At 41.9% G+C, this 55,246-nt stretch overlaps 2 protein-coding genes across 4 annotated transcripts in view; both read left to right on the forward strand.

The window, feature by feature from the left end:
* sall4 (spalt like transcription factor 4) overlaps window positions 1-2,387 on the forward strand; it is a 6,624-nt gene extending 4,237 nt beyond the window's left edge. For 2 of the 3 annotated variants that reach the window (XM_011477594.3, XM_011477596.3), the window contains exons 2-4: window positions 1-184; window positions 263-567; window positions 660-2,387. The exon at window positions 1-184 is cut by the window's left edge and continues 2,213 nt beyond it. In XM_011477594.3, the coding sequence (XP_011475896.1) occupies window positions 1-184; window positions 263-567; window positions 660-1,097 (927 nt within the window). In that variant the 3' untranslated portion in view covers window positions 1,098-2,387. The remainder of the gene's footprint in view (window positions 185-262; window positions 568-659) is intronic. The other variant, XM_004070999.4, reaches the window with a different exon arrangement.
* A 5,751-nt stretch (window positions 2,388-8,138) lies between these two features.
* On the forward strand, window positions 8,139-54,432 carry atp9a (ATPase phospholipid transporting 9A (putative)). The gene is made up of 28 exons (XM_004070998.3): window positions 8,139-8,435; window positions 16,178-16,322; window positions 20,146-20,259; window positions 21,612-21,720; window positions 22,495-22,553; window positions 23,459-23,510; window positions 24,307-24,401; window positions 25,237-25,317; window positions 26,998-27,073; window positions 28,394-28,470; window positions 28,561-28,721; window positions 28,807-28,949; window positions 31,232-31,344; window positions 31,752-31,961; window positions 35,209-35,370; window positions 36,210-36,302; window positions 36,380-36,463; window positions 39,315-39,485; window positions 40,541-40,639; window positions 41,938-42,027; window positions 42,238-42,382; window positions 42,604-42,668; window positions 44,837-44,992; window positions 45,536-45,600; window positions 45,770-45,878; window positions 45,959-46,016; window positions 50,248-50,451; window positions 52,988-54,432. Exons 1-28 carry the CDS (start codon window positions 8,368-8,370, stop codon window positions 53,122-53,124), a joined length of 3,141 nt encoding a protein of 1,046 aa, XP_004071046.1. The 5' UTR covers window positions 8,139-8,367; the 3' UTR covers window positions 53,125-54,432.
* The last annotated feature ends 814 nt before the right edge of the window (window positions 54,433-55,246 follow it).

Here is a 55,246-nt window from a genome sequence, read left to right on the forward strand (position 1 = left end):
GCAGGCACCAAGTCTCCCCCTTCCGCTGTGGAGGAGATTTCTCGCAGTGGGTCAAGATTGGACTTTGACTCATCACAAGATGGCTGTGAGACGAGCGGAGCTCTTGACCTCACAGCGTCCAGCAGCTTTACCCCGAAAGCTATTAAAGAAGAACCAGGTTTGCCATTTTCAAACGGAGACTATGGTGAGTTTCATCTGGAGAAAGCCCTTCAATCATTTTTATAAAAGCCTAGTTCTGACTTCTATCCACATTTTGTTTCAGCAGCTCCTGCCAACATAGCTTTCATGAAGATTCCCCCGGGTCTAAGCAGTCTGGACATGAAAAATCCTCCAGAGAACCCCTTGGGCCCTCACGGCTTATTCAGCTCTCAGATGCCTCAAGGTGCTGCCTTGCACTCTATCTCCTCCGCACCGCGGAGAACAACCAAACAGCACATGTGCAATGCCTGCGGCAAGAACTTTTCATCCGCCAGCGCCTTGCAGATCCACGAGCGCACCCACACGGGGGAAAAGCCTTTTGCCTGCCATATCTGCGGCCGGGCTTTCACCACGAAGGGAAATCTCAAGGTAAGCGGCAGCTTCGCTCCAAAACATTAGCTCACTTTCAGTTCTGGTTTTTAAACAGTCTTTTTTATTTGCTTTTATTTTTTGTCTTGAAGGTGCACATAGGCACTCACATGTGGAACAACTCATCCCGCCGTGGCCAGCGCCTGTCTCTAGATAACCCAATGGCCTTGATGGCAATGAGCTCCGAGGCCAAGATGATGCCTGAGATGATGGCTACGCCCAAGGAGCTGAGCGTGCCACCAATAAACTTTGACCCTTCCCTGTGGAATCAGTACGCCGCTGCCGCCTTCAGCAGTGGCCTTACCATGAAGACCAATGAGATTTCTGTCATTCAGGGGGGCGGGATTCCTCTCCCTGGGAGCCCCGCCGGCGGGCCTCTGATCGGGTCGACTGGGGGCCTCATGAAGATGGACGGATCCCACTCGGGCTTGCCCGCCACCATGGCGGAAATTGAGAAAAACGGCTCAGATAGCGTGCCAAAGTCGCAGTTCCCACATTTCATGGAGGAGGGCAAAATTGCAGTAAATTGACGTAAATCTTTTTAAACCATCAGGTAGCCCCTCCCCCTCTTTGCATTTGAATGTTTCATCGGAGGTACAATCAAATCCTATTTGTCCATTGAAGCGATCTTCCCTCCAGAACTCACTGACTCTTAAGCCTTTAGTTGAACTTGATTATAACTACTGTAGTTCTTTTGTTTTATATGAATATATATGCGGGTATTTTTCTTTTTTTTTGTGACTTTGTTTTGCTTTTTATCCACAGGTTTGAATGTATAACTTACTTGAAACTGCTTTAACTCATCCTCACCAACTTTGAAGGATCTTGACTTTATTAGGGACCGCTGCAGGGCGGTTTTTTTTTTCCAGGATCTGACCAATCAGGACAGACTTATGTTATAATGAACAATATCTAAAGACTACTCTCCCTTCTCCCTTCATTTATGCTGTATGTTTGAAGACTATTTTTTTGTTTTTTTTCCTTTAACTTTTTTTTTTGTCTTCTTATTACAGTTTTTCTATATTTCCATTCAATCGACACACCACCAGTTCAAATTAGACCCTTAATTCCATTTTTCGTTTTCTTCAAAGTGCCTAATATAAATTGTGTTGCATTTCAAGGTTTCTCGAGTTCTGGATGCGTCTTTCTTGTGTCCATGCTTTGCTAAAATGTCTCAAACTTTACAAATTGCAGAGTTGGCTGAGCTCTCGGGGCGGTTGTGCCCAAGGTTCTCATGCCTGCACTTTATTTCAGGTTCAGGTGCATTTCTAATCTGCCATTTATTTGTTTTGTTTTTATATTTAAATGAAAGAAAGCAGCTTCTTGAAACCTTTTTATTGTGTGTTCTTGGTTAATTTTTACATGTAGCAGGATGTATTTATTTATAACACCCCGGAATGCTTGAGTTGAAGGGGTTTAGCTCTACCTCATCTAGATTCTGTGACCCCCTCAATGCAGCCTATTGTATGTCTCCCAGTCCACCCCCGGCCCTCACACGGAAGCGTTTTCATTCTCAACCTGCTGAGTCGAACAGTCATGAATGTATCACTGGACACTTTACCCAACTCAGACTGGTCAGAGGACTGTGGGCTCCTGCTGTTCATTCCCTATCGATATGCATTTTTGCCAATTCGTGCCTTTCTTTAGCAAACCATGTCAGAACTGCTTTCAAGTTGTCTCCACACTTCAGGTAATGTTGAGCCAGTTTGATCTGTTTACAGTGTAAATGTAATTTTTTTCCCCCCAAGTTTTCCTATGCTAAATGTTTATCAGAGTTGTTCTTTTTTTTTTTTTTGAAAAATAAAATCACTGCAACTTTTTCAACCTTCTTCCCCTTATTATTGTAGCCAGAAGCTGTCCTGGACAAGGACTATTTGGTTTTTGTGATTCTTCTTCCCTACTGGGCCTTTGAGTGACAATTTTGCCCCTGCCACATATTCAAAAACTCACCAAAATTTGCATAGACCTTGTACCATCACACCGGGTGAAACCATCAACAAAAATGAACTGGGCCAAAATCTCTTATGGGGCTCAAAAGAGATTTTAAAATCCACTAATCAAGTAAAAACTAAAAAAGTCTGAGATGAAATTATGGCATGGTTACAGGACGGCCATTTTGTGACACATAGTGAAATTTGGCTACATTTTCGCGCTATGTGGCAAAAAATTGAGCAATTTTCTAAAGGCTCACACATACAGCCAGCTAAAGGCTACGGCAGAAGTTTTGTTGATTGTTGACCTCCGGAGGAGCCTGCCATCTTGAATTTTCCATAAACTATATCACTTTTAGTACTTTCAAAGAATTTGAACAACCAAGACATGATGACTCAGTCTTCTTTCTGATTATGGGATGTCCACTGCGGTACTGAGAAATACTGGAGGCTATTTTGTGATTAAAATATTTTCCAGCTACAGCAAAACTACATGGATTTAATGGGTGAACCACCTTTTTAACACTCAGAGTTTGGCATATATGGTGCATCTTGTTTTAGTGCAGAGGTGTCAGATCCAGGCCTCAAGGGCCAGCACCATGCTGGTTTTTCGGAAGCCCAACCCTACATGCTGCTGATCACCTCAATCAGGTGTGTTTTGCCAATGAAAAGCTCCAGTGGGAGGTTAGTTGGAAAACCTATAGGACACCAGCCCTTGAAGCCTGGGGGGTATTCCAGAAAGAAGGTAATGCTAGTTACCACGGTAAGTTTGAGGCTAAGAAAGTGGATAACCTCAGCTTTCAGTTCCAAAAATGGAGGTATGTTTCAGGTTATGCCAAGTTGCCATAGCAACTCATGCTCTGAACATAACCTGGTCTGGAGCAGGTTTAGTTGAAGGTTAGTTTGTTTTCAGAGAGGTGAAGCAGCATGGCGTCCATTTGAAGATGATTTAGTGCAGTGTTTTTCAACCTCTTTTGAGCCACGGCACACTTAAACCCTGACAAAAATCCCGCAGCACACCAGCATCAAAAAAAAAAAAAAAAAGGCAGAAATTCATGGTCTGTATTGATCAACCCCCCCCCCCCCCCCGCGCGAAATCTCACGTGGATTTTTGTGATGATTGTGGCAGAAAAAGCAGGAAGTTGCGGCTGTTTTTTTCTAAGAGATGAACCACGAGACGAGCTTTAGCTGGTATTTCTGTTAGAACTGAGAGACTTTATCAGCAGAATTAAGAACAAGGAAGTGAAGACTTTAACCACTTCTGATTGGTCAGACTGATGACATGTGATTAAGCCTTCAAGAATGATTGGCGGAGACAGTTAAAGGGGCGGGACTTTTCCTTACACAGTTATAGCTGCAGCTAAATCGCGGTACCGTGATTCTTATCAAAATGTCTTTAATAGATTTAAATAAACACAAAGAAAAAGTCATTTTAAGATCTTTTATATTCCTAACTACTCAGTGTTTTATCAGGGCCTGTTTGGATGAACAAAGAGCTGATTTCCTGGAGATGGAAAATGTTTTTAGATCAGTGAATGAGGGCAATTTCTCCACGGCGCACTTGACCATCTCCCACGGCACACTAGTGTGCCGCGGCACACTGGTTGAAAAACACTGATTTAGTGGATGAAGAAGCTCAGATAATTCTCTTTCCACCGTGAGAGGGTGATAAGATCAGTTAAGATAAATCCTTTTCTTTAGTTAAGTAAGCTTAAAAATTACACATAGTTATCAGACATTTATTTTACTTTAATTAAAATTAATTTAATTGAGTAGGTGTAACTTTGGTGCTGCAGCACATGGAATTGTGGGATACCATTTCCTTTGCCTGTCTGGACGGATTTGGGTTTAAGTGTGAGTTTTTGTCCAAATGTGTTTAGTTTTTTAGCTGTTTTACTGTGTTTTGCAGAGTTATTTGTCTTGTTATGTTTAATTCTTTCTGCACCATGAGTGAGAGAGAGGCAGAGGATGATTCGATTATTTAGCAGCCATATTGCAAAGTGGTGTAATGTCAAATTCAGAGAAATGGTAAACATAATTTAGCTTCATATTGTAAATCAGTTTTGTTTCAATCATTTTATTGTTATAAAAATGAGAATATCTGCAGGCTCAAACTAAGACATATGAGAGTTCAAGAAGTACAATTAGTTAAGATGAAAAACATTTAATTTAATTGGAGTAAAATGACATTTAATTAGAGAAATATGTAAATTTGAGTTGTGAAAAAAAAACATTGAGTTGTTACCAATTGAATTAATTCATTTAAGTGTGATAATTAATATATATTTATGCGTCACAATGAAAATAGAAATAATATCAGAAACTTGTGCATTTACTTTGTCTGTTATTTTTCTCCAAGCAGAAACTCTTTCCATTGCTGATTTACTTCCTTTGTCATTTAAATCTCAGACTGCATCTCACTGAAGTATTGCGCTCTCTTTTTTTCTCCACGCGTTTCCAAAGTGTCTCCGTAAATCGGTGATCCATTGAGAATGTCTTTCTGTACCTGCTGTGCACGTGCATTAACCCAGGGTTAACAAGTCGAGCGTAATTACGCTAACTCATATCCGGTCTTTTGGAACCGACATACCCAGAGTGAGAAAGTTCAGGGGGATTTCAGCCAGAGTTCAGGGTTAAAGTCAGGGTAGTTTAAACATGCTTCCTGGAATACCCCCCAGGAGTTTGACACCTGTGTTCTAGGGTTTTCAATCTATTGCCTCCTATCTCAACAAGCATCATCAGGAAGCTGAAAGGTGTTGGTTTTAGAAGTTTTATATTTTTAAGCAAAAGTGAAAGTGTGCAACCCCTGTTGCGCACAAAATTAATATGGAATATTGTGAGAATTCTACACATGAATCCCTGGCTCAGGCTGAATTAAATGACATGAAATGATATGAATATATCAGGAATGTGGGTGTGGTTAACAAAAACCATTGCCAAGGAAATGCAAAAATTTACTTATGCTGATTTTATTTCTAAAAAATTACATAGATCTATGCGTCACCCCCAGGTGACCAAAACATAAAATGGTTGCTATGGAGATAAAACCTACAGAAAATCCGCCATTTTAAAAAAGTGTTATATTAATATGAATTTGTCATATGCAGCTCTGACCAGATTGGCAGCGGCAGAGGGGGAGAGTGAGAAGCATGTGGCTGTTCCTCAGCCAGTAAGGGCCAGTGAAAAGGGGGCTGTGGAGGCAAGTACCTCCTGTGGCTTTAATTTCAATGATTTCTCATCCAGCACCAGCCAAACTGAAATGAAAAAGTAAAAAAAAATAAACCTGATTTACATCAATTGACCTTCAGAGGACTTGAGTGTTGCTTCCTTTCTGCTGTCATTTCCCATCTGGATCCATTACTTCAGCGGCCTTTTTGCATTTGCAACGAAAGCGATTTGCATCTGCAACTGAAGCATGCTGTCAATCTGTGCCCACGATTCGTTCCAACTGTACGCCAGCTCGCTTCCTCTAAGTTTTTTACACGATACACAACACTTTGCATATTAGTTCACAGAAGCCAGGTCAGGGCAGTCTCAATGACTAACTAGGTGGGCCACATATGGATGTTAGAAACAGTCAAATAAGCCATCAAGGCTTTGTCGGTTCCTTCTGCGCTCCAGATGATGGATCGGATTTGGTTTTTGGTCATGGACAATAAACCAAGCATTTACAAAAACACAAATGCATACGGCCTGGGTGAACACGAAAAGAAATATGTGCACGGACGCCAAAAAAATGACCAGGTTTTGTAATGATCCGGTTTTATGCACAGTTGGAGCGCAGATGGAGTCATGAAAACTAAAACCTGTTTTCATAAGGTGGCCTGCCTCAATCACAATGACAAGGACGGCAGAGAGCCTCGCAGGCTGAGGTCAAAGATGTGGCATGCAAATGGAATCATTGTCGGCATTTTGCTACTGTAGCGTGCAATCCCCCACCTCCCTCTGTTACATTCATCTTAACCACCTGTGTTCAGAAGCCCATAATGTCCACATGTCAAAGGAGGGTAACAGCAAACACCTACATCATCAAAACCCTAAACTAAACCCAGCCATTACTGTCAATCCATGGACGTTTTGTCAATAAAGTTATTTCTCAAAAGCTGGTACTCTCCATATGATAAATACAATGATTTTCTAACAAGTTCAAAGCGTGTTTTAACCCATCAAGATTCATTCCAATGCTTTTCTGCATTACTGCACCCTAAAATGCTGAAAATAGATCAACCATCATAGGAACAAACAGTGTTTAATAGCTGCTCAAACTCTGATAGTTTTATGAAGACAAGAGAACGTAATGGTGAGTTGTGAAAGCATAATAATTTAAACTGTTCCTCTAAAAATGAATGGAACAATGTACAACGTGGGGGAAGATTTGCTTAGCTTTGAATACATTTCATTGCCATCATCCATCCATCTTCTAAACCTGCTTAATTCCTTCCAGGGTCATAGTGTCGCTGGAACCTATCCTAGCCACTGCTGGGGTACAATTTGGATGGATTGCCAATTCATTGCAAGAGGTCTTTTACATCATTTTATGATATTTGACAACAATAAAATGAGTTAATCTTTCTTTTTACAAGAGTGCTTCTTTAGTATTGAGGTGAATTAAGTCCTAGCACATTAGATTTTATACACAATCAGTGGCGGCGCACCATTTGTTGACCTTTGATCCCTTATTGCTCCTAAAACTATTTCTCCCTCCATTTTTTACACCTACTTAGAGGTGCAAATGTCTGAACAACTACGCGTCACTTTTCTGAGATGCTCACTGCTGCATCACCAGTTTACGCCTTTTCCAAGTACAAGACATGCTATAACACTCGGAGATTCTGGAAATAAGACCTGCAACAGACGGACAACCTGTCCAGGGTGTACTCTGCCTTTGCCCTACAGTAGTGGCGTTGGCTCCAGCGACCACATGACCCTGAAAGGGGCTCAGCGGGTTCTGAAGATGAATGGATTGATAGATTCTGGAAATATGCCCCACATCTGTCCGTTTACCACCCAGACGAGGGACTGCTATTTCAAGACTACAGAAAGGTTTGAGTCCCACTCAGCGATGTCAGTGGTCTTTTAATGATGCTTATTTAATTTTTACCCCCCCCCCCCCCCCCACCCAAAAAGTGTTGTTTTCTAGGACATATTTCCTGCAGATTGGCATAAGTTTATCAAAAATTTTGGGCGGGACCGTTGATGGAGAGTAAGCCCGCCCCACTTCCTGTCACCCATCTGTTTGCACTCTCTCCTTCTAGCTACAGTCCCTCACATCCCCAACCTAATCATTACCAGTGCAGTAAAATAGCGAGCAAAATCAGAGCAACCCATCTAGTTTTGATCCACAAAGAAAAGGAGGAAAACTATACTAACCATAAAAGTGGTCTAAGTGTCTTAAATCCCACTATTTCTTTTACACTGACAACTTATTGTAGAAAAATAAATGAAACATATATTTTATCAGTAATTAATTCTTCCAAACAGGGGAGTTACCTAAAAAAAGCTTTATATATTCGTTTTACTTAATTTTATTTTGCAATGTCACTGTATTTTAAAAAAGATTAAAAAGTAAACGTAAAAAAAAAAATTCGCCGGAAGTAAAATATGACGTAATTTTCACCTTACAGACGAAGAAACATACGTATTTAGCTAGTGATGCTTTTTTATTATAAGAAACAGTGTCGTAAAGCGGTCGGAAGTGTCGTGCCCCGCGGGGTTACTCCGGTGTGTGTGGGCCGCCCGTCGCGGCTCGGCTAACCCGCTGACCGTTGAACCACCCGGTGACTGACGGCTGCAAGCGTCCGCCCCTACCGGAGCTCCGTCGCTCCCAGCCGCCGCTCCAAGCTGCGCCTCCAACAAGAGCCAGGCTGCTATGACCGACAACATCCCCTTACAGCCCGTGAGGCGAGCGAAGAGACACAACAGTAAAAACAGAAACGGGTAAGGACGTTACGCAGCAAAGAAGAAGCCATTTTTACCCCATGTTTTTTTTCTATTTCGTTCTTGTTGTCAGTGAGGCGCTGAAATGTTGTCGACAGGGCGTCATTGTTTCCAGACCTAGCTAACCGGCGGGGAGGTTTTTTGAGGCAAAAATCAACCGTTTCATGACACGCATTTTATTTAATATTACATCCACCGAGACGAGCTTTTTATGTGTTATTTAGCCACTGAGGTTAGCCTAAACCATCAACATGCCAGCAGACATCCTTGTTCCGGGCTGTACTAGCAGCAAGTACGTGTGTCGTCCATGTCAATATTTGCTATTCACTCATGCCATGGACAGGATTCAGAATCCAGCTAACCAGAGTGGCGCGTGCCAGCTCAGGGGTGGGCCTCGTGGGAGATGATGGGGAAGCTGACGAGAGCTAAAATGCCCCCCTCCCCGTGAAAACAAACCACTGCTGATGAGGAGCTCCAGAACAGTCTTAGTAGCTCTGGAATTCACAGTCGGTGGTCCAGTAATCTAGTTTCACATCACCATTTAATTCAACAGTGGTTCATTTTTCAAATGTCCAAGTTTGGTTTTATTTTTGAAAAACACAATTATTCATTATAGGGCCTATATCCTGCTATTCTTAAGCCTTTCAGAGTAAACTATATCCATAAATATGACCATATATTGGCACACTAATGCAGTGTTTTTCAACATATTTTGAGCCATGGCACACTTTAACCTTGACAAAAATCCCGCGGCACACCAGCATCCAAAAAATAAAATAAAAAAAGGAGAAACTCATAGTCTGTATTGATCTACAGCCCCGCTGCAATCTCACAAGCATTTTTGTGATAATTATGGCAGAAAAAGCTGGAAGCTGGAGCTGTTTTTTCTAAAAGATGTAATAAAAGTTAATTTAAAAGATTTAAAAACTGGATTATGTGTATCCGTTTCTTTTTCAAGAGGTTTAAGAGGAGAGACTCATTGTGCGCTGAGATGCTGTCACTTTAACCAAATGCATCATGGGAGATGTAGTGCAAATAATCGGCGGACACAGACAGACTAGCGTCTCTGAGCTTCATTGTTTGTTCACTTGTTCCACGGTCTTTTACCGGAAAGCTAAACTGCTAAAGACGAGCTTTAGCTGGTATTTTTGTTAGAACTGAGCGACTTTATGAGCAGAACCTGAACAAGGAAGTGAAGACTTTAACCACTTCTGATTGGTCAGACTGATTACATGTGATTAAGACTCCAAGAATGATTGGTGGAGACAGTTAAAGGGGCAGAACTTTTCCGAAACAGCTTTAGCTGCTGCTACATCGTGGTACCGTCATTCTTATCAAAATGTCTTGAATAGGATCAAATAAACACAAACAAAAAAGTATTTTATGATCTTTCATATTCCTAACTACTCTGTGTTTTATCAGGGCCTGTTTGGATAAACACAGAGCTGATTTCCTGGAGATGGGAAATGTTTTTAGATCAGTGAATGAGGACAATTTCCCACGGCACACTAGTTGAAAAACACTGCACGAATGAACGATTTTTATAAAATATGAGTTATTCTTGCAGTTCATTTTCATAACCAGAAGCAAGACAATTCTCTGAGGCTCCACCTTTCGCTCCTTGTGGGTGCGGCCCATTTCATGATGTCAACCTGAAGTCGGCCTCGGCAGAAAGTCTGTGTTTCTCCCATGAAAACAAACAACGTCCAAACTTTTGCTGTGTTGGTTGTGCACATTGTGCATGTAAAGGTTTTTACAGCTCAACGCTAGCTCCACAGAGAAAGTGTGTGTGTGTGTTAGCCTGGGGGGGGGCTGGCAGTGCAGACTCTTCCTGAAGGGGGGGGTTCCTCACTTTGTGATGTCACGATGTGAGGACAAGCCGTTTTCGTGGGTTGGGAGGGGCTGGTGCTCAGAGCCCAGATTTTTAGAGGAATACTCACAAATGCGTTAATGGGTCAAAATACTAGTTTAGGGTTGTTTATAGTGAGGAAATAACATTAAATCACATTTAAAAGCTCAAAAAGTTGATTTTGTATAATATAGGTCCTTTAAACTGGAAGCAAACGTAAAGCTTGTTTGTTCTTGGTGTTTTTAACATGTTCCTGTGGCATTTTTCTCATGATGGAAGACGTATATAAAGAAAATTAAGTTCTGAATTGCATTTCTAAGTATTCATTCATTCAAATTGTGGTGAATTGGGAGCAGAGGAAAAAATGCAGTTGGAAAAAGATTGTATTAGGTGGACAGGCCATAAGCTCCCTGCTCCACTCCATTCTGATTCATCCACTAGCAGACAAATAGATCCATGTATGTCTATGTTTTGTTTTCCTCGTCTGAGCTGGAATCTGGATCTAAACTGTACGGCTGGATAGCTCCTATATTGTTCCCCATTTTTGCTGCACTAGTAATGGTAGGTTTGAGGGTGTGACAGGCCGTAAGATAGTAAGAGAGCATGTAAACAGATGGATGACGGGAAGTGGGGGTGGGCTTACTCCTCGCCCAAATTTTGGAGGTCATTTTTATTAAACTATTCAACTTTTTTCCGCTTTGCAGAAATCTTGTTCTAGAAAATGACAAAAAAATTTATTTTGGCTAAAAACGGCAAAATCATAATTAAAAGACACTTTGAAAATAGATTGAAAGACGATCAGGGTGGGACTTTGAAAAAAAAAAATTAAACCTGATTTTTTCCGAACATATTGCATTTTTAAGTATTATTATTAGGCCTGCACAATATACCCCACATTTATCGTACATGTGCATATTGCAAAAGACGGCGAAATTGCAATAAATCGTAAACCTTAAATGTGTTAAAACAATCTTATGGCAGCTTGAAGCATTTAACTAATCAAATAAATCCCTTTATGCATTTGACCAATCGGATGGAGGCCTATTATGTTAGATGTTTGTCACCCATGTCGACGAGGGTCATTTGGAGTATAATTTTTAAACTGTTGCAATGAAATGGGAATGATGTTTTTGGTTATTGTGCTTTGTTTCTATACCGCAAATTATATCGTTATCGCAATATTAATCTCTAGTATCGCATATCGCGAGTTTTCCTCATATCGTGCAGCCCTAATTATTATTTATTTACACCCAGACTTAAGATTTATGTATAAACGTCAGCAAACGCATCGAGAAAGTGTACAAATCAATCAATCACACATGAGCAGGAGAGGTGTTATGATAAATTCTACCGGTTAAACTCTCAAATTTGCATTTTTCTTTCCTTAGTGAGCTCACCTACAGCCTACAGAAGGCTCCCATTGCCTATATGTTTTGCCGAGTTGGTGTGATGAGTTACACACATTTTTAACAGATGATCTATTATCTGACAGCAGTAATGTGTGGTTTGTGTTTTAGCTGCAAAGCCTCTTTAAATGCATGTAGCAATGATTAAAGCAAACAGTCCCATGAGGTGCTCCACCCTGGAGCTCTTGCTGCTTTTCTATATCCTGTCCTACTTGTTGCTGGATCAGGTGTGTTCTACAGTTGGCCTGAAGGACAAATCTCTCGATGGAAAAATATAACCAAGATCACAATGAAAAGTAAAAAGCAAAACAAATTAAAAAAAAGAAAAACATTTTTAGAAATCAAAGCAAAATTCCAGGAAACAAAATGTAAAAAACTCATATGTATTTTGAAACGCTAAAGCAAATAAGGTAAAAATGGAGCAAAAAAGTGAACCGCAAGAGGTAAATAATCGGGACGTCATGGATTGTTTGATCTTTGAGTTTTAAAGAAGATGGAGAGCTAGCGTTGTGCCGATGGCATCGTGATGGCTGACTGGCATCACGATGGAGAGACACCATCGTGATGCCAGGCTGCGAGTCGACACCATAAGCCGCTCTTACATGTGCAAAATATCTTGATCAGAACAAGGGTCGGATTAGAATTCAACCGTGTACTTGGACCCAGAAAAACGTTTTCCGATTATAATAAACGCTCAAATGGGGAGCACTTTCGGTCGGTATAAATCATTCGCACATGCACAGTAGTGTTTGAAATACCAGAAGAGGAAATGAGTACCGCTGAGGTGCCACACGCATAGATATCTAGCAGCTCTGTAATATACCAGATGATCTTCCAAACGTGCTTTTATTAATGTTACGGTTATTATGAAGCGCCTGTTCGTCCATCATTTTCATTTTAATCCGTGTGGTCAGTGCTTTTTCTGTTGAAGAACGGAGCCAGAAGATGCCAGGACTAAGAGAGGCTAACAGGCGCTAGCAACATTTAGCCTTTGATGAACATAAAATCCATGCGGGAAATGCTGCAATCTGCAGCTTGGCTGAACGTAAATATGTGGGAATAAGCCTTTATTTCGTCGGGACACGACTGGAAACACAAATCCACGTGATCGTTTGAACCGTTTCTAAAACTGGTTGTAAATTAGCAAAATAGAAATTAAAAAATGGTAAGTTTTAAACTGGAAAGTACACATAAACTTCTGTGCCTTAGAGAACATCCGCGTGAAGAAATGCGTTTCTCCTCGGCGCAATAAGTGAGATCCAGATCGCTCTACTGGCAGAGGGATACTCAGCCCTTAGTTGCTTTGACTCCATTTTGGACAACGCTAAAGCTACAAATGCCCCTACAATAGGGTGGAGCCAGAGGGGTAGGGGATGACTTTGAATGTGGCCTATGACTATATTTTGTGCGGGCCACGTACATGCCCCGGTTTGCCCATTTTTCGCCGTATCCACTCGTAAGAGAAAACCCCCAGTTCTGTTAGTATTTCAGGTGATGTTCTAACCAAGTGTCCAGGCAAGCTTGTCTAAAGATGTATGGTTGCACATGCCGGTCAATGTACCAAGTTCTCTGCTCATTCTTTAATGGTGTTTAAGAGCAGGCCCATCCTACATGTTTCCTGTTCTGTTTAAATCTGCTTTTGTTTAGAAATGCACGCGCCCTCTCTGATGGATATGTGGGTCAAGAAATGTTTTTATTGACATTGTACTCTCCGGCCTCTTTCTGAGGCTAAAATCTCAGAAAGAGCTTTTGCATTATCAATATTGCTGGAGGACTGAGCGGCGGGTAAAAGTGGTTCACTTATTAAAACTGGTAACCAAGGTTCCGATTGATGAAATAGAGCGGTTTTGTTTTGATAGAGCAAAGGGGTGTGACCACCTTCCTCGAGGTGAGGCTAATCATTATTTTCAGCAAGAAAACCTCTTCAAATTCTTAAGACATTAACTTTTAGGTCAGTGCTAGTTTTTTTTTCCCCCTGCAAGTTTGAAGCTTTAAAAACACAAAATCGCAAAGATATATCTAAAAAAAATCCAAATAACCTCACGAATGAAGGAAGACATGATTCATGGATGGATTTTCGCAATCCGGGACAAAAGGGGAAACTTTTATGTTTTAGGGATTTATATTTTTGACAGTTCTCTTTAAATAATTGAACCAAAAAATTCTTTAACGATAGTATTGAACCACCGAATAATCTATAGCGACTTCAGCTCCACCTGGTGTCTCTCAGCTTTTTCTTCAATAGATTCTCTACATCTGGGTAAGATCAGGCCAGTTTTTGAAGCGAATTCTGCAGGGAAATCAAATCAGAATCTCTGAAAATCTGGGAAGAGGACGAGGCCATGAAGTGCCCCAAACCTTCAAGGAAATTGTAGACTTTTAATTTGACCACGTATGGCTTAGTCATAACTGCCCTTAGGGTTTGGATATATAATAATATGGAGTTGACTGGAGCTGAGAACTGGGCCATTCAGGTGGCCGTATGAAATATCAAGGTCTTAGATCAGGGGTCTCTCAGGGGGCCAACATCTAAAACATGCTAAAGGCCTAAAACGTCGAACAGGATAAACTTTAATGGAACACACTAAAACTAAAACAAAACTTTTTTTAAACATAAATTTGAATAAAAATAGACTGACAATATGAATCAGGAATACGTCAACTTAAACCTTAAATAACTTCTATTTTCTCTCCATAAAATATAAAAATTCACAACAGGATTAAAAATGCACAGGTTTGGAGACAGAGCTGGGGCATTTCTGCAGGAACGGAGAGGGTAAACTGTTGAGGTCCTGCAGTGTCGTACTTCACCTTCAGTGTGCCAAAGCAATGCAGCTCAATCTGCTCCATTTGAATCTGCACAGGTGCAGTTTCCACATCGACGGCAAACGGGTTACGAAGCAACTTCAAAATTCCTCTTTTGTTCTTCAAAATGACCAAAGCGCTGCTCAAACTCCTTGTGCTCAGCTTCTCAGCAAAGTCCGTATTTGACGTTTGTCTCTTAGCGCCGTCTTGGATTCTATTCTTTCATCGCAGCCACATTCGCTCCACAAACGGGTTTCCCAGAAAGTCGGTAAACATTTATTCTGCCTCTACTCGGTTTTTAAAAGGCTCTGTTTCTAGAATGAATTTTCTCTCTTTGGCATCTTGAGGACTAGTGTTTACCAGTGCTGCTGAAGCGCTGCATTATGGGATCTGTAGTTATTTCACCAGGCCAGTAATAAAATAATATGAAATGATCTTGCGAGCCGGATATAATTACAAGGTAGGGCCGACGCGGGACGTTACTCTGACACGTGTCTTAGACCACTGGGTTGAGGCCGTCAAGTAAAAATGTTCATGCACATTTCTTTCTACAGGTATGCTGCGAGTAAAGGATCTTAATAAACACTTATCCCTTGTGCTATCATGTGGGGTCCACATGACCCCACTCCCACAAGATAACATGCCTTGAGGTACATGCCTCCAAGGCATGTTATCTTGTCATCTAGACCCACTAGACCAGGGGTCGGGAACCTATGGCTCGCGAGCCATATATGGCTCTTTTGATTGTCACATGTGGCTCGCAGACAAATCTTTAATTATACTTTTTTTAATTATACTTTGGAGAGAAAAACTGCGCTAGCACTATAAGTTTACAATTGTCTATTATTTCACAGAGTTTGTACCACCCGAAAACCTGTGAATTGCGTGCCTAAACTGCGCGCTCCCGTCTCTGAGAAAGAGCGCGCAGTTGCCGGGACGGGATGTGTGAAGAAGAAAGCGGAGGGTGGGGGTGAGGGGTTGTGGGGGCAGCAGGTGAATCGCGCAGGGATTGTAATAACGTAAAACCCACTGCCCGTCACTCACTGCAGCGTGAGTGTGTGTTTGGCTCCCTGTCTGCATGTGAGCAGTCTGTCTCACATCTACAGAACATTCAGACCTAAGATCACGTTTAAAGTCTCAACGCCTGCATGAAGCAGAAACTCACCACCTATCAACCAGACTAGACCATCAACAAAACTACCACGAGAAATACTCATCATTTATCAGCAACAGCATAACAGTGTTATTAAAAAGGATCCACAGACTTATTGTACTTTAAAAATGTTGAAATTACATCAAATGTACACATTCATTTGTATATTTAGTTTTAAACATATTGTCGCGGACTGAGTTTAACTTGGCTGTTGGGCCGCGTTAAAAGTTCTGGAGTTCATTGAACGCATCAAGCAGAGATCTGATTGGCCATCAGTTCTGTCTCTCAGCCTGTTGTCAATTAATTAATTTGGATCAATGGGGTTCAGCTATGGGCCAAATAAGGGAAATGGGAGGGCTGGAGCGGGAGCAGGGGAATATGACACTTTTATTAGTGCTCTAGTTTTTTTGAGACACAGCTCGGGGTTTACTTTTTTTTTTTTAAGGCTTCTCTTTCACTGAGCGGTTTCCCCTGAAACCAAAACCACAACGTGTCTCATCCCAACATTCCCCCTGCATCTTGGTTTCAGGTGCTGTCCGTGGTCGAGATGCTGCGGAGGCGGAGACTTCCGGCCCCGCACTGTGTGGCTGGGCCACCCAGAGAAGAGGGAGCAGAGGTACCCGAAGAACGTCATCAACAACCAGAAGTACAACTTCTTCACCTTCCTTCCTGGGGTAAGAGTCAGGCAAAAGTCACCTCCGTTTAACCCCTCCAGAACCTCCACCCACCTGCCCATCACTCTTTTCTCCACCCACTGTTTAGACACATTTTCAGGGGAATATAGTTCATAAATTTGGATTCCTGTCAGAAGCTTGTCATGGCTTCATCTCTGACATTTTATGCTGTGAAGACAAACAACAAGCATTCCTAATGTTTCAGTGCAATTTGGATATATGGAAAAATAAATACACCAATGCTGAGAAATTTCAACTAAAATCCCCCAGAGTTTAACGTTTTCTTGTTTGTATCTTCATTAATGTGTTTATTAATGTGTTAATTAAGGATATTTGCTTGCATAATGGGAGAGGAGAGCATGTTTTGAAAGGAAAACCAAAAAAACGTTTCTGATTGTTGTTTATACAATAAATACAAACTAATCTGATAATTTTCCTCATAGCTGCACTTTCCTACAAAACTTTTGTCTTCTACAAGCGGCTGGACCTGCACACCCAACCTGAGACTCATTCTCTCAACCCTCCGTTCTGATGAACGCATCATCCCTGCCTTATTTCCATATGCATTTGTTTTGCAGGCATGCAGTTGTCTTAAGATTTTTTTTTTTCCATGTTCGCAGACGGACATTAAAAGTAGTTCAGATTTGTTTGGGAAGCAGAAGACGCAGAGCAAAGACTTGTTTGCATTGCAAATGGAGATGCTTTTTATTTCACTTAATTTCCTGTCAAGGAGTTTTTTTCTTTTTCTTTATGTTTCTGAGTAGGGCTGCACGATATGAGGAAAACTCGCGATATGCGATTCTAGAAAGTTTAATATTGCGATAACGATATAATTTGCGGTATATAAACAACCAAAAACATCATTCCCATTTCATTGCAACAGTTTAAAGATTATACTCCAAATGACCCTCATCGACATGGGTGACAAACATCTAACATAATAGGCCCCCATCCGATTGGTCAAATGCATAAAGGGATTTATTTGATTGGTTAAATGCTTCAAGCTGCCATAAGATTGTTTTAACACATTTAACGTTTAGGATTTTTTGCAATTTTCGCCGTCTTTTGCAATATGCATATTGCAGAGCTGGATATTGCGATAACGATAAACTTGTGGTAAATCGTGCAGGCCTATTTCTGAGTTTGTGCTGCTGGTCCCCAGTCTAGTTCTGGAAATGACAGCGTCACGTGAAGAGAGAGGTTTTTCTGCTTGTAGTAATGTAGCACAGCGGTGGTAATGAAACCCAGCAAAGCTGTTGTGTGTGTGTTAAATCTGAGTGGAAACTATAATCCAGCTCCCTTTGCATTGTTTTCCAATACGCTGACCCCTTACCATATACCTATAGAACCTATAGATTGAGGAAACATTTTGGAGAATAACTCCTCATTTTTAACATACAAATGCATAAAAGTGCAGTAAAGTTCCACTTAATGATCTCAGAGTCCTGAGAATCCTCAAGATGTTTTCCTGAGTTTGGAGGTCTAATATAATAAATCAGATGAAATCAAATGACGTGTTCTCAGTGTTTGACTGTGAATCATTTCTCTCAGCCAGTTTCATGATTTTTATTGCAGTTTCTTTAAAAACAACAGGGGACAGCTCCGAAAAATGTCTTTTTTTTAACAAAGACATCTGAACATCGTTTCAACCCACCTGCCATATTTGAGCTATTTTTAATAGATTTGTGACAAAAATACCTTTTTATCACGCAAACATTTGAAAGACATGACTTGAAAGTATATCATTCTTTTATTTTAACTGCAACACAGAGTTGCCCAGAACCGTGCCTGTCTGTTCATGGTATACAGTCCTTAGAAACGGAAATAACAAAATAATTATCTTCATTGTTTATAATGCACATCCTAAAACTAAAAGTAGAGCTATTATTTAGTTTAATCCATAAGAACCCAGAGCCATTTTTTCTTCAAAATAACATTCTGTGTATTTGACCACAAACCAAGCGGACCACTGAATCCATTTCTGAGATTTTTCTGTTACACTGATGCCACCACGAGTTCTTATGGGTGAAATAGTTTTTTTTTTTTTTTTTAATTTTAATGCAACAAAAAATACTCCTACTAGACTATAGCTTTTAATGTCTCGGTTTTTACTTGGATAGGTTACCATATTTATTTTAGTTACTGCATTTATTCTTCATCAGTTAAAAAAGGATGTGTGGTTTGTGACGTTAAGACAAGTTCACACACAAAGCTACAAAGATGATGGACTGGTGGCTAGCTTATTCACACTAGTAGAGACAAACAAAGATATAATAAAATAAAAATAATAAAAATAGAATTTACTTTATTTATCCCACAATGGGGAAATTCTTTCTCCGCATTTGACCCATGCCCTGGGGGGAGCGGTGAGCTGCAGACTAGCCGGGCTCGGGGGGCGACAGCTGGCTGGGGAGAGCGGGGATCGATCCGCCAACAATTGTACAATTGTAACAATTGTATTGTACCATGGGGGCGCCTCACACACAACACCAATTTCATCCTTCAGAATACGAGATCAATTCTTTCAATACCAATAACATGCTTCATAGGTTAATTGGTGACTCTAAATTATCCATAGGTTTGAATATGAGTGTGTATGGGTGTGTGATTGTGGCCAGTCTGTGCAATCGACTGTTCCCTGCCTTTGACCACAAGTTGCTGAGATAGGCTCCAGCAGCCCCGCGACCCCGAAAGGAACAAAACGGGTTTAGAAGATGAATGAATGAGTATATGAAAAAAAATATGATAACATAGAACATTTGAATAACATTTTTATATTTAAAAACACTAAATTGCTCAATTTCTCCAAAGAGCAAAAGAACATAAAATGGTAAAAAAGAATTTGTTTTTTCACAAAAATAAGATACACTGATCCTTGTTTATTGTGGGACCTCATTACTTTCTAAAAATAACCTGATAGATGAAATTTGTGAAGTAGTCATATTTGTTTTTTACAATAATTCTAGATGTTTTATGGCGGTAAATCCCCTCACTACACATCTTATACACTTTTCTCAGACAGACATGAATATTTTCACACTTTTCTTTCTTTTTTCAACTCTCATAAGTTCAAACCTTCATGAAAAGTACGTCCATTATTGTGGAATGAAAATAAAGATCATATTTGCTGGCTAAGCACATTCTGCACTGGAGAAATGGCAGAAAAGAAATTGATTGACAACGGTCTACAGCCAATCAGGATGCAGAACACAATATGCTGTAAAAAAGAAAATCTGCGACACTGCATGGCCTAAGCGTGACATAGCGTGATAACGCTGTACTTTGGTTTTTAAAGGGGGTTGTTTGAAGCAACAGCTTTTTATAAGAAAACAAACATAAAGACATTAAGCTCTGATTAGTACACAAAAATCATATTATTAAATTCCAATAAATTACCCAAAAAGAATATTGTGCCAATTCTATGCTGAATCAGTAATTTGATTTTTAGTGAATCACACCAAGGTTCACTTGCAAGTGAACAAAGATCCTCATTTTTCGGTGTAGCCGAGTTTTCATGTCTTCACCGGCTGGCAATAGTTTGAGCAAAGGCGCTGTGGTGTGGTGCGTTCTAAAGATGGATGAATGGATTCTGATGTTAAAAATACACTTGAAAAGGAATCTGTGCAACATTATTTAACTCGTTGTAGTTTTTCTGCCTCATTTGTGGCCCCTTGGTTACTTTTCTGAATTGAGTTTGGTCCCTGGAGGGGAAAAAAAAACTTTGGTTGGGGGCTTTAGCAGCTTCACTTGGTCGCAGTTCTGAACCAAAGAGGTTGCAAGAAAGCCGGCATTTCATTGCATTGTGGGTATTCTGTCTCCTCAGGTGCTCTTCAACCAGTTCAAGTACTTCTTCAACCTGTACTTCCTTCTTTTGGCTTGCTCCCAGTTTGTGGAGGAGTTGCGTTTAGGTGCCCTCTACACCTACTGGGTCCCTCTGGTACGCTGCATTCCACATTCTGTTAATCATTAGTCGTCTTAGTTTCCACCCATTGTTTGTCCAGCAGGGCTGGGGATTCTGGCCATTTGATTCAGAAATCACAGATTCACAGATCAAACCACAACTCTTATGATTTAATATAATATTATGGAATGGTTTTCATACGTGCATCTTTTCCCTGGACGTGTGAATATTAATACAATATGTATGTAAATGGGTTGTAACGAGTATCCAAAAATCTGTCAACTGTTCCTGAAAATGTGAGTACAAATATTTGTGAGATGCTGATTCGCAATCTATACAAATAAAATAGAATATAATAAAAATACACTTCATGCAATGTAATTGTTAGTCTAAAATAGCAGAAAACTGCAATTTTAGACTAACAATTACATTGCTGGAAGTGTTTTTTTGCTATATTGCAGAATAATGTTAGATTTTAAGTATATAAACTACAGTAAAGTAGACTAAACATATGCACCACTATCACCGGAAGTACACACATCTTCAAAGTTACGTGTCGATGAAAGTTCTTATTTTCAAAGTCTCAAATGTTGTTTTTAGATAAAAAACAAAACAGAAGAGAAAGAATTTCAGTTGACTGAAATAAGTTTTGAAAACCCATTGATGTTATTAATATATTCTACAATTTGAAAACAAATGACAAAGATTTTGTGGGTTAAAATATTCTAAAAATCTGCTGATCAGTGATGTGACGTCATGTGACTCTAGATAAGCAGAACAAGCGTTCCAGAACGCATCTGCAAAATGTTCATCTGTAGTGTAGGTTTTTTGGCGTTTCCACTAAAGATGCAACGTTTGTAAACATGTTTGATTCAATGCTTGACTTTTTTGCCATTTTTTTGTAGAAATTTAGTAGAGAAAAAACTTTAGATTTTACGGACGCATCCTGGTCTGGTAGCAGACAGTCGCATGACGTCACGTCATTGATCACCAGGTTTTTGTAAGACTGTTACTTCCATATTCATTACATCTTTTTCATTCAAATCGACAATGTTTAAAACTAAATAGCTATTTTTTAAGAACCTATTTCAATAACCTATTTCATTTACGAGAAATGCATCTGACAGTAGCGCACATGCTTTGTTTAGTTTATAGACTTAAAAACCTACATTACTGTAGTAATGATGACATTGTGCGAAGTGTTTTTTTTTTTTCAACTTACTATATTATAAAGATCTTGAATGAGCAATCTTGGACGTTAAAAATATTGGTACATACATTTTCTAGAACAGATGGCAGATATTGGTCCGGCGCCAATGTTGAGTGTATAATTTAAAGGTTAGAAGTTGTTTTCTTGTTGTCTGAATGTCATCGCTTTTTCCCTCCAGGGTCTCGTTCTGTTCATAACCATCGCGAGGGAGGCTATCGAAGAGATAAGGTGCTACCTTCGAGACAAAGAAGTCAACTCTCAGATTTACAGCAAGCTCTCAACAAGAGGTGAGATCCCATCGTCCGCGTTCCTCCTTCTCCCTCACCGCCTGACTGCAGGCAGCGGTTCCTGTTAGGACTTATTGGGGCTGGGGGGGAAATGGTGGGTAATTTGAAGCAGAGATGTAAAAGTGTACATAAGAGGCCTCGGTATAAAGTGCTACCAGCAATAAAAAGCAGAGGACCTCTTGTGGTTTCCATCACGTCGCTGCTTTGATGTGGCAGCTTGCTTTGCTCATAAACACAACGACCGGTTGCCTCCGTGACAGTGACCCCATGCGTATTTTGTGGCTTAATCGCAACTCTGCGGTGTTCGTCTCGACATGGGAAAGAAAAGTAGTTCTTGTAAATGTTTAGGAAGCAACCGGAGAAACATTTGCATGTTTTTGTCAGCTTTCAGGAATCTGGTGGTTCTCAGTGAAATGAAAGAGCCAAACGTCCTCGCATAAAGCAGAGCATTCATCTGCGGCCCCGTGAAGCCCGAATGCATAACAATATTAATGCGCTTTAATGTCTTACATATGCAAAGCCAAGAGGTCGCAGCCCAGTTCAGGGGTCAGCGATCTCCCCCAAACAATTTTGCCCGTTCATTCCGAGTGGAATGAGAGAAAAGGCTGAACTCCCCCAGCATTCCTTCACATCAGAACGGGGGAGACTTTCCCAAAATGCACTGAGGGGAAGCAAAAGTCCTCTCAAAATGAATTCCTATTGTAGATGTCTTAAGAAAAATGTTATAATCAAAAACGCCTCAACACTTTATTAACCTTTCTGTTTTTGTTTCAGGCACTGTGAAGGTTAAAAGCAGCGGCATTCAAGTGGGAGATCTAATAATTGTGGAAAAGGTTGGTTAAAGATTGTTTAATGAACATCTGTGAGTAGTTTTTGCCTCCTGACCCCGTTTATGTGACAGGAAAGTAACCTTGTTAATCATCTGTGCTCCACGGCTGACGGCGGTGGAGGGAGTTAGTAAAGATTTTGTAATCTGGGGGGGGGGAGATCAATGCCGGGCATCGGCCTGTCAAACCCAATCCGCACACGGCAGATGTGAACCTAAAACGGCTTTAATGAGATTTTGAACCAAAGCCAATTTTATTTTGTTTTTGCAGACACTGTGAAAAATTCAGTTTAAAGTTCCACTCCATTCATCTTTTGCCATTTTTAACCCCAAAAAAAGAAAAGAAAAGAAAGACTGTTGTTTGCTGGGACATAGTTTCTGCAGAGCAGTAGGAGTTCATCAGAAGTTCACCTCTGAGTTGTGGGCGGGGCCGTTGTTGTGGAGTTACCCCAGCCGTACAGTTTAGATCCAGATTCCAGCTCAGGGCGAGGAAAACAAAAGCTGCGTTTACATGGACAAAAGTAACGGCAATGAACGCCTGATCAGAATGAAAATGCGTCATGTAAACACGCCGTTTGGAATACTCCGCCCCGATCAGACTTATTCAGATCAAAATTTCTTTCCGATCGAGAAAGGTGGGATATGCCGATTGTTGATCTGATCGTGGGGCATGTAAACAACTTGTTCCGATGGCGATGTGGCGCTCCAGAGGGACTGTGGTCCGGCAGCTGGCTCATGCAGTTCTTAAAAACAAGCTTTGTTTTTTATTTATTTATTTTTTTGTCGTGTGTTTTTATTTCTTCAGAGGAAGCTGCTTAAGTTTTAAAAAGCTTCTTTTTTTTGGCGTTGAAATGGAGTTTTATCACCAATCCTCGCTGAAGTCATGTTGCTCTGTCTGTCCTTCCTCTGTAGAACCAGCGTGTTCCTGCTGACATGATCTTCCTAAGGACCTCTGAAAGAAATGGTAAACATCTGCTGGTCGCGGGTTCAGGCATCCACTGCTGCCTGGCTCTCTGGCCGGCTGGGGAGGGGCAGGGATTAACCCCCGCGGCCGGGGACAGGAAGCCCCACAGTGTATAAATTGTAAACCGGGTCATTAGGGAAACGATGGTGACGCGGCTCCTTTGTATTAAGGTCTAAACTCTTGTTGTTTTATTTTCTCGATTCGACTAATTTTGTTTGTCAAATGAGAAGATAATGGGAAGGAAGATGGAACGGAGAAACGTGGGAGCGGAGGAGGCCTGGGCGCCCATCTGAATAATCAAATCAGGATCAGAATGAGCGTGGACTCTGATAACACACGTCTGAGCAGAAACCCTCGCCGCTACCCCCCCCGGCTGCTCCTGGGCTGCAGCCTGGAAGAAAAGCTCTGTGCTTGTTGTTGTTGCATCTTCCTGTTGGGGGAAGGAGAAGAAAAAACACAACCTTGTTTTACTGGAAATAGTGCCTGGTTATCTCTCTTCCATGTGGGGGCCATTAGGTCAATTATGAAGGGGCTAAGCCATGATTGGGAGTTCTGGGCTGGGGGGTGGGGGAGGACATGTGCAGCTAAGCTTAACTTCCAGAACTTCAAACAAACAAAACTACTTTATATGGTTTTTGTGCTTCAGTGTTTTTTTTTTTGTTTTGTTTTTTTTTATTAGTGGATGTTTTAGTTTGAAATGCAAGCCTAGAAATGTGTGCTTTGGGGGTGGGGGCTAAAACCTGTCTGCTGTTGCCCTCTAGAGGCAAACGCTTCTCCATCATGTTTTCTCCATCAGGCTCCTGTTTCCTACGCACTGACCAGCTGGACGGAGAGACTGACTGGAAACTGCGCCTCCCTGTGGCCTGCACCCAGAGGCTGCCGACCGCCGGGGTGAGTCCCGACGCCACCGCCACAAAGGCTCCAGGATTGTTCTGGAAACCCTGATAACTGTGAAGTGATGAGCGCAGATGTAATTGTGCAGAGAGAAGCAGGTCTGTCTTAACGAGACTAAACGGTCACTTCCCTCGAGCGCGCTTTGGCTTCCATGGCGGTCGTAACCAAAAGGCTGACGGGACTCCTGGGGCTTTTACTTCAGCGGGGTCTCCAGAGTGCACTGGCTCTAAACCAAGCTGATTTTACGTTCTGATTTGGAGAAATGTCAGCATAAAGTCTGCTCTCAGTCTTTCAATGTTGAACTTCCCTGCCTTTACGTGGCTGCAACAGAAGCTGCAGCTAATTTTTATGTTCAAAACAAATCACATTTATTCACATGGCACCTTAAAGACCCACTCTCATCATCTAGTCATCTATTTTCAGCGTTCCCAGTGACATTTCAATCATGATTATGCTGTTTTTAGACTAAAAAAACCAAACTGTGTCATTTTCTAGGACATACTTTCTGCAAAGCGACAGTAGTTCATTAGAAACTGTAGACAGGGCCGTTGGTGTGGAGCAGCCCGGCCCCCCTTCCCCTCCTCCTTGGAGCTTTAGGCCCGCCCAGCATATTTACTACGTCATAAATGTTTGTTTGTTTTTTCTCTAAAACATTTTTGCTCCAGATTCACAAAAATTTGACTAAAGAAAAGGTCAAAGTCACGAGGAAAAAAAGGCCTAAAGAACATGTTAAAAACACCTACAACCCCATTTTTATTGGAGTGGGTCTTTAAAACTGTTATTGAAACTTTGATGAAGTCACTGTTTTCACAGCGACTCTGCCGTCCCACAGGACCTCCTCCAGATCCGGTCTTTCGTGTACGCTGAAGAACCCAACATTGATATCCATAACTTCATTGGAACCTTCACCAGGGTGAGCTTCCAGAAGCTTTCTGATCACCTCTTAGACACACAGCAGCTCCTTTTGGGATTAGAAACGGAGCACTTGGCTAATGTTTGTCGTCAGACAGACTTCTGCTAGGAAAATGTCTGGAGAACAAAGGTCATTGGTGCTTCTGCTTGATGGTCGGATGAGAACATGGCAGAATAGTCGACATCAACACCAACTCTTGGTTTAAACATGAAAGTCCAGACAGGACTAATCGTCTCTCCAGCTGTTCAATGTCACGGAATCTAGAACAGAGAGTAGGAGATTTGGGTGGGACTTGGAGAGAATTTAATATGCAGTAACTCATGTAGTTTATAAGTAAAGAAACTTCAAATGTATGTATAATAAATACAATTTCAACCAAAAAAGGTGTGATGGAAGCCTGTTTGGACTTCTTTATAAAGTCCCAACCAAAAACAGAAGAAACAAACGCAAGTTCAAAGAGTCATGACATGAGAGCTGAGTTCCTATATCAAACAAATGTACAGGCTGAGTGATAGACGGATAGAAATATATCAATATGAACCCAGTTGTAAAAATACTTTTGTTTAAATCTACTTTCAAACCTAGAAGTCAAAACTTTTCCAAATGTTTGTTAGTCTGCTTTTGGGGTTTCTATTTCTATGTCATTCACCAAATTTAGGCTTTGATTTTCAAGTAAAGAGAGACAGCTTTTTTTTCTTCTTCAATAAATCAAAAGTAAGATATTGAGCCTTGACTAGTTTTGTGGGGGGAATAAAAAGGATTTTTTTCATCATCTAATATTGTGTCGCTATTTACCAGAAAAAAAATCCAATCATTTGTAGATGACTCTTCTAAACCTAAAAATTCTCCCAACCGTTGCAAACTACTGAATAGTTTGTAGATCCTTTGGGATCTACAGAGGACATTTTGGGGCTTTTCAATTATACTAAATATTAAGGGGTGGAGCTCTGAAAATTGTGTTTTTTGGTGGATTTAAAAAATTGACAGGAGAACATCTTTTTCTCCTAGAATAAATGATGTTTGTTAGTATTAAAAATGTGGAAACGTTACTAGTGCGATAAAGTTCTTCGTTTAGTTTTTCTCTTATCAGACACTGGTGCCACACTCGTGTCTGATAAGAGAAAAACCAAGAAGTCTGGAAATGTTACTTGTGAGGTGCTGGCTCTTTTGTTAGCAGAACATGTTTTCTGACAAACAATTGTATTTTATTTTTATTTTTTTTGTACCTGCCCACACAATAAATGATAGAATAATGCAACATGCATTTGTTACCATCATTTCTAGATCGATTGATCATTTTGTTGCAGTTCATCATCCTGCAGAATGCCTTAAGGAACGGACAGATGAAACTTGATCATGTTACTGTTATTCGGTCCTGTTTGTACTTTAACAGTCTGCAGTAAACAACGTGCTGCTGCTGCAACACTTTTGTGACGTTTTTGGTGTGAAGTTGGAGTAGGATCTTCATCGTGGACTCCACAGACATTTACCCAATAAATTAGCAGAAGTGAAACAAACGTAAACAGGAGTTATTATTTACACTTCAGCATAGAGTTAAACTGATATGTAAAAAGTTCTCCTAGAACTTTAAAGGAATTTCATTCATCAGAGACATTTTGGTGTAAAAACAACTTTTTTTCTCTTAAGTTTTACCTTCATGTTCTTCATCCCTGTTTTTAGGAAGACGGAGACCCGCCAGTCAACGAAAGTTTGAGCATCGAGAACACGCTGTGGGCCAGCACCGTCGTCGCCTCTGGTAAGCACGCCGTCGGTCCTATAAAAGCAGCTGACATCCTGGCTCAGGCCTGGCGCCATAAATCCATAAATCACGCTCCCCCAGGACAGGTTGCTACCGCATTGTTTAAGTTTTGCCCTCGGTATTGTCGTACCCTGACATAGGCAAAAAGTGAACATAAAAACCTGACCAAAAAAAAAAAAAAGTGTGGAAAGCACAAGCACTAAGAAAACCACAGAAACCACTTCAGCATCAGTGAGGCAAGTGCAGCCCTCAGATTCACTCAATATCCCAGTTCATTCTCTACCCCTACGGCTTCTCCCTACCTCTACATTTACCCCTACAAGCGAAGAGTTATGGAAAAATTATGCCTACCGCTTGATGACGAGTGCAATAGATGCGGGTCAAATACATTAGCTTCCAAAAGTCCTTTTCATGACATTTAAATGCAAACTTCAGAGCACACCCACGTGAAGAATTGCGTTTCTTCCCCGAGCCACAAACGCGTAACAGATCAGCCCACCGGCAGAGGGATAGCTAGCCCTAAGTCGCTTCTGCTCCTCCTTAAGAAAACAATTTTATACACCACTACAGCTTTGAATCCATTTACAATTGGAGCAATGAGGAGCCAGTGGGGTAGGAAATGAATTCAGATTCAGCCTTAGAAATCAGGAAATCAGACAAGTGAATGTAGTTTGTGTGGACATGCTATAGAAACTTCTGGATTATAAATAAGTGTTTGCAGCATTTGCGTGCAGTCAGTGAGAAACCAGTACGCACACCCACGATACACTTTCCACACGCATGACAATGGTACGTTCCATTTAGCATGACGTCCCCTTAGTTGGCCCCAAGAGAGCTTCTAGACACACCTATACTCCCCTTGTCTATGACCCTCTATTGGCCTGGACAACCCAAAAACCTCTACCCGTACGGGGCATGTGACTAAAGCTTTAAGCCCTCTGGAGCTGGATCTGCTTCGACTTCACTTCCTCTGGAAGCATTAATGTGATAAATAATCAGACTAAAAGCATTTGGGGTCAAACCAAAACAGAAGGAGTGATGCAGACAGAGAGGTAGCTGAGCGGCTGTGGGCAACAAAAAAGATGTGTTGCTTGTTCGGCAGTGCAAATGTTCTTGAACGTGCAGCAGCAGCAGCAGCATGTGTTCTTCATTATGCAATTGAAGAAGTGACATTCTCCATTAGCAGAGCTCCATTCACGTCAGGATTATGAGTCTGGAAAACGTCTTCCTGACATTCTGGGCTTTATGTCGGAGCTTTATGTTTGTGACCCCGGGCACGTTTTTTGGCTCGACTTCTCTCCCTCCTTCCCTCCTCAGGCACGGTGGTGGGGGTCGTGATTTACACTGGCAAGGAGCTGCGGAGCGTCATGAACACCTCCAACCCCAGGCACAAGGTACAGTAGCACAGCTTTTTGTGTTTTGTCGCTGTGAAGACATAAAAGCCTGGTTAAAGCTGCCGTCGCTGCGGGCGTCGCTCCTCACAGGTGGGCCTGTTTGACCTGGAGGTGAACTGCTTGACAAAGATCCTGTTCGGAGCTCTGGTAGTGGTGTCTCTGGTCATGGTGGCTCTCCAGCACTTTGCTGGACGTTGGTACCTCCAGATCTTCCGCTTCCTGCTTCTTTTCTCCCACATCGTGCCCATAAGGTGCGTCTGACGCCTTCCTCGTCACCCCCACTGCGCCTGGAGCTGTTAGTGACCCGCTGGCTCTGTTTTTTTTTTTTTGTCACAGCTTGCGCGTGAACCTGGATATGGGAAAAATGGTTTTCAGCTGGATGATCAAGAGAGACTCCAAGATCCCAGGAACGGTGGTGAGGGCCAGCACCATACCGGAGCAGCTCGGACGCATCTCCTACCTTCTGACCGATAAAACCGGTTCGTATGTTGTGCGGGGTCAGGAAGCTAAAATTCGAGGTCACATTAGAGCGGCAGGGTTTCTGCTCTTGGAAACCTGCTGCTCGTTGGATCCTTAAATCATAAAAAATCACCTCGCTGCACTTCCTCTACTGCGAGGTGTTACCCATCAGATTTATGGCCCCCATGGCCAATAAACTGATCAGCCATTTCCCCCCATCAGGAGTGGGATTAAGCCAGAGGGTCTGCGGGTCAGACTAATGTAGCCAGTCTGATATGTTGACGCCAAATGCTCCGAGGATGAGGACGCCGCAGGTCGTTTCCAAAACCTATGGATTCTTCCTTTATGGTGTTTATTTAAAATCACCACATATGACGCAGAAACCAGCTAGACTGATGTAAAACGCAGAGATAATTAGAAAGAAGTGATATTATTTCATATTAATGTAACATGAACTATTAGAAAACCCTTTTTTTACTGAAAAGATTCCTTAAAAGAATGTCCAAAATGTTCTTTCTTTTTTAAAATGTATTTATTTATATACTATTCATTTATAAAAATTTACTGTATATATTTTTATAATTTATTTCTCTAGTTTACATTTCTATTTTGCCAAAATTTTCGAGCAATTGTCATTTATTTATGCTTATGTAAGATAAAAATAAAAAAAGGTTAAATTTTCACAAGTTTTATATCCTTCATAGAAATGTCAACACTCTTTTGGAATGGCCGTACGATAAGTTCAGAAGTAATCAATAATCTAAGTGCTGCTTAAAACATATTCATTTAAGTATATTCTCTGATCCAAATATTATCTTTGCTCCTTTCTGGACCAAAGAAGTTTCCTGAAAATGCGCATAGTTGAAATACACGCAGCATCTCTAATGACAGTTGATGGGATTTTGTTGCAGTTTCTGTTCATAATGAAAATGTTCAGCTGTCGTTGACTTTAGCGTCAGTGAGGTGAAGACAAACAGAAAAGTTGATCTGTCCGCCAAACCCAACTTCATTTATGCAAAGTCTCTGTAGAAATGTTCTACTGAACTAAAACTACAGTTCCGATTTTATTTATTGACGCCAATCCTCTAATTTTCTCAGAAAGATCTGGCAACATTAAAACAAACAGGAAAATAAAAATTGATTGTTTGGTTTATTTCAAGCAATTATCAGCTATAAAAATATACGGGTTTATCCAATTTGAAGATATCGCTTCTTAAATTGACTCAATAATAAAGAACGTATATACTGTATAGAGTACAAGACACAATGAATCCCTTAAATATTAAGTTTGTCAAACACGGTTTGATTAATTGCTTAAAAAAAAGTGGAAAGAATGGAGTTCATATAATCCCACCCCCATTATATTTTACCAAATTTTTTTTCTTACATATATGCCATAATCCGCTGATATAAATTAGATTTGAAACTAAACTCTAGCTGGTTTCAAACCAACACGTTATCTTAAAAGATTTTTAAAAAAAATGACCATTATGGTTTTACTGACCACAAAAATCCAAATATGAACCAATCAGAGTTTGGGTTTAAAATGAACAACTTAATTATGTGTCTTTTCTGTTTTTTAGTCTTTCCACTGGATGATAAACTTCAAATTGGTGCAATAAAAAGGCCGTGTCTGTCACACCGCCACTGTGCCTTTTCTGCATACGTGAAAATAAGTGGAAAAGGGGAGAAAAGTTGCGGTCTCGACGTGAAATTTTCACAGATATATCACAAACGAACCATGTTAAAAACACTGATGAAGTACGAATAAACCACATAAAGAACACCTAAATCTACGTTAAAGGCAACCACGGCCAAAAATTCAGGCCTCAATTACATCATTTGAACTTGATATGTGCGCCGTGTAAGTGATATTAAAGGTATACTTGGTGGTAAATGCGTGACAAGTTCGTTTGACAGACAAATTCAGACAAAGATTTCTGTAATAATTCCGTATAAGCTACATAAAACACGCATAAACAGCTTAAGTCTGAACCAACCAAAAATTTTGAACGGCACAAAACCAAATTCATGTAAAGACCTGAAAGTCTCAACGGACATCTGCGCTCATCGACGAACGCAAGAAACACTTAGGAAAGACGTAAATCACGCATGAATCACGAAGGACGGAAATTTCCTACGTGGAAAATGCGCAAAATGTACGTAGTGGCTGTGTGGCACGGCCAAATCCTGAAATTTTAATAAAACTTCAACCAATCATTGAGGAGTTAAAAGTAAAAGTAAAACAAGCTATTGTTAAAGTGTGTAAAAAAAATTATTTTTATTTTGTTTCCTTCACCAGGAACCCTCACCCAAAACGAGATGGTGTTCAGGAGGCTCCATCTGGGAACTGTGGCTTATGGGATGGACTCCATGGATGAAGTGCAGAGCCACATTTTCAGTGCTTACACCCAGGTAAACATTAACATTCACATCTGAGCTAAAAGTGCTTATCTAGAAAAGAACCGAGCGTTGACAAAAAAGACAAACAAACAGGAGTGAGGAGTTTTTGTAGAAACGTCTCACTCTGGGGTTTTTGTTTGAGTGTTTCCTGACCTCATGTGACACCCTTTGTCCCCCGGTGGCACCAGAGGTTAGTGAGGCAGGAAACGGGTTCAGCCCACAAGCGAGGTCCTGACAGGACTCCTTTAATGACACTCCCATTAACCCCGGAACGCGCAGCCTGCTAAAAATAGCCGAGCCGCGCAGCAAAGTCTCCATATTTACTCTGAGCATCTGGTCACGCTTACGGCCGCTATCACGGCCGTCACTTTAAGTTCATCAGTGCTACCTCAATCCTCACGGTTCATCCTCATCTCCAGCCCACCCATGACCTTCCAGCCTCCAGGACTCCTGCAGCCACCAAAGTGCGCAAGACCATCAGCAGCCGAGTGCACGAGGCCGTGAAGGCCATCGCCCTGGTGCACAACGTGACGCCCGTGTACGAGTCCAACGGCGTGACGGACCAAGCTGAGGCCGAGCAGCACTACGAGGACACCTGCAGGGTGTACCAGGCGTCCAGCCCAGATGAGGTACGCACAAGCTCCTCCCCTCGCTGCTGCTGCTCTCACACCAACGGTCTGAGCGCCTCTGAATTAGGTTTCTGAAAATCTGACTTTTATGGGCAAAAAGCATAAAAGTCACATTGAGCAGATAACATTTTTAAAAAGTTTGAATTTATGTCAAAACATGAGAGGAGAGACCAAACGGAAAACACCCATCCCAGCTTTTCAGGTTGTGACATGTCAGCATGTTTACACCTGCTCCTGGTGTAAAGTGTTTTTGGATGTGAAAACGCAGCATCAGGTGGCCGTGGTAGCCCCTCCCACCTGTCAAGTAAAACCATTGCTTGTATGAAAACTGGACTGAGCCAGCGGGACGTCCCCCACAGAAACTGATGTACGTCCAGCTCCAACAATATGAAGTCAGTCCAGTCTTCATATGGACGTTGCCATGTTGGAGTCAGACGTCCTCGGTAAGCAGTGATTGGTCCGAGTCAGTCCAAGTCAACATTTCTATGCCAACCACTCTAGCCAATCCGGGATGAGCTTGTTTTATGGCCACACCCCTACCATGTAAATGTGGGCTTGGGTAAATCTGTCAATCAAAAGGTTTGACGTGAGACCACATTCTTTTTATTGAGGCATTTGATCCTTTAGTTAATAACTCCAATAACTTGAACTACCGAAAAAAAATCTTTAAAAAAATTGGATTAGCAAGAACATGTTAAAAAAAAGGTAGCAGAGCAAGAATGCTTATTCCTACAAATAGAATGACTAACAGCTTATGCCAGCTAATGAACTTATTCTGGAGAGCAGAACTCAAACAAGTGAGTAGGGGAAAAACGTAAGAAAATTTGCATTAAAGCGTAGATTTATCATACAATTCAAGAATCAAGAAATTTACGTTTTATTTTTTTTTTACCCGCACCACTTCCCTGTGAGACTGAAGAAGAACCAGATATTTAGAACAGAAACAGTAGGGAGTTTCTTCAGATACCATGTTCAAAAAGCAACACACGTAAAAAAAAAAAAACATCAGTCATTTCCAAACCTGGGTTTTTTTTTAAATGGACAGACAGACTTTCCCTTCTGACGGCCGTTTGTTCGTCTGTAACAGACTCGTTCTTCTCTACGTCCTCCATCTTAACCTTGCGTCTCTCTGTCTTGTCCTTGAGGGAAATCTCTCAGCATCAGGAAGTGGACGGCAGGTCAGACTCGATCTATTTCCTGCTGTATAAACACGGATTTCCTCCAGGAAGGATTTTCCTCTCTGCTCGTTTGGTGCCGCCCACTGGACCGTTCTCTGCTGACAGAACCGGCCTGGGATCCAGACTTGGTATTGTCGGCAGGAAATGGATCTCTCTCGCAGTTTTTGTGCGAGACCTTCAATGTGCATTCAGACAGGTTCAAATGATCCTTTTAGGAAATTCGGCCAGATCTGGTTTCGATCTTTCTGGACTGTGTTGCTGTGAGCTCAACCTTTTTTCTCTGTCGTTTCACAAAACGTGAAGTTGGAGATTTTGGTGAAACCTTAAGTTTAAAACTCCACTTTTCCTTGGAATGAATGGAATCCGTTCAGCATCTACACAGCGTTTGCTCCACAGCTGATCAAAACACCTCACCATGTAATTGCTGCATCTTTGCTTCCCAAACAAACCTAAAGCCTCAGTCACATGATGTAGAGGGTTGTAGAAAGGAGCCTTTTACACCAGAGCGTTTGCTCCAGTGTTTACATTCCTTTGACTACTGTAACCCTTCAAACCTTCATGCAATTAATGTGATTCCAGCAGATTCTGAAGCGGGGAAAAGCAGCTTTGTGCTGATATGCAACACTTTACTCTAGTAAAGACATGAAAAGTGACAGAATCCGCTGAATTGCATTGATTTGCGTAAACCAGGGATGTCAGAATCCAGGCCTCGAGGGTCGGCGTCCAACATGTTTTCCAACCAACCTGTTATTGAAGCTCCTTCTTGGCGAAACACACCTGATCCAGGTCATCAGCAGCAGATGCAGCAGCTGGCCGCCGGCGTAAACGGTCAAAGATTTACGGTACATCCAAGAGCACATGTTCTTTAGTTCTCGCTGACAATGTTTGCGGGTTGAGAGGACCACGGGTGTGTCTCGCAGTTCCTTTGAGGCTCGAACAGCCACCTTAAGAGTCGTCATCAAAATGGAACGTACCATTTTTGTGTGTGTGGTAAGTGTATCAGGAAGTGTTAGTAAGGATAATGGTAAGTTGTACGCACTTATTGCATACAGGTGATGCCGTCCTTACGCCACACTCCAGTCATTACTAAGGTACATGTACTGGCTCCTCACTGATCACACGCAAATGCCGCCCACACGGGGTTTCCTCAGGCTGTGTGCAAGAAGCACGGACCTTTCCCTTGAACGACACAAACGGACTCTTCGTACAGTCCTTATAGGGTTTGGGGGCATTGAAAAAATCCAAAATCTGTACGATGTGCCTGCGTCTCATCACTTCACCCTTAGATGTTGTTTGCTGTGACCTGTCACTCGCAGCATACCCATTGCCTGCTACAGGCTCATCCAGCGGTCTACCCCCTTACTATTCTGAGCGGTCCACCTGCATGGCCCCTACAGGTTTACCCATTTTTTGCCTGCAGACAGCACAGATCCTTGATCCATGAACGATTCGTCTCCGGACCCTGTCTTATGGTAGACTGCAAACTCGCTCGCCTGTTTGTCAAGAACGGGTGGAGGGCTTGATCCCGTTCCAAGCCGCCCGCCACCGTCGTAAAGCGAGCTATATCATGAGCGGCGCCCGTGTTCTCCTCACCTAAGCTTCTTCATTTCCGCTCTCATCGGAGCCCGTTTGACTCCTGCGCTGTTTGTGCTGTCAGTAGATGGAGGAGGAATTAGCAGTCTGGAAGTTATCGGGGGGAGGGATGGATGGACCCCCCCCACCCCTCCATCCACTCGTGTCCGTACTGCATTAATGGATGTCGTCTGCTGCGTCCTTCAGAAAAAGACGGGGCAGCAATGTTTTCAATCTAGAAATGGACATGCTGCGGGTTTCTGAATCGATGGTCATAACTGCTGAAAATGCTCCAGTTATTGAACAGTCTCCGCTTCCTCTAACAGCTGAAAGGGACTTTTTCACATTGAAATCCTTAGAAATCAATAAATGCAGCTGCTGGGTCATCTGCTATAGATTAGTGCCTTCAGAAATGTGAGCATTAGTTCTCAGCTGTGGTGCATTTGTGTGTCTTAGTTTCCTTCTGTGGTCTTTTTCCTCCTGGTGGGGGTCGCTAGGTGTCGCTGGTGCAGTGGACTGAGAGCGTTGGCCTGACTCTGGTGGGGAGAGACCAGTCGTCCATGCAGCTGCGGACCCCTACTGGCCAGATCATGAACTTCACCATCCTTCAGATTTTCCCCTTCACCTACGAGAGCAAGCGGATGGGCATCATCGTGCGAGTGAGACGCTTAACTATCGCCTTCCTCATGACTTTGCACATACATGCACTTTTAAATGTGAGATCTAGTGAGTCCTGTTGTTAATGGAAAAGAAAAACAAATGACTTCATATGAAGATGATCAAGAACTTTAGCAAAAATTAAAAAAATTACAAAAAATGTTTTAAAATAACAAAAATGTTAAAAAGTGAAATGTTATGCATTATACACATATTTAAGTATTTGTTATTTGTTTTGCACATTTTTTACAGTTAAAATCTTAGACTCTTGTTTTAATAAACAGCACAAAAGCCTCAATGTTGTCACGATGTTTGTTACAATGTCTGTTAGACTAGAAAGAAAGCCGAAGTTTTTCCCTAAAAATGATTAAAAACTGTTGCCAAATTGTTGAAATTGGATTAAAAATTGGGAGTTTATCATAGATATATTTATATATAAGTATTTGTAATCGTTTATTCATATTTTTTTACTTTTAAAATGATATATTTTTTGCAAGTTTTTTTATATATTTTTTTTTTACAAGGCAGCACGAAAACCTCAACTTGTCTGTTAAAATTGAAAGAAAAGCGGAAGTTTTCCTTTAAAAAGTAATTGAAAACTGTTGCAAAAATATTCCATTTTGGTTAGAAGTGAGGGGTTTATTCATATCTTTAAGTATTAACTATTTTAGCATATTTCTTACTATTAAAATGATTATTTTTCTGCAGGTTTTTTACCTCAACCTTTACAAAACATCTGTTAATACGTTGAAACTCAACCACTTTCTGCATTTTAACATAAAAGTCAAAATGTATCAAAAAAATATGAAAATAATGTGATGTAATAAGTTCTTTTTTCTAGGATGAATCGGCGGGGGAGATAACCTTCTACATGAAAGGCGCTGACATGGTCATGGCGGGCATCGTGCAGTACAACGACTGGCTGGAGGAGGAGGTGACTATTTGTCTAAGGAAGCGATGAAAGGAGATGCTTTTGATCGGTGACCCACAGGTTTTTATCTCCATTCCTAGTGTGGAAACATGGCGAGGGAAGGTCTGCGGGTCCTCGTCGTCGCTAAGAAGTCACTGACGGAGGAGCAGTACCAGGATTTTGAGGTAAACTGAAATCCTTGTGATCTGGATTCATCCAGGTAAAAACCTCTCATTTTAACCCTACTGAAATAAAAATGATCTTTGATTTAGTCCTAAACTACAAAATCACTATACAGTTGAAAGGTTATCTTTTTTATACTGATAATTACAGATTATACTTTAATGTTGGCTTTAAAAGTTAAACAAATTATTTAATGACAATAAACAGGTCAGGAAATACTTCTCCTGATAAAACATTTGCTCTGTTTACTCAAAAAAACATATCTTTAAGAATCATACTGTGAGATTTCCTGTATTATTTTCACTAAATTCGATCGAGTTGAAGTGTTTCTGGATGTCCGGGTTAATGGCCAACGAAGCGCGCATTATCAGGAATGAACGCACGCTGTGGAAGCCTGAAGCGCCCGATTTGGAAGGGAGAACGGCTAATGCTGATAACTTTGAAGGCCCTTAACCCGCTTATACCATGGTTACTTACTAAAGAAATTAATAGTAGTACTTATTTTTTGGGTTTTGATAGTTTTTTTTCACAAAAAGCAGACTATTTGTTGCGTGGTGCGGCACCGTGACAACGCGCCCCTTAGTGCACCTCGACTGCAGCGGCAAAGGATAGCGATACATATATGCTGATGGTCAGGATGGGTTAGATAAAGCATCAGGTCAGAGAGAAAGTTCACCTTTTCCCGCTTGTTTCTGGCCAAATGATGAAGAAAACCTTTGTTTTAAAGAAGCCGGCGCAGTGATAAACAGGCAGGACACATTTTTTCTAATTTAGTTTCTGTACATTACCACAGTGAATTTTAAATAAAACAACTCAGACGCCATTGAAGTGCAGACTTTTATTCCATAGCTTGAACAAAAAGATTGTATAAAATGTGAAAAAACGAAAGCATGTTTAAAACACAATCCTCCATCTGAGTCCACATGGAGCTGCTTTGACCTTTGGTCACCAGGAATCATAACTTTTATCATAACTAACTTTTTTATATGCTGTCGGCCCAATACTCTGTAAAATGGTAATATTTTAGTTTAATTGATTCACTTTAAAAAGGTTTTGTTTCTAAATCGATCAACCTAAGTTTCAATGTGTTTATTATTGTGGCTCAATTCCATTCTTTTTACTAATATATATCTTCTAAAAATGTATTCTTATTTTGTTTTTTTATTAAGTCCGTTTAGTAATTTTAAATATGCACACATTTTTTTTTTAATGTTGATTTTATTTATTAGACTTTCTGCGTAATCATTTGTCAGGATTATTTGGCTTTTTTTATTCCAGCAAAAACAACTGTGGATGAAAGTTTTTTGTTTTATTTAGAAAATAGGGATAGAAAATTACTTCGAAGCCCATCGAGACGACTGTTGTTGTAATTTTGGGCTATACAAATAAAATTGAATTGAATTGAATTGAATTTTATATGTAAATGTTTTGATGGCTGTTTAGGAGTTGTGTTCAGAAACACACCACCTGAATTATGGTCATTATGATCATTCAAACTCTTTATTTGATCCAATCTGAACGACAGTTTCAATTTCTAAGCCACACAACAGTAGAAAAACATGACCTGGCGATATTCAAACACAGTTTTCAGAAAGTGAAGGAGGAGGATGTAGGAACTTTAATCCCAACTTGATAAGAAGCACAAAAAAAAAATTCTGAACGTCAGTGTGCAGAACAAACCCTGGAACGGGCTGTGCAGTGAAATCAATCCATGCACAAGTATCCATCAATTCAAAAAAATGTACCAAAAATGTTTTTGTGGGGGGGGGGTAAAGGTCAGTGGATGTTTAAATTCTGAGCAAATACGTTAGAATAATAGGAGTATTTGTTGGTGGTTTCTGGCTGTAATGAAAGAGCACCATCAGATCTAAATGTGTTTTATGATGAATATTTAGCGCTGTATTCAATAGTCTGCAGTGGGATTGATAAAGTAATAGTTCTTCTATACATCATGTATTGTATTATGACAATTGTATAATTACTGAAGTAATTTAAAAAAAGTGGAATTATATTAGATATATGTTTACTTCTTTCTACCTTGTTTCAAGCACTTCTTATTTAAACATTTTGCTAATATCATGTATTGAACTCCTCAGGTATGTGTCTATAAGCATGTATGAGTCTTTTCCAGCTCATTTATGTCTGGATTCCTAAATTAATTTCTTCATTATTTTTGATTCTTATTAAAAGAATAAAACGTTCCGATTCGGAAAAGTGTCTCATGGCAGCCAGAAATGTAAAAGCGCTCAGCTCCTCCTTCCTGCTGCTTCTGTCTAACAAACACTGATGGATACTTGGAGCAGACATGTATTTCTAAATGTCAGTGTGTTTTTTTGGCAATCCGAGTGACCTCTGACCCCCCCAGCAGTCCTCCCACCCACCCACTCGCACACAAGGCCGCAGTCATTGTTTGAGCTGGGCAGGGCCGTCTCCCCTGCAGTTGTGAGCCTCGGGCGCAGAACTGCAGCGTATAATTGAGCGAGCAGATCTGGTGGGCAGCGGTGACTCACCGGCTGAGTCACACAACTCAGTTTGTTTTCCTGTGTGAGTCACTCTCAGATTGTTTTTGCTTTATCTCACCCTCAATTTGCCCCGGGGCTCTGAAGATGGGCGTCGACCGCTTGATTATGTCTGCTCCGTACAGACAGACCCTGGAAAACGTTCACAGCTGTGGAGGAAATGTACATTTAGGCTGAACCCGTTAGCATCGACCCTCAAATGAAGTGCACCGGCGGCTCTTGATGTTTAGTCTGCAGGCGCTTCTGCCGAATGAGCAGTAGCATTTGCCTCGAGCCGCGGATGCCTGATACCTCCATCTCCTCTCTCCCCCCCGTCCTCTGGTGTGCTCCACAGGCGCGGTACGTCCAGGCCAAGCTCAGCGTCCACGACCGCTCTCTGAAGGTGGCCACCGTCATCGAGAGTCTGGAGATGGAGATGGAGCTGCTCTGCCTGACCGGGGTGGAGGACCAACTCCAGACGGACGTCAGACCCACGCTGGAGATCCTCCGCAATGCGGGCATCAAGGTGCGGACGCCGGCTCCGGCTGACCCCCTGTGGTAGCAGCAAATCTGACAGGAGTGGCTGGTGATGGCAAATGATTTAGTGTTAGACACAGCTTTTAGATCAAAGTACCATCAAAGCAGTCTTCATTCATGGAGGACTTTTTAAATAAATCATGTAAAACGACTACGTTTATTAAACAAAATTACACACACCTCTTTAAGCAATAAAGGTGAACAACAGGTTAAGCTGGGAAAAAGTTGCTAGGTAGAAACGCTAATAGTTGGAACCTCCTCCTTTGGCAATGGGTGCATAGCCAGGCAGGTGCAGCCATGCTGCACCTGCCTGTTTAGCTGCCTGGCTATGCACCCATTGCCACAGGAGGCAGGCAGGTGCAGCATGGTGGTGGTGGTGGTGGTGGTGGTGGTGGTGGTGGTGGTGGTGGGGGGGGGGGGGGGGGGGGGGGGTTTGTGCCGGTTGAAAAACGAGCATTTTTGGATTTGTAACCTCGAAAGCTAGTGGGAGATCATGTAAACAGAGAGCTCTCAGTTATGGGCTGGGGGGGGGGGGGGGGATTCAAGTTTTATTACCCTTAATCTTCCTCCACATTTTCTAAGGTGTTACCCGGACTTATTAAGAACTGGCTAGGCGCCACTATGTGGCATTACCAACCTGCTGGGTTGGTAAATGCATATGGATTATCAGCACAGCACTGGGACAGTTTTTAAAGTATGATTTTACTTTAGAATTGAGTTTAGATCAAAGGGAGGCCAATAGCAGAACCCTGCAGAACTCCGCCTGATAAAAAAAAGAGGAAATCAGTTGATGAGCGGGCAAAAGCTCCTGGAACTGTTACTGCTGCTTCATAGATCCTTACGAATGACAGTCAAGGCAACTTTTGGCATCAAACGAGGAAACAGTAGAACTGTCAGAACAGCCCTTCTATTGATGGTTTTTAAGGTGGAATGCTGATCTTCTGAATCCTTAGCAGCTTAATGAAATCCGTAATCAGTGTGATAAACACTCTTGGTCTTGACGTCCAGACCTCGTCTGAAGCTGCTGTTTGTCTGTCGGATCAGGTCTGGATGCTAACAGGAGACAAGCTGGAGACGGCCACGTGCACAGCCAAGAATGCCCACCTGATCACCCGCAGCCAGGACATCCACATCTTCAGACCGGTAAGTGCTGCACCGGCTCGCGTGATCAGGACGGCCCTCCGTGGCGGGTATAAATCACCCTACCGCCGGTGCAAACGTCCAAGGACGGCAAACCCCCCCACCCCACTCAGACGGGGAAAAGAAACCATCTGAACCCCTCCCAGAGGGAACATGTGAAGGACCCGCTTCCTAATTAGTTTAGCATGTTTCAGCTTCTCTCTGCTCTGGTAGTCCCCTTCTGTCTTCCCCTCTGGAGCCGTGCCAGCGCAGAAGGAATTCCTGCCGCGTGGGAAGAGTCCGATTTGCGTACAAACGCTGTAACTGGAAGAGCACAACAATGGTTGGCACGGCCTACAAACCTCTGGAGCAGGGAGCACGGGGGAGGGGGGGGCCTGCAGCACATGCATCTGGAGTAGCTTCCTCGCCGCCTGGAAGGCCCGATCTGGACTGACGTGTGAACACTCAGCAGTTGAAGGATGTTCACGCCGGAGCAGGGCCCCCGATGATAGATTCAAACGCTCTCAGGACGCCACTTCCGAAGAGTTTTTTTAGATCTATATTTGAACCTGACACAGTTGTTAGGATTTTATTGTGAAGGGTGTTTTCCTGCCTCTCTGTCGTTATCGTTACTTTCTGCAATATTCGTATCGCAAAAAACAGCGTAAACTGCACAATATTGTTGCCTTGATTGTTTACACACAAACCACACACAGTCTCATGGCAGCTTCATTTTTTAACGCAGTTTTTCAGCCTTCTTTGAGACACGTACACGTTTTCCTTGATAAAAATCACAAGATGCACCAACAAAAGCAAATGAAACTAAACAAAAGAAGAAACTGTAGTCTGTATGGATCTGCAGTCCCTTCATGATCTCTTGTGCATTTTTTTGTCGTAATGGAGGCACAAAAAGCTTGAAGTTGCATCTGTTCTTCCTAAAAGTTGTGATACTTTTCAATAACAATTTTTAACTAAAGTTGATTTTTTTTCTAGTTTCAGTGTTTGGTGGAAACAGGATTCAAAGCTGCAGCTAGATGGAGTTTATAAAGTTCTTGTGAATGTAGATTCTTGGAATAATTTCGATTGCCTCATGTGTGTTTCATGAGTGAAAATGTTGTCAAAGGTTCACTTATGTTGTGGTTGTAGTCGTCACGTACGGGTCGCTGAGCGGCTTTTGCGCCCTCAACCAAACGTCCTGCTTTCTTTTGTCTGATAACGAACAGGCGCAGACTGTCAGGTTCCAGCCGCTGATCAGCATTAGCCGCACACGCGTGTCTGTTCCCTCCTGCGTGCTCTTCTGAATGTGGTCTGTGTTGCCACAGGTGACAACGCGAGGTGAAGCCCACCTGGAGCTCAACGCCTTCAGGAGAAAGCACGACTGCGCTCTGGTGATATCAGGAGACTCGCTCGAGGTGAGTCCGACTTTATGAAACTGATGGAACCACATCCACTGTGGCGTCTCTGGAAGTGGCTTCTGTGGTCAGACCTACACCCATCCTCCACGCCACAGTTGGAGTTAAACTGTAGGTGAAGTGGATGGAGCGCAGAGCAGAGGCTGAAATCGGTTAGAAGCTGCGGTCTAAAAGCGGCTCACCCGTCTGTCATGTTGGCCTTTCTTGCAGGTTTGTCTGAAATATTACGAGTATGAGTTCATGGAGCTGGCGTGCCAGTGTCCTGCTGTGGTGTGCTGCCGATGCACCCCCACCCAGAAGGCGCAGATAGTCCGGCTTCTGCAGGAGCGCACAGGCAAACTCACCTGCGCTGTAGGTGAGTGGGAGCCGGTTTGGTTTTTGCGGCTTCAGCTGTGCCTCCTTTCTTCCCTTCAGCCACAAGCTGCTGCTTTGCAGCTCATTTTATTTCATGTTGTCGTTATTGAAAATAGGCTAAGCGATCTGTTAATCGGGGCGCTGCTGAAATATTGACCCCAGCAGTATTGGAATGTGTCTGCTATAAATCCTGACACCTCCATGGCTTTTCTTCTCTCCCAGGGGACGGAGGAAACGATGTCAGCATGATCCAGGAAGCCGACTGTGGAGTGGGAGTGGAGGGAAAAGTAAGGCCATCCATCTCACAGCCTCACATTGACGTGACTGGCTTTGGATTTCCTGTGGAGATCTGAGCGGCGCTCGGAGAGCAGAGGAATCCTTTTTATGAGGATCTTTAGCCTGAATGAGAGGAAACGGAGATCATGGGAAGAGAAGGAAGCTCCCATCAGCCTTTTGCATCATAGTTCTCTAAATTATGGGATTAATTTTTGACCTAAATTGACAAAAATCATTGACAAGAAAAGTTTTTTAGGGAATTTCTGAAGCATTTTTTGTAACATTTAAATGCATTGCCTAATGAAAAATGACCTTTTTCCACATATTTAAAGTTCCACTTCAGTAATCTGATGATCTATTGTAAAGCTATTCCCATTGGGCGGGTTGAAAAAAACAAATAGAAAAATCCGTCCAATGATCTACAACCTGATATTTTGTGAGGATCTGTGGGGGTTTGACCATTTCAACCTGCAGACAGCCCCTATCCTACTGTAGATGCCGTGTCACACAGACAGCGTACAAAGGTCAGACGTGAATGTATGTGGAAAAAGTGAGAAAAGTTGACTTTATGTGAAATTTTCACAGATTTATCACGGATGAAACCCGTTAAACCACAGAAGAAGTACGAATAAACCACACAAAGAACATGTAAATCTACGGAGAAGATGCGCCATGCGTGATTAATGCGCAGTTTCTATGTGTATGTTTATATATATGTATACACACCAGTGATTTGTGCGTCAATTACATAATTTTAATGTGATATGTGCGTTGTATGCGCGATATAAGAGTTATACATCATGGTACACGCGTGAAAAGTCCGTTAGACGTGGAAGGGCCGTGGAAAGCCACCAATCTGCAGATGCATCTCTCAGAAATCATGCAGATTTGCGTAACATTTGTGTGAACAATTGCCTATAAACTACGTAAAATATGCATAAACTGCGTAATTCGTCCCTCGACGGACATCTGCGGACATCAATGAACGCAAGAAACACTTATGAATTCCGTATATCATGCATGTTTCACGAAAGACAAGAATTTCATACGTGGAAAATGCAAAAAAGGCGGAAGGTTGAGTAAAAGCCTCTGTGACCCACTGTCACAGGGTCAAGGTCATGATTCACCTCTGACCTCAAAAATGTTCCAATCCATCAGCATTCCTCAGTCTTTCTGCTACATTCATGTCTTCAAACTACAGCTCGACAGCAGGTCTTTCCACTGATTTGAATTCCAAGCATCATTGATTTGCATTTAGTTGAATGCATGAAACCCCCAACGGACTGCACAGTGAAACATCTGGCCTGCTGTGGGAGATCTCCTTAAAGCACGTTAGAAACCCAGTGAAGGCTTCTAATTCTAGAAAGAAAATGTAAATAAAAGAAGGGAAGTCACTTTATATCTGTGAACAGAACCACATTAAAGATGTAAAATTACAAGAGCAATAAAGAAATCACCAAAATCGCCTTTGAAGGAATTTATTGAAAGTAAGCCTGAGAACTGCAGTAAAACTTCTGCACTGTATGGGATGTCACAAGGTGTTTTTTGGTGTTTTTAGCAGATTCTTGTGGCATTTCTCTGATAATGGAGTTTATATATAAAGAAAATTAAGCTTAAAATTGCATTTCTGAGTATTTCTTTATCCAAATTATTTTGAATCTGGAGCAGATGAAAACATTCAGTTGGAAATCTGTGATGTAACAAATACGCTAGATGGACCATAGGCTCTGTGCTCAGAGGAAGAGGGGGTGGTGTTGCTATGTGCCAACTGTCGGACCCACAGTTCTAATGAGGCACTGCCGCTCTGCAGAAGCTATGTCCTAGAAAATGACACAGGGTTTGGGCTATTTATTAAATGACCATTGGGAACACTTTTGGAATAGATCAACAGATGATCGGAGTGGAACTTTGACAAAAAAAAAAAAGATTCCTCTGTGTTAATTGGAAAAAAATGATCCATCATTTCAAACGTTCTCGTCACGGTTTGCTGATCCTACGGAAACTCGCAGTTGTAGTTTTGGGAGGAAATGCCCCAAATTCCTGCTTGAATGCTTGTTTTTTGTGATACCGGTTGCAGAATTTATTGCCTCTGTGTTGTAGCTGATTTCCATTACAGCAGAAGCCAACCTTCAGCCCTTGTTGGGCTCGGCCTCGCTGACCTCTGCTGCGTGTTTGGCAGGAAGGAAAGCAGGCGTCTCTGGCGGCCGACTTCTCCGTGACTCAGTTCAAACATTTGGGCCGTCTGCTGATGGTCCACGGTCGTAACAGCTACAAACGCGCCGCGGCCCTCAGCCAGTTCGTCATCCACAGGAGTTTGTGCATCAGCACCATGCAGGTATGAACAGTTTGTGTATAACTATCACAAAAATCCTTTTTTAACAAAATTATTCCCCCCCAAAGGTAATAGATTTCTTGAGTTTGCTGCCTGGAAATGTAAGAAAACCCTTTGGACTGTCTGTGGAAGACGACACGATACGCTTTTTAATCATTTTTTATCAGCCTGACACACACTCCACAGCATTCCTGCTCTCTTCCCATGTCCCGGTCTGACCCCTCAGCTCCCACAGTGAGGGACGGACCGTGACTCACCGCTTCACGGACGGCGGCCTCTCACAGAGGCCCTCCTCTGCATGTCTCAGATCAGCAGCAGTTGCAGCTGCAACCTGTCTGGCTGGAGGCCGTGCGGTCGAGGCCGACCGTCTGACAGCTTCATGCAGACTCTACCTGATGAGTCAGCAGAGGCTGCAGCGGTGGATTAAAATCCAATTCCCAGAAATCTTGTCTTGTTCCTTCAAAGTAAAAGTTTCTCATCTCCTGTCTTAGTTGTGTTATTGATTTCTGCTCATTGACTTAGTCTTCCTTTCTTCTGACCCCCCAGGCGGTTTTCTCCTCCGTGTTCTATTTCGCCTCTGTCCCGCTCTACCAAGGATTCCTGATTATCGGGTGAGATGCGGCATCTGGATGACTTATCAGCGAAGCATTTGGCGTCCTTGCTCCCCTGGCATTTCCTCTGCGCCGAAGCTTCGCTGAAATTCAAGATGAGGGAAAATATGAACTTATGCTGAGTCGCGCACATGTGCTCCTTCACTGATTTGTGTTTTGTCTGCTGCAGTTATTCCACCGTCTACACCATGTTCCCCGTCTTCTCTCTGGTGTTGGACAAAGATGTTAAGTCGGAGGTTGCCATGCTGTACCCAGAGTTATATAAGGACCTGCTGAAGGTGTGTAAAACCAGCAACACGTTGATGCTAACCTGCAGTTGCCTTCAGTCTGTTCATCAGGTCTGCTTTTCCTCCAACAGGGCCGACCACTGAGTTTCAAGACCTTTCTGATATGGGTCCTAATAAGTATTTATCAAGGTAAGAGATCCCTACTGAAAAGTTCATTCATTCATTTTCTTCCGTTTGTCCTTTTCGGGGTCACATGGCTGCTGGAGCCTATCCCAGCCACTTAAGGGCCAAGGCAGGGGACACCCTGGACAGGTCGCCAGTCTGTCGCAGGGTCGCACATATCACTCTCACATTCACACCTATGGACAATTTAGAGTGACCAATTAACCTACGAAGCATGTTTTGGGACAGTGGGAGGAAGCCGGAGTCCCCGGAGAGAACCCACGCATGCACGGGAAGAACATGCAAACTCTACACAGAAAGGCCCCCCATGGTTGGTCTGTTTTCAGGTCCCCCTGCCGGGACTAGAACCGGGGGCCTTTTTGCTGTGAGGGGCCGAAGAAATACAAACTCTGATTATGACATTTAAATGTCATTTAATATTTTTAAACAAACTAACAGTTATAAATACTGCTTTTAAAAAAGTGTATTCTCTAAAACTAGAGGTACACTTTTTCCTTGACAACAATCCTGCGGCACACCAACAGCCAAAAATGTTAAAATGGAGAAACTCTGTATTTTGTTTTAACGAACAGTCTCTCCACAAACTCACATGCATTTTATTGTAATAACTGACTCACAAAAAGCTTCAAGTTCCCGCTGTTTCTCTCAAAAGTTGTCAATCATATCTTTCAACAAAATTAGCTGAACGTTTATCCCGGTAGTTGTTTTTCTCTCCAGTTTACTACAATGCAATTTCATGTAAACCTGGCTTAAAAACCCCCAAAACAAATAAAAACAATAATACTTTTCTTCTAAAAAGTGATTTATTTATCAAATTTTTATGTATTTATTTATGCCAAAGCGACTGTCGTTTTTGAACAATTCTATGATGACGACATGCTGATACATTTTACACAAAAAAGACCAACATTATATTTTGTCTGAATAAAAAAATGTAACTTTGAAATAAAAAACAAAGGTTTCTGATTGAATCAATTCTTTTCACTTTAGTTTAAACACGTCTGTTGAGCTCGTAACCATATAGTGACTTGCGAAAGTATTCGACCTTGAACTTTTCAAACTTTTGCCACATTTCAGGCTGCAAACATACCGATAAAAAAAATGGATTTTTTTTGTGAAGAATAAACAAGTGGGACACAAGCATGAAGTGGAAAGAAATTTATTGGATATTTTAAACTTTAACAAACAAAAACTGAAAATTATTCATTCTGTCTCTCATCGGTTTTGCACATCGAGAAACTGAAATTGAATTGTATTTCTAATCGATGCAGAAGTAGTTTTGTTTAAATCCAGGGAAGTGTTGTGTTCTGGTCTTTCCGCTCCGTTTACCTTGGAGTATTGGGCAGAGAGAACCTGGAAAGCCCGTGTTCTGTTGTCGCCTGTAGTTTCAGGTTAAACACGCCCAGCAGCAGCCTTGCCCTGAACATGAACGTACACGCGTGTTTCAGCGTCGCACAGATGCTGCTTTCAGTGGCCAATGAGGAAGCTGGTAAATATTTGCTCAGAGGAACTGAGCGAATGTGGGAAACAAAACAGAAGTAAGACTTAGTTTTGTTCAAAGCGTGTTTTTGTCAGGGAGACGCCCAGGTTGCTCTGACAGCTGCCTTCAGTATCTTCTTTTTGACCACGGTCCCCAGATGTTCTATCAGGTTCTATTCAAATGGAGCACAGGATCACCACAACCATTAAAGCGGGTTTTGGTGTCTTTGTGTGAGCAGATGCCAAGTCCTGCTGGAAAATGAAGCCAGCATCCCCACAGTCTGTTAGCAGAGTAGCTGGAAGTGCTCTGGAGCTTCTTGGTTGAGGTCTTCATTGACCGAACTTCAGAAAACAGAGTGGACCAACACCAGCAGATGACATGGAACCCCGAACCTCTTCACACTTCAGTCTAGACTTCTGTAAATTTTTCCACATCTCTCCACTCTTCCTCCAAACTCTAATAATGAACTTTCATCTGAAAAGAAGACTTTAAGCAACAGTCTAGTTCTTTTTCTCTTTAGATTGGATAAGATATTGCTGACAAAACCAATGATTCAGAGATTTGACCCGAACTCTTGATGTTCTGACTCCAGCCTCAGTCCCCTCCTTGTGATACTCCTCCAACTTCTTGAATGGACTTTGTTCGCCACTCCTCTCAAGTCTGCGGTTTTCCCTGTTGCCCATTTTCCAACCACACTTTTTCCTTCCACTCAGTCTGTTAACAGGCACGGAGACAGCTCTCTGTGGATAACCAGCTTGTTTAGCATTATATTCTTTGGGTTACCCTCTCTATGAAGGTCGTTGATAACTTTCTTCTGGCCGCCAGTCGTCCTCAGGATTGTGTTGCTAGCGATCCAAACTGAGATCATTTAGAGCACATCTGTCAAACTCAAGGCCCGTTGGCCAAATGTGGCCCCCCATGTCATTTTATGTGGCCCGCAAAAGCATAAACGTTTTTAATTTCTTAGAATAAAAAATACAAATTGGTGTGTCTTTATTCATATCTAGGGGGAATTGGACTTGAAATATGGGATCGGGCAACTATACATTAGGACTTAAACACTGTCCACATAACCTAACCTAACCTAATGATAAAGGATTTATGCTAAAGTAACAAGCAAACATATGTTTTCTATGGAACTGTAGTTGTCATTTTAAAAAGTTATAATAAATAAATAAATGAGTTATTTAACATTAAGGAGTAGTTACGTTTATTTTTCATTACATTTCGTTACAAGTATAAGTTATAGCTGGGTAGCTCGGTTGGTAAGGTGGGAAGCTACCATGCAGGAAACCAGGGTTCGATTTCCGGAGGGGAATGAGCAATGGTACTGGGGGCAATTACCATATCAATGGCAAGCAGTTCACATCGCCCAGTGAGGGTCCTTGGGCAAGACCCTTAACGCTACTGCCTCCCGAGCGCGGTTTCGGCTGCAGCTCACCGCTCCCCAAGGGGATGGGTCAAATGCGGAGAAAGAATTTCCCTTTGTGGGATAAAATACAGTGTAAAAAATACAGTGTATATCTGGCCCTTTGAGGACAACTGCTATGCTGATGTGGCCCTCAGTGAAAATGAGTTGGACACCCCTGATTTAAAGTCTCTGGAAACCTCTGAAGGTGTTTGGAGTTCATTAGTCAGTTAAAGCCTAAGGCACAAGCACCTGTACGGGGATGCAGGAGGTTCGTCCAACCCCCTTTGGGGCGTCATTTAAAGAGAAAGTACCATTTCACCCTGGCTGCATAGCTGTTCACACTTTCACCTCCCAGTGAGAAGGTTCAAATCCCAACAGGGAATATGGAGTTTGCATGTTCTTCTACATGTGTGGGTCTTGTCCAGGCACTCCACTCTCCTCTCACAGTCCAAAAACATGTTTCATGGGTTAAGTGATTACTCTAAATCAGGCGTGTCTGATTCCAGGCCTTGAGGGCCAGTGTTTTCCAACAAACCCGCTATTAAAGCTTTTTATTGGCTAAAAACACCTGATCCAGGTAATCGGCAGCAGGATGTCGGCCCTCTGGGCCTGGAGTTTGACACCCCTGCTCTAAATTGTCCTTAAGTATGAATGTGAGTTAGTGTGTTCCCCTTGAACAGACTGGCAACCTGTCCAGGATGTACCCCACCTTCACTCAACAGCAGCTGGGATAGGCTCCAGCAACTCAGTGACCTCCAAAGGGATTCAATGGTTTCTGAAAATGGATGGATGAATGGATTGATGGATGGATAGATAAATAAATGAATGAATGGATGGATAAATGAATGGATAGATGGATGAATGGATGAATGAATGGATGGATAGATAAATAGATGAATGGATGGATAAATGAATGGATGGATGGATGGATGGATGGATGGATGGATGGATGGATGGATGGCACTTTGAGAAAAAAAGAAAAAGAAGTGAAATGTGGAAATTGTGTTCATTAATGGGTTTTGAGTTGGGATTATGTGAAAGGTCCTCATCATAAAATCAGATGATACCAATGACAGAATCAGTGATGAAATGAAGGCACGTGACTACATCAGTTCAAAGGAGTAAGAGGAAGAAAGGAAAAACGTTATACTATTTAAATAAAAATTTACTATTTAATATAAACTATTTAATTTTGAAAAAATGGACACCAATGCTTATATCATAAAAATGGAAAACTAAAGGCTGATTTGTAATCCTCTTCATGTGACTCAGTAAAATGTGGGTTTAACCCAGGAGACTGCAGGCTGTAGGTGTGACTGTCGCTCTTCGCTCCTCCTCATCCTCAGGGAGCATCATCATGTACGGCGCCCTGCTGCTCTTCGAGTCGGAGTTCGTCCACATCGTGGCCATCTCCTTCACCTCCCTGATCCTGACGGAGCTGCTGATGGTGGCGCTGACCGTCCAGACGTGGCACTGGTTCATGATCGTGGCAGAGCTGCTGAGCTTGGCGTGCTACATCGCCTCGCTGGTGTTCCTGCACGAGTTCATCGGTGAGCACACACATCCGAACGCCGCGGGACGCCGTGCTTTGGCTGGCCTTGAGGTGGTACGTCAGCGCGGTGGGGGGGCGGGTCTCCCCGGTGCAATAAAAGCTGTGGTATGCAGGAAATCGGGGGCGTGAAGGTGAGAATATCGACAACCTTAGTTTGGTATCAGAGGAAATGCCAGCAGGCCGCTTTGTTTCCTGCCAGAGTTTGTGGAGGTCAGAGCAGCTCCTTCCGGTTGAAACGGGAACCTTTACAGTAGAAACAGTTCATCTCTTGTTGTTTGCTGCCGTTGCTTGATTTCTAAAGAAAACAACAACCCCCTTTAAACTCACCAAATGAAAACTCCTGCCTTCCGCGGCGCTCTGACCCAGAGCTCTCCATGTCTTTATTTTCAGCTTTATGTGGGGTGGAGCTCCATTTTCAGTCTACAATCTCCACCACCAACAATCATGACTGGCATGTGGTCAAGTGTTAACCTTTCCTCCTGCTGTTTCCCTCCTCAAATCAAACTGAAATAGACTTCAGAGGCGTTTGTGTTTCTCTGATGTGCGTTCAGAACAGTCTGAGCCGCCGCTTACAACAACGCAGACGGGATCCTTTGTTTGGAACTCAAGGTTAATGTTTGACACAGATGGAGAGTTTCTTTTTGTTGCTTAGCTAGTTTATTTCAGTTTTTATTGGAAAAAAACTTCAGAATGTTTGAAATATAGAACCTCAATCTGAAATACAACGGTTGACATTTGAAAAAAATCCGTTTAAATCAAAAAACCGTCCGGAAAAGTTTCTAAAATAGTATAGAAATTAGTTCATTTTTACTCTTTCATGCCTGAATTGATTTCCAATGATGTAAAGAAATATTCTTCAGTGATTTTTCTGCTCTGGTGGGACGTTGATGATAATCTTCAATTCAGGGATGTACAGCGTGAAGCAGTTAAAGATGCCACTGGGAGCATCAGAAACTTTAACCTTGCTTTTTCGGTTTAGGTTTTAATTTAAGTTCAGATAAAAAATATCTACCAACAATATTTTATTTATTGGATCCCTTCATGGTGGTTTTAGTTTAGATAACAATAGATTTTAGATTAGTTTGGACTCTTGCATCATTAAGTGAACAAACCTAATTACTATAGTAACCATTGAGGTAAAGAGTTTTTCATCTGGATCGTTTGTTTACTTTGTTTATCAGGTGGAAAAGTTCACCTCAATAAAACTTTAGTCACAACTGCTCCTATAAGTGGAAAAATCAGCAAGAAAAGATCGAGATTGTAGAGCAGTGGATGAACCCGCAAGGCTCAAATGTTCATGCACATTCATGCTGCGAGCAACAGGTCTTGGCAAAAACGTCAACAACACCCACGAGCAAAATAAGTAAAGGTGAAGTAGGTGACATGCAACCCCGCCAAATTCCATGCATTAAGCCTGCGTCCAAATTTCCCTTCGGTTATAGAGGACGTTCGCCATTTTTCAGGGTGTTCGAGTCTACATTTCCAAAATCTGGGAAGTTTCTATGAAAAACCCAGTTTGCATCCATACTTACTAGACTGGCAATTTATAGACCACAATGCATTACGTTTGAACAACCTGTCAGGATCACCCATATGTCATAAGTGCGTGAAATGTACCAAGGACAGGAATGCCCAGTTTAGCTTAGTCTCTTTAGTTTAGTTTAGCCATTACCTACTGAATTGTATGACTGATTTATACAATTACCGGTATGAAGCCCATTGAGACGACTATGATGTAATATTAGGCTTTATAAATCAAATTGAACTGAACTGAACTCACACTAGCCTTACAAATAATTAACAATACACTTAGAATGCGTTCCATTTACAACGAGGCTTAAGGGAACTGCAAGACTCACTTAAGCTTCCCTTAAAATGCAGCTGCCCCACCAAACTGCAACCCTCCACAGACCCAAGACACCCAAAACCCACAGCACCCATACACGACGACACGTCACTAAGGCTTCAAAACTCTGCTCTACCTCTGAAATTACTTGCAACTGAACTCTGGTGTGGTTTAGTTCAGTATGAATTTTGATTTTTTTTTAAATATTTGAAATGTTTTATTTCAAACAATAATAATGCACAGAACAATACAATCAGCAATTATATATTCATACAATGAGGTATCAAACTTAGGATAATTAGACATTAAATTAACTATTACTTGAAAGGAAGTGGAAGGAAGCAAACTTAAATAATCCCACCCCTGTTCTACTGTAAGCATTTTCATTACATAGTTTGTCATTATCCGGTTCCTAACTTTAATCAGACAGAATCAAGAATCCTGATCCTGATCCTTTAGGTTAAGTGTAATTCAGTTTTTCTCATTGTTGTCTCCAAGTCTCCAGATGCAACACTAAGCAGTAAGACGTGACTCCCACTAAGACTAAATCTGACATTTAAAGTCAAATGTGGACACTTTCTGACAAAAAAAACTGAATGTCTGACACCACCAGTCGTGAGTTTGTCGTGCCAAGCGGACCGTTTGAGCGGCGTTCGTGTTGTGACCGCTGCCTCTGCTTCTGTGGCAGACATTTACTTCATCACCACCGTGTCGTTCCTGTGGAAGGTGACCGCCATCACCCTGGTCAGCTGCCTGCCGCTCTACATCCTGAAGTACCTGCGCAGACGCTTCTCTCCACCCAACTACTCCAAGCTGACCACCTAACCACAAAGGGAGCCGGGCCTCGCTGGACGGGCTTCCTGCCGCCACGTCAGAGTCCGCAGAGCGTCGTGGTTCTGAGAAGTTCTCTGACGAGGACGCCGCATCTTTACGTCTGCAACGCCGCAGAGAGTTTATGTGTGGGAGACAAACGGACCGGATTGATCCGGTTTTTATGAACTTATTTATTGTTGATTCTGTCGGAATCAAATCCTTAAAGTCAGAGTAACACATTCTGAGAAAATGCTATGATGGGAATGAAGGGAAAAAAAACGGTTCAGATATGAATCACTGATTATTAGGCTTTAATTTCAAAGGTTCGGTTAGAAACCCAAACTGAAAGTGGCCAAAGCCAGTTCTTCACCTTTAACCTTTGTCTACTTAGACATGCAGTAGCAGCCGCTGCGCTTCACGTGTATATTTATAATTCTTAATTCTTATTTCTCACCTGTCTTTGAACTTTTTTTTTCTCTTCGATTCTGGTCAGAAAAGCCCCCGCAGGTTTGGTTTCCACACGTGCGGCGGTGCTGATGTTTCGTTTCCATGCAGGCCTGCACCTCTCTGACTTTGAGTGGGACGTTAAGCTGATGCAGAAAAAAAGTTACTATGTACAAAAAACAAACCAACAACAACACAGCAGGAAGGAAAGTGGAAAAGTGGTGTTTTAGTCAGTCTCCTGCTCAGTCATGACCCGTTTTATGTTCTAAACTGAGAGTCGTTGGGCTAAACTGGGTTTATTGCCCTCTCCGTACGAAACACACCTCTGCACGTTTGTTTATTTGACGGTGCGTCACCCCCGAGCTCCAGCTCAGAGGGGTGGGGGCTATGACCTCTGCGGCCCCACTTTAAATCCGTCCGGCTGCCGCTCGTGGAAAACCGCAGCGTTTTGCTGACAGGCTGGCGAGCGGCAGGAATGCTTGGATGAAGAGGAGGGGGAGCAGCCTCGCTTTCAGCGCCGTGACTCACCAACCCCAAGAAGCCATAACTGAACCCCCCCCCTACCACAATAGGACCCGAGAAGCACGGCGGCTGTAAATAACCTCCAAGCTCACTGCAGATACTAACCAATCATGGGACGGAGAACTTCCTGCTTCTCCATAATCCTGGAGGCCATGGTCCATGCACTGGATTTTTTTTTTAAGGTGAATAATGGAGCAGAATTGTGTTTTGTGCAGGTATGATGTATATTTTTATGTTTGCATGAATGTAAATAACTCGTTTTTATCAAACTCTGTTGCACTTATGAGCTAAACCAGAAAGGGAGAATTGTGCTGATGTCAGTTTTGTGATCACTAATAAAAACCATTTCCTGGATTCACGGTTCCACAGAGACGTTTACTTTCGTAGACTCACATTTTTACAAGTATAGCCTGTGATGAGATCATCACATTACATTTAGATTATTAAACAGCTGCAGATTAAACACGCTAAATTAGTTGTATATAGAAATATTAGATTATTAAAGCAATTTTTCCCTCTGAGATAATAGCTGGACTGAAAACATCACCTCTTTCATTCAGGCAAAATATTCTCTCAAGATGGAATTCAGAAATGTTTCAGTAAAATAATCAAACGGTTGAAAACCATAAAAGAAAAAACGAACTTTGATTCTTGAACTGATTTAAAGTCCCACTCTGATAATCTTTTCAATCTATTTCCAAATCGTTCCCAGTGGTCTTTTAAATATGATTTTGCAGTTTTTAGCTAAAATCCGAAAACCTGTGTCGCGGGACTGTTGGCATGAAGCAGCCCCGCCCCTCTCCCCGATGCTGAGAGCTCAGACCAGGGAGCTTGTTACCCGCCTGTCGTATTTTCCCCTTCACAAAGAAGCTTCTTTTCAAACAGCATTTTCTTCATCCGCTCCTGATTCACAACGATGTTAATAACACTCAGAAATGGAATTTTACACTGAATCACACTGAATTCTTTTTCCCTATGTGTTCTCCATCATCAGAAAAATGCTACAAAAACATATTAGAAACACTGAAAACCTGGTTTTCATCAAAGTGGGTCTTTAAAGTAGAAAAAAATGAAACAAACTCGAAGCTGTGGGGCTAGAAACTTTCTGATGGATAGATAATGTCACCCAAATACAGAAACCATCTATGAAAATGTGAAGATAAAACTC

The sequence above is a fragment of the Oryzias latipes genome, chromosome 7 (assembly GCF_002234675.1).
Source record: "Oryzias latipes chromosome 7, ASM223467v1".
Lineage (NCBI taxonomy): Eukaryota > Metazoa > Chordata > Actinopteri > Beloniformes > Adrianichthyidae > Oryzias > Oryzias latipes.

Bases quoted from the DNA above. Each gene is read 5' to 3' on its own strand.
- atp9a (XM_004070998.3), top strand. From the start codon at position 8,368: ATGACCGACAACATCCCCTTACAGCCCGTGAGGCGAGCGAAGAGACAC. The intron at 22,554-23,458 runs GTTGGTTAAAGA...CTTCCTCTGTAG, and splicing joins ATCTAATAATTGTGGAAAAG to AACCAGCGTGTTCCTGCTGA. The intron at 23,511-24,306 runs GTAAACATCTGC...TTTCTCCATCAG, and splicing joins AAGGACCTCTGAAAGAAATG to GCTCCTGTTTCCTACGCACT.